This window comes from Azolla caroliniana, unplaced genomic scaffold (genome assembly GCF_043228905.1).
Source record: "Azolla caroliniana isolate FFs.n. ecotype wild unplaced genomic scaffold, voAzoCaro1.0.p SCAF_13, whole genome shotgun sequence".
NCBI lineage: Eukaryota > Viridiplantae > Streptophyta > Polypodiopsida > Salviniales > Salviniaceae > Azolla > Azolla caroliniana.
Window position 1 is genome coordinate 8,744,573 of NW_028230448.1, and position 72,089 is coordinate 8,816,661.

Consider the following 72,089-nt stretch of genomic DNA (forward strand, 5'->3'; position numbering starts at 1 on the left):
TGCGAGCCGACCCGCCTCATCCACCACACCCATGGGGCCAATCCGCCTCCGTGTACAGCATCCGGTTATCGGTGGGTGCACTTGTTGACGCACCGGCGTGGTTCTCCTCTACAAGGAGCATCGACTGTAAGTCGAAAAATGACGGCATATTCTCCCTTGTACATACCACCGTTCGGAACGCTCTGAACTTAGACGCTAGGCCCCCAAGACAGATCTGCACCATCTCATCTTCCTCTACAGTGACATTGATAGAGGCAAGTGAGTCATAGATCTCTTTGATTCGGGTGGTTTAATCGGCTAGTAGTCTAGGCTACTACTAGGCTTCCGGTTACTACTTGATCCGGCTAACCGGCTCCCTAGCTCACTAGTTGGCTCATCCTTTCGGATGCCGATCTGGCTCAGGCTTATTCAGCCGATCCGGATCCGATTGAGCTTGCCGCTCAACATGTCCACCACGTACCACAACCCCCTTGGTCCCATTTCGCTAAGAAATCGAAGGTGTTGCTTCCGAACTAGATTGTGGTGGCCAGCCTATCGAGACCATCAAATAGTGTCGGCAAACAGCAATGGACGAGACTATAGTACAAGATTGGGATTCAAAAGTTTTAGGTTTACTGAGATTAATAGAAAAGAAAAATTAGGGGTTTTGAGAGATATGGCTTCCGTAGGGAAAATTAGGGTTTGTGACTTCCGTAAGGAAATTTAGGGTTTATGGCTTCCATAGGGAAAATTAGGGTTTATGGCTTCCGTAAGGAAAATGTCGGGTTTATGAGAGTTATGGCTTCCCTAACATAAGGGAGCTGAGAAGGAAAAGAAAATTAATGGAGAGAGAGTATGAGTGTAAAAAAAAGATGGAATTTTATATGGAGTTCTCCCTTGATCATCTGCATGTCCACTTTTTGTTGCATGGCCTCTACTTTTAGTTGCATCTATTTTTAGTTGCATGCGACCGTCCACATGACCTTTACTTTAGTTTTCTTCACTTCACTTTAATTAGCCACATGATCCTTTTATCTGTTCGGTTTGTGTCCAGCCTCGTCCGGTCATTGGTTCCGTTCGGTCACCGATTGCTGCCGCCTCGCCGGCTCCGCCACCAATTCCGGTTTTGCTTACCGGCCAGTTTCCGATTTTGCTTACCGGCCAATTTCGGTTTTGCTTACCGATCGGTTTCCGGTTTTGCTTACCGGTCGGTTTCGATTTGCTTACCGGCCGGTTTCGGGTTCCGGTTTGGCTTATCGGCCAATTCCGGTTTTGCTTACCGACCGGTTTCAATTTTGCTTACGAGCCGGTTTTTGATTCTAGTTTTGCTTACCAGTCGGGTTCCGGTTTGGCTTACTGGCCAGTTTCCGGTTTTTGGGAACTTGGCCACCATCATCCATCAAGACAAAGTAGCCAAAGTTCTCTTAGCACAAATGAAAATGAGGCTCTCAAGGTGCGTATATACCCAGGGCCTTAAGTTTCCTATCTATGTGGGATAAATAATAGTTCTATTTTCCCTATCTTCTCAAACATCCATCTTCTATAACATGCCATTAAGCTAATATAAAGTACTTATTTTATTATTTTTTATTATTTTTTACATAGTGTGAGAAGATTCACACGACACCAATCAACGAGTTTTTGGCATGGGCTTTGTGGGATCGACGGGTGTGCCATGTGTTACCCGTATAGGTGTACGGGAAGGTTAGGTGTAATGTGGAAGGTGGTGTGTAAGGTGTAATATGAAATGTGAATGTGTGAGTGTTAGGTGGTGTAAGTAGGTGTAACTACACCCATTCGGCTTTTTGTAATGATCACATCTTATGGTATTTAAACCCCACACGTGGGCCATGAAAGAAAAAGAGAAATATATTGACGTTACCCTCAACTCATGTCTGTCTCCCTCTCTCTCATTCATTCTTTGTGTATCCATCTCTCTCTCCCCTCACATTCGAATCCCCTTGGGAGGGGGGTGGAGCCGATCCACCCCCCACCCAATAAACATGATGTGCCCGGGTTTCTTGTAGTAGTTGCAAATTCGATTGTCCCGAGACTTGCTCCAACTTCGCTAGTAGTTCGACTGTCGGGAATAACTTCTTCCTCACTTGTTCGGTCAGTCGACTGAAACTTGTACTACATAAGCTTCATTTGTCGTGTCTTTTGCGAACGATTTCCTCCAAGATTCCTCAATCAGTATTGCGCTCGTAACTTCGGAGTACTTCATAGCAGTAGTAGAAGCATTGCACATGGTTGTGACAAAAGTTTCCCATGAAGGGGGGAGACTACTCATGAACAACGTTGCTCTCAGTTCATCTTCGATTGTAGTCCCTTGAGCGAAAATATGGGAGCTTAAACTTTTGTACTTGTTCAGGTGTGCCTGGACCGAGTCAGATTCTTTCATGGGCAGGTTGTAGAGGCGTCAAATCAAATATATCTTTGTGGTGGTGATCTTCTTCTCATAAGTGTCTGACAATTTCTTCCATAGTTGAAAGGCGGTCGAACAGGATTGCACTGTGAAGTACACTGACTCCAACAGATGCATCAGAATGGTGGCTCGGACAATTCTATCGAGTTTCGTCCACTCATTCGATTTGATTCCTTCTGGAGGGTGTTTGTTATCGATTGGATATATCCGACCTTTAACTATCAAATAGTCTTGCATCTGCTCTATCCAGTAGTTGAAGTTCGATCCGTCGAACTTCCTTAGACTCATCTTTGATGAGCCGGTGTTGATGCCATATGTGTCGACTTGTTAGAGTCTGTTTGTAGTTTACTACAAACGGTGGTGGGATGCAGTCAACTGGTTCACCCGATATCGTTCTAGTCGGATTCGAATACAAGTCGAATTGGCTTGCTGAATTGGACAATCGAATCTGTCGATTTGATTCTGATGCCGATTTCGAGATGTCGATCACAGATTTTGTGCCGATTATCCAGGTCGATCTTGCTTCAGGTGACTGCAATGATGAGAGGGACGGAACCGACTGGTCCTCCCGAGTGTCGTTCGGCCGAGTGAAGCATGTATTGGGGTTGTTCCTTGGGACAAGATCTGCTTTGAGTGATTATGACAAGCAAATAGATTGTGTCTAACCTGGTAAAGCACGATCTCGAAGGCTGATTTGATGGAGATTCCATTCCTAGTGGCTCCAATCACATAGGAAAGGTACAACCGATTGGCTTGTAGGATATGGCGTCCAATATGTATGTGGAAGTACGTGAGGACCTGTCGGTTACGTGCACAACAAACAACACAGAGAGTATGATAGAAGAAAGAATGGAAAGGTAGACACGCTTCAAGCTCTAATGGAAGCTCTCATTATTTTGTAACTCTTACACTCTTAGAGACTCAAGATACAAGACAGAGTACATTACAATGTTAGGTTGGAGGTTATATACTAAGCTCTAACTATTTGGATGTGTTCACACTAAGATACAAAGTGGAAGGAGTCAACCTTTTATGTCAACATGGCTTACCTTAAAGAGTGATCTAGCGAAACAGAGCACAAATCTTCAGTTTTCTTTCTCTTCAGTGCAACATTCATTGGTAAAGTTCTTGAATATCGAGACTTGCTACTCACATTCACACGTATCACGTGAAATGTAATATTTTTGGTCTCATAGGTCATATTTGACCTTCGAAGACGATAATAGAATCTCTCTCTCTCTCTCTCTCTCTCTCTCTCTCTCTCTCTCCCACACACAACCCTCCCGTTGCACAGAATCACTCCCGATTCTTTATAAGAACATTATCAACTGAATCGGGTTTGCATTCAAGTCGCCTAATTTCGTGATTGGTCGCCACAAATTGATGCTTTGCCACTTGGTTTAACGACTACATTAACTGAGGAGCCAATGAGTTACATATTAGCATGAGAAAAGAATCGATAGTGTGTATCGAAAGTAAGTTTGTCATGAACGCAGAGGATACTTGTAGAGGTAGAAGATGATAGTGACAAAACACTATGAAAAAGTTATCTCTTATTTGTTTAATGAGGAGAATGAGCTATTCTTCTACTATATTAGATGGACGAGTGAGTGAGAGGAGGTAGGAAGGAGATGATGGGTTTTGTTATAGCCAAACCAAGACAAGCCATGTGTAGTAAATAAAGTAAGTATGTATGTATGTAGTACATACTGATACAACATAGTAGAAGTAGAGTGTTTGTTGCGTGTGTTGAGGGAGGGAAGAGAGCTCTCTCTCTCTCTCTCTCTCACACACACACACACACACACACACACACACACACAGAGACAGAGACAGAGAGAGAGGCATTCTTTTTTAAAGGCCGGGAGGAACAGTGCGCTGCTCTTTCTTCTTCTTCGTCCAAAACAAAAGAAATGGCAATGGCAATGGCTATGGCTATGGCTGTGGCTATGGCGGACCATCGAAAAGAAGATCCCTGCGGCGTTTATGCGCAGGATCAGTAGGCGAAGAAGTGCGCTTCTTCCACCATCAGGATCCATTCATTATTGTGAGAAGAAGATCATCCGTGAGGGTGAGGGTGAGGGTGAGGGTGAGGGTGAGGACCAGGACCTCGACCTCCGTTTCTTCCTTCTATCTTTCCGCATGGCAGACGATGATCAGGAGGAGCTGCAGAGGGCCCTTCTGATGAGCATGCAACAGCCCACCCCGGAGGCGAAGCGGAGCAAGCCCCCGCGTGAGGCGGCGGGAGCTGATGCAGATGGCCAACCTTCTGCGTTGGCGTCGGCGTCGGCGTCGGAGGAAGGATTAGATGCAGAGGCTCGGATGAGGAGGAAACAGCGTGAATTGCGGGCTGCCGCCGCGGAGCAGAGAATGCTGGCCCTACAGAAAGCATCGCCCACGCCTGCCATCCTTGTGTCTGCTGCTGCTGCTGCAGTGATGACGGATAGGTCACCTCCTAAGATGCATGAAATAGAGGGAAATCCTTTGCCCCTTGATGAAGCGCATCGTCTTTTTTCAATCGTCTTTGATTCTCATGTATCCACAGATGTCATCACACAATGGTGCCACCAGGGTTTCAGGTGTTTGCACACAACCCCTTCCCCCCTTTCCTGTTTTGCTTCTCTTTCGTCTCTCTCTCTCTGATCACCCCATGTCTGTGGCCATAGGTTCAGTGCTGACCAGGAGACATCATTGGGGCTCGTGCAAAGAGAAGGAGGACCTTGTGGTGTTCTCGCTCCTGTACAGGTATCCATTACTCTATCCATTACTCTCCTGCCATAAAGTTCTACAACAGACATTGACATGAATGTTACCTTGTCGAAATTGTAGGCAGTGATGCTCAAGTATCTTCTCTTTGAACATAATGGAATGCATGATAGCTCAACTAACAGAGGAGACACCAGGCATTCGGATACACCCCCACTTGCATTCTCACAGGCTCAAAGGACTAGGTATGGATTTAATCCTAGTGAGATTGGGTTTCACATGAATATGGTGCTTTCAGTTGAAAAGTGAGGCAGCTTTAACTATGGCTGGCTTCTATAACTCTCATTAAGGCCATGGTTTTCATGTTTTCTAAGGTCTGTGTTTTATATATATGTTTTGCTTTTTTTTCTATGCTGAAGTGGCTTGGCATTTCACATTTTAGAATGGTTGATTTGCAGCCAAATCTCTGTTTCTGGTTCTTCGATGAGTAGACACAAGTGGACAGGGGTGCCTTCAGAAATGTTGGCTTACATTCAGACCATCTGTACTTGTGCTTCTGACCATTAGAAATCCTAGTCGGCCTTTAGAATCCTAGGCACTAAGTTGTTTCTCCCAAGTTTGGGAAACACAGCCTTTAACGAGAAAATAAGTCCATATTTTCGTTTTGATATATTATTTTCTCAACATGCTAACATTGGTATGTTTGGTGCGAACATGGAAGATTGTGTCTCCGCACTAACATGGTACCATTTGTCATCACATCCTAGAAGAGTAGCATTCAGTTGACAAGACCAGAAATCAACCACTACTCAAGAACTAATAAGAAGCTAATGAAATCAAATTGCGTCATAAGAAGCATAATATGGTGCATAGTTTCTATAGATGGTCAGCCTGTGTGGAGCTTCTTGTCCAATCAGAATTCTGCCATCCTTAGAGACTGACATTGTTGGGGAGGTTTTGCAAGGCATATATTTGTAACATGCAGGCATTTGACGAGACTTAGAACAGGAGTCCTGCAAAGTAATCTAGTGATTTTATGATAATTCCTCGCTTGACTTGTGGCGATGCATATAATGGCAAGTCTTGGTAAGCTGCAAAGTAAACTAGTGATTTTATGATAATTCCTCGCTTCACTTGTGAAGATGCATGTTACTTCGAAGATTCACATGGGCCTTTCATACTGCACTAAAGGTCACTGTGGGCCTTTCACATTGATAATAAGTATGCCAATGTTGGAGATGCATTACAGCATATATTTTAGTAGAATAGAAGGATCTTTCCATGTTCAGTGACGTAGATATCAAGATAAGAGTATTAAAGACACAAATGGAAGCTGTTGATTTTATGATAATTCCCTTGAATGACTCATGGAGACATGTAGAGAATAGAAAAATTCACACTGGCCTTTCATATGGTACTCATGGTCACTGTGGGTCTTTGATAGTGTTTAATCCCCATCCCCAGCCATGTGAGCTGGTGCCAACCTCGAGAACCTCTGCCTTGGCAGCTCTTAAATCTATGGAATACAAGCCACTCAGAATTTTGTGTTAGTCACTATTGGGAAAATTCTGTCTTAGACCAGGGTATCTTGTGGGCCACCAATGCTTTGTTCTACTAAATCATGCATTGAATAATCGTGTCCACAGGCTGGTCCAAAATTCTGTAGTTATCTGTCATGTGAAGGTGGGTTCCTTAAATTCCATCCTGTTGTGAAGAGTTTGTGTTATAAGTGTGTCCAACAACCTATGGTGGATCCTAGAGATGATTATTATGCTGGAAGATAGCTATCTCCCATGAAAGCTTTGGGTTGATGTGGTTACTACTGTGGTGCATGTTATCAAAGAGATGGAAGATTGATTCTAATCCATAAACTTCACATTTGTCGCAAACAACCATGTTTCCAGTGGATATTTATATAGTCACAAAATATATGCTCGTGTTTTGTGGAGGTCTGGTGTTTTGAGAGGCTATTGCACTGGAGGGACGCATCCTCATCTTGTTCACGTGATGGATCGTAGAGCACTCTGAGATTTCAAAGAGATATAGGTTGTATTATCCCAGTAAAGATGCACTTATGTTCTGCACTGATGTTTCCAGATGCTGATGTGCCATTGTCTTTCTCCATGGGATGAATCTTCCAATACTTATCTAAGAGAGCTGAACAAATCAATTTCCAACACAGGACTTTGAAGCTGTGGCAGTTTCAAAGGGTTTGTTCAACATATTTTAGGATAAGCTATCATAGATGATCATATTTCAGAGTATAGTAGGATCAAGAATGAACCTTGTTCTCTTTCTCCACTATGGGTCATCAGACAGTTGAGGAATATTGTGATATTGAGCATCTTTGTTCAGAGTTGAAGGCAGAAGATGATCCTGGGAAATCGCATTTATTGGAGCAAAGTGAGCAGTTGGTGGGGTACGTGCATGTGAATTTTCAACTGTGTTGATGACATACATCATGGGACGGAGAGCCTACAGATATAGGTAAGGCTAGAAGGCCATGGAACAAGAGATCAATGCCATCTAGTGGAATGACAGTTGAGAACTAGTTCTCTGACCAGGTACTGAATTATTATTGGGGTGTGATAGATGTTTTGATAAGCATAAGGTTAGACTTGCATCATATATAGCCAAGGGTTATGCTCAATGTCCCAAGGTGGATTGCTTGCTAACATGACACAAATGAAAATAATCAAGGAATTATTTTTTGAATTATCAACAAAAGGCAGGCTATTATATCAGATGGATGTAAAATGTGCTTTCCTAAGTGACATAAAAAATGTCGTTTATGGTGAGCATCCCCCTGGGATCCTGGATCATAAGTACAAACATAATGGTATATATACGACAGACTCAAGATGGTAGCTGTGGTCTTAAACAAGCCCAGTGATAAATTTCAGTGATAAATTGTGGATGACCTCATTGCTACAGGGGCTATGTTGATCTCTTTAGAATTGAGAGATATTTGAGATTTGTGATGATTGACATTCTCTTCTCTCTTGGCCTGCACATTTATTAGAGACCAAACTTTACGTTCATTTCCAATGGAGCTAAGTGCATAAATTGCTGACAGTCTTTGTGCCCTCCTATCTCAACTTCAATGGATCCATACCGGGTGCTATCAATTCATGATTTTGTGGATACTTCTTTGTTCCAGAACAAGCTGCACAGTTCTTTAATTGAACTGTTTTACACTCTACTTAACTCTCTTGGCAACCTTAGGTTTCCGTAACAAGAAAGATCAGTTGCAATAAGTAGAGTTTCTTTGCCAATGCCAGTGAAACGCATTGAAATAGAGGATCTAAGTTCTTGGATGAAACCATTGTACTAGTGTACAGGAAAGTGATCCCCGTAATACTTACTATTTGAAATTGGTCCTAAAATAAACCTACCTAAGTATGAGTACACATGTGATAATGTAATGGAAAGGTTTGGATACACCAATGATGAAAATACACCAATAATGAAAATACCTAATAAAAGTTCTAATATTATGGTTGCCTTAAATAGGCCAGACAAACTAATATCTAGCCTATTGTAACCTGCACATCTACTTCACAATCTCTAACTAGGGATTGAGAGCTGGGCTTGAAATTTCGCTACCCTACTTGGTCTGGATTCCTTCAGTAATGATATCAATCATCCAATTCAACACTCTTCCACAATGTGGATCCTTTTCATGAAATATAATGTAAACCCCTGAACTATCATAATAAGCCACTAAGTGAACTGTGGGAGATAGGCTCAAATGAGCTGATAAATGAGAAGAAAACGACTAGGAGAGCCAAGGGGCCTTTATATAGATGCAACTTAAATTGTCTGGCAGACTGTAGGCTCCATAAATAGGGGAGTTAGTAGGGTGTACGATCCCAACTAATTCCCTGAGAATTGAGTTAGGTCCCACCTCACTCTGTAATCAATAACTATGCTAAGAAATAACAGCAGTAAATACTGAACTGTCTGGCTGCTGTAGCACCCTAACTGCTGCTGAACTGTAGTGGCATTTATACACCCTCCTGTACACTGGGGATGGATCCAATAGATGACGGATGTAACTGAGTGACCAGATTTTTCGACTGCACACCTCTGATGAAGGTGTGTGCAATGTGTCTTCAGATGGACAATACTTGATCTACAAATCTCCAGCAAGGGCTTGTTCACATGCTCTATGGTGTTGCACCTCAATATGTTTGGTGCAGGCATGAACAACATGACTGCGATTGATGGTGAGGCAACACTAGCTATGTTTCAAAGCCAAGATGGAGCAGCTTCACAATGATTTGAAAGAGACATTTGAAATGGTAGATTTAGGTCTTCTCCACTACTTCTTGGGCTTGGAAGGAAGTCTATTGATCACATGGAGGCATATTTCTCAGCCAGCATAGGTATTGTCAACAACTTCTTGAAACCGATGGTATGGCTAACTTCATTCAAAAGGGGCAAGTTATTTGGTTACTCAGATGCTGATTTGGTAGGAGATTCTGACACAAGACAGTCTACATCTGGTTATTTCTTTCTACTTGGCTTAGGTTTGACTTCTTGGAAATCTTTGAAACAAAATCCAGTCTCCATTTTTTCAATAGAAGCTGAATATCGGGCAAATTGGATGCATGTTGTGAGCTCTTATGGCTAATACAAATTCTTGATTCTAACCAGTCCTATTCAAGTTCCCCGTGATAGCCAAATTTTTGCTGCCGCTAGCCTCTTTGGCACCACCCTGCTACTGTTCATATACAGTTTCTCACAAAGTAGTGGTAAGGGGACATGGTATTGGTGTGATGGAGCAAGGCTATGATTTTCATTGAGTGCATTTAGTTTTCCTTGGGTTGATTGGACATGGTAAGCAATGATCTCCTTGATCTGGTGCGGTTATGGCCCATGTGCCTTGTATCCCAGTACTCGTGGTTTGTGTTGTCATTGATGCTCCTCTACTTGCCCTATGGTGGCTCCTCCCAATGTCAATAGAGGTACGTGCATATGGAAGAAGTCAATGATGTGCCATTGTCGTTGCATCCTGTCTGGTAATATAATGGCTCATTCTCTATGTTTTTTGAGGTAACTTAGGTCATACATTCTCTTTTGTTTTCAAAATGTAAGCCAACCCATGTTTCTTTTCTCAACGTGTCAGCATGGAGCATCAATGCTATGCCATGTCTTGCTCTCTTGGCATGTGTGTATGAATGTAACCTTGGGCATCAACAAATGGGTCTCCATGAAACTCAAATGTAAATCTATGGTGGGCTGTTTTCCATTTCATGGTGAAGGCTTCCAATGTGGCTGAGTAAAGCATGGACGCATGTTCTCACTTCCCTTCCAATTGTGCCATCGGTGTGTGGAATCAGAAATACACTATGTTTGCCATTGTGCTATTTTTTATGAAATAAGAAGTATACCTCTACCTATTCAAAAAGTCTTTGACCATCTCTGCAAGGTAATGGAATATGAAGAATAATGATGCTTGGCAGTGTTCTTGCCAGAACTCAAGAGACATAGAAGTTGTTGGACAACAATACAACCACAACAGCTCATCAATTGTAAACCATCATAACTTCCTTTAGCTCCATCACTCCTCATGGTACAAGTGAATCAAGGGCTACACAAGTAGGGTCTCAAACACAAGATTCAAAGGCAGTTACAAAGAATTTTTCATGTATTTAGGCCACAATGTCCATCCCATCTTGGATCGGACCATGCTGGAGATCTTTCAAAGGCAGAAGTTTCAGTCATCTAAGCTCAGAACGTAAACTCGGCTTGTTCTTCTTGAAGCTGAGATGACATTTTAAGGCATAATCTAGAAGGCTAAGAGGTTTGTTCTGGTACCATCTGTGTAATGGTGGACATGGAATAGGAGTGACAGGAGAAATAGCTGAGATGCAGAAGAAAGAAAGAAAAATATATTAACATCTTTTAAATGGCCAAACTAGCCTTTAAGACCAATCAAGAGGTAGGATTTGCCATATCTAAAACCTTTTGTTGTCTCAGCATTGCATATGCCAAAAATCTAACATTATTTAAATAAATCAGAAGCAAAACTGTAGAATGCACAATGACTCGTTTTTCCTAATGTTCTCATATGGCCTCTTGGGTGAAATCTTCAGGTGGTCAATACCTAGATCAAACAAAGTGATGGAGGGCATCCTTTTTCCCATGGTGCTCATTAAATCTCTAAAAACGCCTATGCTTTTCCTCAATCCTGCAACTGGGCCACGGTTGCTTTCATGGCTTTTGTACTCCAAGGTTTTCTATCCATTCTCATAACTTTGCCCTTGGGATGCCAAACAACAATATAATTGTTTTCCTTTAAGCCAATGGCTTCCATTTTGACCCGAAGACAAACCAGATGATCAATAGTGCTGTTTAGGGTTTAGAAACCTGCTTATACCACAGCCCTCTTGATGCTCATAAGTAGGGCCTAAGTTTAGCCATACAACATCAAACATCACACGATAGCTGGTGAACTGGTTTCTAATTCTTGTCTTGATCCACTTATCTTGCTCATCTCATAGAAAACCTTGTCCAATTGCTTGATCTAGTAATGCCTGTATCCATTCATTGGTAACTGGTCCAGTACATTTTAACATTTCTGACATAGGTGGAGTGTAACTGCAGCCTTGAAGTTATTTAATGCAGTTCATCACCTTTTTAAATTCAAAGGCTTCCTTGTGCATTAAGGAAACACATTGGTCATGGAATTTTTATTCTTCATGTATAATTGCTCCACATATGTCAAGATTTCAGCTGAGGAGAAACGTCAGTTTACTTCCATGTGCTATTCCTTGATAGCTCTCCCTTTTGGTTCTTTATAAGATGCATTATATCCTATGTCTATAGAGAGAGCTATACAAAAATCTATTAAGGAGTTGTGATCTCTGAGCAAAGTGGATTGACTAGCAAAAACATAAAAGAATGCCAATAAATTTTCCTTCCAAAACCCGTTATGATTAAACTGCAATCATTTGCATTGATTGTTCTTCTATGTTAGATTTTGTCAATGCTTTTAGAATGTGGAATACCCTTATAGCAGTCATTACTGCATATAAATACATATACAGCATTATTGACTTTTAATGTGGCTTTGATGCAGGGCTTTGGTTTCCGCAATGGCAGAAATTCTATGGCTTATTGGAGGAAAAAATAAGAGTGTTCTGACAGTACTTAATATTTTTTCTTTGCTACCGAAAGACATTAGCAAAAATGAAGAACAAGATGAAGTATGTATTTACTTGAGAATATAAGAACCATAGATACTTTGTGTTTAGTGGGGAAACTGAAAAATATATGCACGTGTAAGTCAACACAACATCACTTTTTAACTGAATTTATACACGCTCACACCCATACAGAGGATTGTGGTTGATGTGAGTATCAATCTAATATAGGAAGAAATTTACTGTATGGTTAAATTCTTAATGTATATGCATTTACCCATGCCACAATGCATTTCTTTCCTAATGAAAAGTAGTTATGTATGTCTATAAATATGTCAACATATTTGTGACAGTAAGGAAAGTATACATATTTTCATGCCAAGTGATACTGACTTATTTTGACACCTGCAGATACTGGCCCAGCGATTGGAAGGCGTCTCGTTATGCTCTGGTGTGGATTTGCAAAGACATCTTAGAATCTGTACATTCTCATCAATGTCTTCTCTTCTTCATCAACTCACATCCTTGCTACCAATGTTTAGAAGTCGTGTTGGTGCTTTGCTGTTTCTTTTCTCAGCTCTTTTATCTAGAGGACTGGTAAGGACTTTTTCAGAATTCTTCTCTTCAAGGCCCATAAAGGTATGAAAGTGTGAGAAAAGCTGTTAATAGCAGCAGCGGAAGAGTTAGAACAAAATAGACACAGCCAAGCTGTGAGAAGGCTGTTAGACAGCTGTAGAAAAAATGGTTGCAAAGAGTAGAGACACAGCCAAAGAGTTGTGCTTGTTTCTAAGTAGCAGCAGAAAGTAATCTCCTTACAAAAGAGGTTGGTATAAGCCTATTTATACAAAATTGGGAATGGTTGTTTGGTAGTTAAGAGACTCTTGTACTACCAAATAGGTACAATAAACTAGGAATAAAAAAAAGGGAATATCTTGGAAAAAGTGGAAGAGACAAAAGGCATTTAAAGCATTGCAGATTCTAGAGAGAGAAGGCATTTAAAGAGTTGCAGATTCTAGAGAGAAAAGAATCTAGGAAGAGAGAGAATGTAGTACAGAGATAGTAAAGATGAAAGAGAGTTCAGGTCTAGAGCTGCCACCCTCCAACACCTCTCAGCTCCAAAACGGCGGTCCAACATTGAGTCGATCGAGGAGCTGATCAATGGCTTGCCTTGGAAGCGGCTTAGTAAATAAATCAGCCACATTTTCTTGAGTAGGGCAATATGCCAAGTTGATGACTTGTGATTTTACTAATTCATGAACAAAATGGTAGTGCACTTCAATGTGTTTTGTTCTACCATGAACTGCTAAGCTATGTGCCAAGGCACGAGCACTTTGGCTGTCAGTAAAAACTGCAATAGGAGAGTCTTGCAAAACACGAATTTGAGAAAACAATTGCATTAATCATAGCAACTCACAACAAGTATCCAAGTAGGCGCGGTATACAGCTTTTGTCAATGAAGTAGAAACTGAGTTTTGCTTCTTTGATTTCCAAGAAATCAAGCCTGAACCTAACATAAAACAATAGCCAGCTGTGGACCTTCTAGAATCAATATCACCTGCCCAATCAGCATCTGAGTAGCCAACAAGCTCAATGTCGCCTCTAAAAGAAAGACCATAGTCGAGTGTGTTGGCCAAACACCGAAGAACTCGAATAGCTGCTTGCCAATGACTTTGTCTTGGAGTAGTTGAGAATTGGCTGAGAATACTCATGCTATAGGACAAATCAGGCATGGTATAAGTTAAATGAAGAAGGAACCCAATTAACCTTCTATATTTCGTGATATCCTCAAATATGGGAGAATTGTCTTCACGAGATAGCTTTGAGTTTGGATCCATTGGATAGGAGAGTGGCTTGCAATTTGACATGCTATAGGTCTTAAGGAGCTGCCTGAGATACCTATGTTGGCTGAGAAAGATACCACCATGTGATTGATAGACCTGCATACCTATGAAATAATGGAGAAGTCCTAGATCAGTCATTTCAAAGGTTGTTTTGAGGTTAGTGCGGATCTCCTCAATTTTAGATGCAAGGGACCCTGTAATTAGAAGGTTGTCAACATATAATATGATCAAGCAAAGCAAATTATCTTGGGAAAAAACATAGAGATTGCTGTCAGCATTACAGTTTTGAAACCCAAGAGAGAGAAAGAAGCTATCAATTTTGTCATGCCAAGCTTTGGGAGCTTGCTTTAAGCCATACAAGGCTTTGTGTAACCTGTAAACCATGTTTTTCTGCTCTAAATCCCCGCGCGCGAGCCTTTTCATCCAGATGAACAAATTCGTCACTCAACGGCGGGCGGTCAATTCGCGTAGTTTTTTCTCGAAACCTAGAGGCTGTTCAACATAAACCTCCTCTTTCAAGTCACCGTTAAGGAAGGCTGACTTGACATCCATTTGAAAAATGGGCCATTTGTTGTGAGCAACAAGTGCAAGCGCACATTGGATAGAGGTGTACCTTGCTGTTGGAGCAAAAGTTTCCTCGTAATCCACTCCTTCGACTTGTGAGTAGCCTTTTGCCACTAAACGTGCTTTGTGCTTATCCAAAGTACCATCAGCATGGTATTTGGTTTTGAAAATTCATTTCAGTCCAATGACTTGTTGATGTGGAGGCCGTGGGACCAGCTCCCATGTATGATTCCGCTCAATGGAATCAAGTTCAACTTCCATTTCTGCTTTCCACTTTGGAAGAACAAGGGCCTCTTTTGCTGTTGTGGGTTCTTTTGATTGCACAACAGTGCACAATAAGGCAAAGTTGCATGAGTGAAGAGGCCGTTGTGACTTGCGTGTTCGAGAACCAGATGTATACTCATGAAGTTCAGCATCGGAGAGATGAGAATCACGAATGGTGGCTTGAAGCCACTTGGGAAGTGGTGGAAGATGGTTTGTAGAGGGAGGGGAAACAAGTGGAGTTGAGGGAGAGGATTGAATTGTTGGCGAAGTTAGAGATTGAGTAGGAGGAGATGGTGGGCTTGAAGATGTGACATCTTCGTCTAAAATAGGAGATTCCGGAGGAGCTGGGATTTCAACCATGAACTCAGGTGAAATCCTAGAATCATCCAACTGAGACTCCACAAAATGAACATCCCTAGAGATGACTAGGGACTTTGACTCTAAATTCCATAATCTATACGCTTTAGATTGTGTGCTGTAACTAAGAAATTTGCATTTCTTGGTTTTGGACTCAAATTTCGTCCTTTTATGATTTGAAATGTGAACATAAACATCACAACCAAAGACTTTAAAATGAGATACTGAGGGCTTTACACCTGTAAATGCTTTTGCATGCGTCATTCCAGCAACCGCTTTTGTTGGGCAGCAGTTGATGATGTAGACTGTTGTGTTCACAGCTTCACCCCGAAACGAGAGAGGAAGATCAGATTGAGATAGCATTGTACGAGCCATCTCTTGGACTGTCCGGTTCTTCCTTTCCACGACTCCATTTTGTTGAGTAGTATTAGGTGTAGAAAATTGGCAAGCAATGCCTCGATGAGAGTAGAAATGGTGGAAAGCTTGGGAGATAAACTCTCCACCATTGTCCGACTTGATCTTTTGAACTTTCTTTGATGTCTCGTTCTCCACGAGAGCTACCCATTCTTGAAATTTTGTGAAGGCTTGCGATTTTTCTACAAGAAAATAAACCCAAACCTTGTGGGAGAAATCATCAATAATGAGCATGAAGTAGCGTGCACCACCAAGAGTAGTGGTTTTCATGGGACCACAAAGATCCATGTGCACTAACTCCAAGATAGATGTTGCACGGTGAGTGGTTTCATGAGGGAAAGGCTCTCGATGTTGCTTGCCATGAAGACAAGCAACACATGGGGTATTGGGAGTTTTGAAAATAGGAAGACCCTCAACTAGTTGGGAAGAGGAGAGCTTTTGAAGAGAATCATAGTTGAGATGACCAAACCTAGCATGCCACAACGTGGGATCTTCTTGTGCCACCAACGCATGAGAGCCTTGAAAAAGATGAAGAAGATGAGATTTGGACTTTTCCAAGGGGCTATGGGAACTTTTCAGGTGGTATAAACCCCTTTCTTGTGTGCCACTAGCAACAATTTGTAGGTTGTTGGTGTCAATGACTTCCAAAACTAAGCTATCAAAGTAGACTCCATAACCTTGCTTAGTGATTTGGTAGATTGAAAGTAGGTTGGCAGAGATGCGAGGCACATGTAACACATCTTGAAGAATGACGTTCTTCATTTGAAGAATTGTTAAGAAACACATTACCCACACATGAAGCCTCAATGCTTGAGGCATCTCCTATGGAAATGTGGGAGGAGCTAGGTTTCACATCATGCAAAATGGATTTGTCATAGATCATGTGTGAAGTAGCACCACTATCTACTAACCACTCATCAATGGTTGAGGTAGTTGGTCCAGCCAAATGTGAAGTTGGTCCAGCCAAAGGAAAACTGTTTCTTTGGCTAAGTGGGCTGAGTTGGATTTTGGTGTAGGTTGATTTTCGGTAGAAGAAGAGTTCTTAGCATTGTCCCTTTTCTTTTTCCGACAATCCGGCTGAATGTGACCTTTGTAGCCACAATAATGACAAGTGAGCTCCTTGTAAGCTGGGTTGTTTGGCGGTCTTGGATTGGGTTTGTTGTAGGAGTTACCATTTTGCTTCCACTTGCCTTTACTTGTTGCATGTAGAAGCGCCTCATTGGAAGTTTGAGCACTTTTCTTCCTTGTTGCCCTATCTTGTAGCATACCAAGAAATGTATTCATATCAGGTGTGTTGGGAAGAAGAGAAATTGTGTCGCAAAATGCTGAGAATGACTCAGGCAACTTTATCATTAGACGATGCACAAACTCAACTTCAGTTGACTTGCTTCCCAAAGAAACTAGTTCCTTTTGGAGAGTAACAAATTGCGTTATTTGATCCATGATGTTGGGAGTGTCATGAATCTTGAGATTAGCTAGTTGGTTCTCAATAGCTATCATTTGAGCATGATTAGCACTTCAGTTGACTTGCTTCCCAAAGAAACTAGTTCCTTTTGGAGAATAACAAATTGCGTTATTTGATCCATGATGTTGGGAGTGTCATGAATCTTGAGATTAGCTAGTTGGTTCTCAATAGCTATCATTTGAGCATGATTAGCACTTCAGTTGACTTGCTTCCCAAAGAAACTAGTTCCTTTTGGAGAGTAACAAATTGCGTTATTTGATCCATGATGTTGGGAGTGTCATGAATCTTGAGATTAGCTAGTTGGTTCTCAATAGCTATCATTTGAGCATGATTAGCACTTCAGTTGACTTGCTTCCCAAAGAAACTAGTTCCTTTTGGAGAGTAACAAATTGCGTTATTTGATCCATGATGTTGGGAGTGTCATGAATCTTGAGATTAGCTAGTTGGTTCTCAATAGCTATCATTTGAGCATGATCTGCTCGATGGTACCTCTTTTTGATGGATGTCCATAGTTCATTGGCTGTCTCTTCATCTATATCTTGAAATTGATGAGCGATGCTTGGTTTAATATTAAACATGAGGAAAGCATGGGCACGAGAATCCTTATCTAGCCACGCTTCAATCTCAGCGTTAGATGAGCCAACAACTGATTTGGTTGAAGAGGATGAAGTTACTGGTGGTTTCTTTTCACTACCATTGACTACATTCCATAAACGATGGTATTGTAGCAAGGTCTTTATTTGTAGCTCCCAATCCAAGTAATTGTTCCCATCCAAGATGGACTCTTTGGGGAGTTGGGGAATGGTTGATGAAACAATCGTGGCATGCGAGGCCATGGATATCCTCCTCTTGAGCTACAACTGGACAATTTACAGCAGTTGTAAGTAGATGCTCAGGGTCTTTCTACTTCTCCCTAGATGCTAGGTGAGGCTCAGATGAGGGGAAAAGAAAAAAGAAGAACCTCCTCTGTAGGTTGGGAGGGTGGCTGCTAAGAGAACCTCCTCTATAGGGTTGGGAGGGAGGGATAAAAGAAGAGAGGTCTGTGTGCTCTTTGGCAAAAAAGAAATTCAGGCTGAGGATATAGAGACCTCACTGCTCTGATACCATGTGAGAAAAGCTGTTAATAGCAGCAGCGGAAGAGTTAAAACAAAATAGACACAGCCAAGCTGTGAGAAGGCTGTTAGACAGCTGTAGAAAAAATGGTTGCAAAGAGTAGAGACACAGCCAAAGAGTTGTGCTTGTTTCTAAGTAGCAGCAGAAAATAATCTCCTTACAAAAGAGGCTGGTATAAGCCTATTTATACAAAATTGGGAATGGTTACTTGGTAGTTAAGAGACTCTTGTACTACCAAACAGGTACAATAAACTAGGAATAAAAAAAAGGTAATATCTTGGAAAAAGTGGAAGAGACAAAAGGCATTTAAAGCATTGCAGATTCTAGAGAGAGGGGGCATTTAAAGAGTTGCAGATTCTAGAGAGAAAAGAATCTGGGAAGAGAGAGAATGTAGTACAGAGATAATAAAGATGAAAGAGAGTTCAGGTCTGGAGCTGCCACCCTCCAACAGAAAGTGGTGAGAAAAATTGATAACCCTAGAATTCTAGAGTCAGTAGCTTTGCATATTAGTTATGTAATTCATAACCAATTATTAGTATTTGTTGGAGACTTGAATACAGACATTTTAATATGAACTAGTAGCTGGCTGCTTCCAGCTTACTATTCTTTTTATGAGATGCACCTATTCACACATGTATATCTGTCCTTAGTATTGAACTGATTTGGTTTTTGGGTCTTATAATGGTATACAGATCCAGTTAGAGCATTATGTACATCATTGATAGAGTGAACTGTCCATGTAATTTAACAAATTCATGGTGATAGGACTTTAAAATACATCCTATGTTCATATGATTGGTTTGCGTCATCGATACTTTGTGAGGGGAAACTTTGATATGCTTTGATTTTGTCAATCTGAAATCAATTGCAAGATTGTACCAATAGAAGGTTAAATAGAACAATTTACTCTGTACTAGCTTTTTTGTTCTGTACTTTGCCTTCAACCATGCCATAGAATTAGAACAGAAACAATTTTCAACTTGTGTGTTTCAATATTCATAGTGTGCTGACTTTTCAGTGTAGATTATCTCTACAGTATAGTGCTACGGCCGTTGACTAGAGGTTAAGAGGATGAATGGTTGGTCGTTCTAAACTAATCACATTCCCTCTCCAATGTTGAAACATTACAGAGGCGAGCTCTCTCTCTTTGTAATAACAACATTTAAATTATATCTTTATAGATTAAAAAATTGATATTTTGACCTAATTGAATGTGGTTACTTTTCTTCATTGCCTAGTGACTCTGAAATTCCTGTTTGCATCATTGCCATTTTGAGAAAGACTGGTTATCTTGTGAATCATAATCATGAATGCCATTGAATTCTTCAAATATACTGATGATATTTTATTTCTAGATCGTGTTTAAGAGTAAAAACATAGGCATTATTTGGAGATAGGCTTACATAGTACTTGTTTAAAGTTACTAACTGTATGTATTATCAATTATTTTTTACAATGGAAGCATAAATGCTAGTATATTGCTGCTTTTGTATAACAAAGTGATTATTCCATCCTTTTTATCAGGTCTTTGAGTATGTCAATTTAAAATAGTGATCTGAGATTTATAAATTCTGATTTTGCACATCATATATGCAGGATCCTACTGAGGATTAACAAAATACTCATATTTCTTATATTGTAGGATGCTGTCCAACTTGACAGAGATGATCCTGGGCAGCCTCTTGTAACAACTCCTTTTGGACATGCTTCACAGGTATTTTTGTTTTGATCATATTATCCTCTTAAAAAGGGAATGCTTTTGAGCTTTCTGTTGTAGATTGTTCCAAGTTGGTGATGCCATAAAATTTCTCTACATTATTCTTCTTATGTTAGTGAAACATTCATCTTGTCCTTGGTACTGCTACACTAATAGAATATGTGTTTTTCTGGAAAGGGAGCAGCCTATAACATTGCCGTGATGTTCTGTCAAAACAATTTTTTGCAGGAGATTGTGAACCTTTTAATATCTGGTCAAGCTGTTCCTAATGTATTTGATGGGCACATGGATATTGGTGGGGGTATGCAGCTTAAAGGGATCCCATCTAATGTTGAAGTGGGATTCCTTACACTGTTAGAAGCTTTGAATCTTTGCAAAGTAGGCCAGTACCTGAAGCGCCCAAAGTGGCCCATCTGGGTTGTTGGAAGTGAGTCGCATTATACAGTCTTATTTGCTCTTGAACGTGGGATTCAAGATGAAAATGAATTAGAAGATAGGGAAAGACGCATCCGCCAGGCATTTGATTCACATGACCAAAGTGGTGGAGGTGGCTTTATTGGAGCTGAAGCTGTACAGCAACTTGTTCATGATATGAACATTGTCATGCCTCAAGATATGCTTGAGAACCTGTGTAGCAGTGATTATGTGGTTTGGAATGAGCTTTGGCAAGCACTGCATCAGATAGAAAAGAACAAGGGAGGATTGAAGGACACAGATTCTGTGCGAGGAATAAAACAATTTGACCTGTATCATTTTAATGGCATTGCCAAAACTGTAGGCAGCAGTAGTGCCGGTGAGGTTATTGAGCAACGGCCTCGATTGACCAAATTGCATGTTACAGTGCCCCCCAAGTGGACCCGAGAAGAGTTCATGATGGATGTGGATAAAGAGAAAATGGAGAAGGAACAACCTGCCCAACATGCTCCATTAGTAGATTGTATAAAGACAAGATGGCAACGAGCAACATGCAATTGGTCTAATGATCCGCCTAGCATTGTGTAATAATGGATAGTATTGAGAATGGCAACAACCTGACAGTAGTTTCGTTTATTATGGAACTCTTCTATTTGGCAATGAGTTAACCTTTTTTTGTCATCATGGATCTGTTTTTGAGAGGTAATTATTCTGGCAGCAATTTGAGACTATCTGAAAATACGTAACCATTGTATTTGAAATGCAGAGCACTTTTGGGCCACAATGAATCTGCTCTTTTGTGGTTACTGAAACCATGTTTTGCCACTTAGCATTTTATGGCTGATTCATAATGGTTGTTCATGAGCAGCAGAGCTATGGAACCAAAAACAGTTGAAAACAAGCTATCTCCCAAAACAGTTGAAAGCAAACTATCTTCTGTTTTTGGGAAACGAGGTTTGGGTAACTTGGACTTCCTTCAGCTGATTATTTTAAGTTTTAGCATCTTTGAGCAATTATGGATGGTATCTGATTACCTTCTTATGCGCTGAGTTTATGTTTTTTGGTATGCTGGGAGATGATTTCATCAGTAGCATATGATGACCTATAAATGTAATGCACATTACGTCATTTGTATGTGCATGGCATGACATGGCATCCTCATGAAATTTTCTTGTGGTGTTGGTCCCACCTTTTTTCTTCATTTGCCCATCAATGAAATTTCTTGTGGCATTAGTCCCACTTGTTTTCTTTATTGCACATCATATATTTCTGTGGCCATCAAACCCACCATGAGATTCTTCTATCACATTATTAATCAATACAAAATCTCAATGTTTCAATGAATCATTTCTTTGGCACATGTTTTATGTTTTTCACTTTTAAAAGACTACTGCAAATACCACAATTTTCTTCTTTATATCCATTGTACTGCCATATATGTATAAGACTTCATATAATTCCTATTGCCGCATGTAGAAACCAAAGAAAGATGACTTGTCACGTACCCGAGCAAGGAAATTGGTTTGGCAATTCTACTAGGGAAATTCTTATGTTGGAGTTAAGAACAAGGATCTTGACTTTTAGATGTGTTATGCTATATATCTTGCCAACAAAATCATGATGATCATATGCGGCCTTGACAGGGTTCTTAATGTTATTGGCTGCCTAGTGTGAAATGGGATGGGCCAACCAAACCATGCATATATATATATATATATATATATATATATGCCCTTTTTGGCATGTAAGGGTGTGTGGCGGTGTTCTATTGAGAATTGTAATTGTTTGTCTCCTCATTCTCAGTTTACTTTCTAGTTTTCTTCTTCTTTTTATTTTTTATTTTTTATTTTCTTTTATCTTCTTTCTCCTTTTGCAACCACAGCTTCTCCTTCTACTTCTTGTAGAGGAGGAACCGTGTGGTGTGAGCCACCCCTTTGGGCTAGGAGCGCGATAGGGGGCCACCACCAGCAGAACCTGAGTAGACCCAAAGGATCGGGTCGACAACGTTTTTGCAGCGCCCTGATGGTGGATGTCGTCAGATTCCCCCCAATCGTCAGCCCTAGCTCGCCACATTACATGATCTCTTATGCGCGCGCTTATTACAACAACCACCACTAGATGCAGGCCCGGCCCCACCTCCCTCTCGCCTGCCCAGACTTGGGCCGTTGGCCACAATGCTGCCAGAAGAGCTGAACGGGTGGTTGCACCAAACGGTGGCCTAGCTGAGCTACACGTCCTCTCCTGCAGCAGCGGAGTTTCTTCCCTCGTCTTCGGGTTCTCCTTCACCACCCCATCACCACGTTGGCTCTTGCCGCACCACCCGCCCTTCCACCGTCTCATGACATGTGGAACACCACTACCAATCCCACCTTCCGCTCACCCCCACTGGTCCTTTGCTGCTGCCATGCCATACCCTTATTCCATTTTCTCTAGGAATAGTGACGCGGAGGAGCACTTACGCCCATACCTCCGCATGTGGATGGTAAACCACATCGGCCAACGTCTAATGGGGTGGGATTTGGCAGCGTCACAAGTGGAGTTTGGTCTGTCACTGGATGGCCCACCCGCCACATGGTTCAAGGCACAACCCTTGACCACCTTTACGACATTCGATAGTCTTGCTGCACGCTTCAAGAAATTATTTCAACGGTGTTTATCGTTGAAACAGCTCCACATTGCCTATTACTCAGCAATGCAAGCTGAGGGCAAGCACATAGCAAACTACTACATGAAGTTTCAGACCTTCATGCAATGCTTCCCCACTCCTCCATCGGAGGAGGACCAGATCGACACGTTTATCTGGGGCGTCCGCCTACCAGTTGGACTTCACACAATCCACCTTAGAGGATGTATTCGATCAGGCACTCCTTTGTGAGGACACACCTTGGGTGCCAGCCGACGCTTCACAAGCTGTCCTAATATCCATGTACAAACTGTCACCACGACTGTCGCCCCGACATACAACACGCATCGCACCCTGCCACCGATTAGATATTTTACCATGGAGCCCCAACAGCTGGAAGCACAACCACTGTAGTCTCCGGTGGCTGTGTTTTGCACACGTTGCTACCAAGCGTGCCATTCAGTGTTGGAATGCCCCCTATGTTGTCTCCTCTGCAACTCTGTTGCACATGTCATTGCCAATTGCAAGTACAATTTGCTCGCACGGACCTTCACAAAACGTGGGTCTTTTTGGATTACCGTTTACTAGATGTCGATGAGAATGGATTTACCCTACCGAATGGCACCATCCCTATGATATGTAGAAGCTTTCCTCCTCTCTCTTTCAGTGGTCGGCAAAACTTGTAACAAAATATCTGGTAGTGACGCATGTGGTGTAAGTAAAATATGAAGAAAACAAACGCCTTTTTTTTCATTAGGATTTTGTGGACTGGTCTTTAGCCCACACACGCAACACTTCGAATCTCAAGATGCATGTAATCAACTGCACCAGGGCTACAATCGGCCGTGACAACGGTATGGATGATGATTCAACAACCAATTGCGCCACCAAGACCAACTGACACAAGACCCACCAACCCCTCCCACACATAACCTCGTCCCTCGCTGTTTCTACTGCAACCAACCGGGCCATTTTCAGAACGGCTGCTCGCAACGTCCCCCAACTGGCAATGGACCAAAAGTCAATTTGATCACAGCAGATGTACATATGGTCTAGACTCGGTCTCGGACACACGAAACAACATGGCAGTCACAGGACGAAGTGCGCCGCCAAATGCATGCCTGGGTGGGGTCGGCCGCAAATGACGCAAACACTCTCTCAGGAGAGGACATCGTGTGGCTCCTAGAGCCCTATAATATTACACTCTCGCTGGGTCGTCTCTCCGACCTTGTCCCGCGCTTTCACGCCCAAATGGAGGAGGAACTTCAACATTGTACGATGACTTCGTCACGACTATTGAACCCAATCCCAGACGCAACTTTACACGATGAACATTGCCCTTTCCTCTCCCTCGACGTCAACAGCCAACATGTGCAAGGGGTTGTCATTGATGACGGGTTGGGGGTCAAGGTGATCAGCGAGGCCACTTGCCGTGATCTCGACATCTTAGATTGGGCCCATTGCGCCTTCCATCTCCACATGGCAAATACTAGTGCAATGAAGCCGTTGGGGTGTCTCAAAGACCTCCCTATCACGTTAGGCAGCGAAACATTCCAAATCTCTGCAGTGGTGTTGTGCTTGGCCGATAATGGTCGATATCCTCTCCTCCTTGGACGACCATGGCTTCGCGTGGTCCAGATCAATCAAGATTGGCTGAATAATCGGCTCACGATCCCTCAGACCGTCGCATGCAGTCACCCCAGTGTGCGGCGAAACTGTCAACATGCTTGACGACAATACAGAAGAAGAAGTCGACGTGTATCAAGAGGAAAATCCCGATTTTGTACCAAAGTTCGAGATAGACGTACTCGACATCCTTGACCAACGAGCATAGTTGTTTGAGTCAACTGCCATGTCTGCCCTAGATGTGGAATCATTAGCCTCTCCTTCACTGGAAGCATTAGCCGAGCTTGACCAAGCCTCCACAAACCTGGAACGTGACCTCACACTATCACAAAGGGTTCAAGCAACCGAGTTGGAGGAGCTGAACCTAGGAACGCAGGGCACACCGCGTGTAGTCCTAGTAACAAAGCATCTTCCCGATTCCTTTCGAACGCAACTAGAGTGTTTATTGCGGTCGTACAAGGATGTTTTCGCATGGTCGCACATTGACATGCCGGGGCTCGACCCATAGTTTTATCACCACAAAATTAATTTGAAAGGCGATGCAAACCTCGTCCAACAACGCATATATAGAATGAACCCTAACTACGCCGAAAAAATCAAGGAAGAAATCAACAAACTTTTCGGTGCGGGGTTCATTTGGCTAGTTAAGATGGCCACGTGGCTCAGCCCAATCGTGGTCGTCCCGAAGAAGAACGGGAAAATCCGAGTCTACGTCGATTATAGGAAGTTGAATGCAAATACAATCATCGAAGCTTTCCCGCTCCCCTTCACGAACTCCATTTTTGACACAGTTGTGGGCCATGAACTCTACAGTTTCTTGGACGGATTCAACAGTTATAACCAAGTTCGCATGGCCCTAGAGGAAGAAGAAAAAAAAACCTCTATCACAGATTGGGGAGTGTATGTCGATGTGGTCATGATGTTTGGGCTCAAGACTGCGCCCACGACGTTTCAACGTATTATAATGGAGATCTTCGAGGAATACATACTTGGGTTTATGCAGGTATTCCTAGACGACTTCCCTGTCTTCGGTTCCAAAGGCAAGCACATTGTGCATCTCAATAAATGCCTCCAACATTGTTGTAATAGCTGGCTCCGCCTTAACCCCTTGAATTGTGAGTTTGCAGTATCCAATGACATGTTGCTTGGGCATATCATTAGCTTGCAGGGCATCACAATCGACCCAAGTAAAGTCCAAGCAATCCTTGCCGCCCCACCTCTGACCAACTCCAAGGGCCTCATGCAATTCCTTGGACAGATGCTACACAAGCACAATAGGGTCTCGCACTACCTCGCCGATTTTGCAAGGCCTCTCCATGTAGTCGTTCACCATATGCCGTTTCGTTGGATTGCAATCAAACAAGAGGCGTTCAACACCCTCAAAATACTCCTCTCCTATGCCTCTATAGTGCAATCACCACATTGGGACGAGTCGTTCCATGTATTTGTGGACGCCTTGGATATTGCGATCGGCAGCGTCTTGATGCAGCTGCCCGAACCCCGTTGGTTCCGACCAATATTCTACGCAAGCCGACATCTTTCCTTGGCCGAACACCACTACTCAACAGAACGTGAAGCCTTGGGTCTTATTTTTAGTGTAACCAAGTTTCGGCACTACTTGGTCGGGCGAAGATTCACATTTCATGTGGACCATGCTACGTTGCTCTACATTGCGGCCAAGAGCTCATTAACTAGTAAAATGACTTGATGGGCGCTACTGCTTCAGGAATTCGAGTTTGACGTCATTCACTGACCTGGCATGCAACATGCCATTGCGGATTACCTTGCTCGGCTCGAATGCGGTGAAGGGTGGGTAGAGGTCCCAGATGAACTTCCTGACTCCTCCATCCTCCATGTCGTCACCACCCCTACTATACCCGACGACCCCAATTGTTGGTTGAACAACATGGACTTCTACTTGGCTAACGGGATGTTGCCGCCACACCTCGTCGATGATGAGCGGAAACAATTAGCGGTACACAACCGTAATTTTCGATTGTTGGACATCCTCTACTTTCACTTGGTAGATTGTATTTGGCATAGGGTGGTCTGCCACCATGAAATAACCGCTATTCTCACTGCTTGTCACGCTGGGATAGTAGGCGGTCACTACGTAGGGGATGTCACCGCCTGCAAGGTTTGGCAAAGCGGCCTTTGGTGGCCAACGGTCAGCCGTGATGCCGCGGCCTTCGCCAAGGCTTGTGACGCCTATCAATGCACTGGCTAACCGCATGAATCGGCTCATATGCCACATCACCCAATGTTACCGCTCAAGCCGTTCCAGAAGGGGGGTTTGGATTTTATGGGTTCATTCAAACCCCTAGCCGCACAAACCGGTAACGTGTACATCCTCGTGGCAACGAACTATTGCACCAAGCAGGTCAAGGCAAAGGCTTTGTGCGATAACACGGCGAAATCAACAGTGAAATTTTTATACGAGTGCATATGGTGTTGGTTCGGCTGCCCGATTGAACTAGTTAGCGACCAAGGGCCTCATTTCATTAATGACGTCGTGCATAGGAGGAGTATGTCGTACTACCTGCAAGCAAATGGATTAGCGGAGAGCACGAACAAGATACTCCAAAGCATTCTCCGCAAAATCGTCAACGAGCATCATGGGGATTGGGACTACAAACTCCAATCGGCACTCTAGGTGTACCGTACCAATTACAAGACAAGCATTGGCTCCATGCCATTCTGCCTCGCATATGGCCTGGAAACCTTCATGCCCATTGAGTTCGAGGTTCCCAGTCTATGCATTGAAGTGTAGGAACGTTTGCCGAAAGATGAATCATGGATCGCGCGGGCAGAACAGTTGCTTCGCTTGGAAGAGGAGAGATTCCACTGTGAGCGACGACTAGAACGGGAACAATTGCGGCACAAGGCCTTCGTCGACCGCCATGGCCGCCGCAACGTGGAAACTTTGCGGGTGGGAACATTCGCCCTTGTTTTCTCCACATGCTCCGGGCTTATGTCGGGGAAACTCAAATTACGGTGGTCGGGGCCATTTTGGATCACCAATACGTGTGCAGGCGCATTTGAGCTCGACACTTAGATGGCCAAATCCTATCGGCGTGGGTGAATGGTTTTAGGCTCAAGCAGTACAATGGCACGATGCCACCCAACCCTTTTATACGCAACCATCCCGCTAAGGCTAACTCCACGATTGGCCCTCCATCTTTGGACCCCCCAACCACACCTATAATTGCAACTTCGGTCACCATTGGATAAGTTGTCCACATTGATGCTGCAAGCTTTGTACAGTTCTTTATTTCATGAATTGTTTTACATTTTGCTAAATTACCGCATATCAAGGGTTTGTAGGTTCGGCCATGCATTTTTGCACTGTCCCATAGCCGTGCTAGTGTTATTGGCCGATCGGTGTGAAATGGGATGGGCCAACCAAACCATGTATATATATATATATGCCCTTTTTGGGATGTAAGGGTGTGTGGCGGTGTTCTATTGAGAATAGTAAGTGTTTGTCTCCTCGTTCTGAGTTTACTTGCTAGTTTTTTTCTTTTTTTTCTTCTATCTTCTTCTTCCTTTTTTCTTTCTTCTTTTTTTTTTTTTTCTCCTTCTATCTTCTTTCTCCTTTTGCAACTGCAACTGCAACTTCTCCTTCTACTTTTTCTTCTTGTAGAGGAGGAACCATGTGGTGTGAGCCACCCCTTAGGGATGGGAGTGCGGTAGGCGGGCACCACCAACATAACCTGAGTAGATCCAAAGGATTAGGTCGACAACAAACACCAGGTCATTTAGAACAGGTAATATGTCGCATTCCTTTATTTATAAATACATGAGATGTGAATAATTACTATTTTTTAACAAGCTTTCAAGAATGTATCACGCATGCGCACATGACTTTTAAAAATATCATTAAAAAACATAGTTAATATTATCAAGATTTCAAATTTAACCTATATTTTCTCAATTCATACACAAATTTATCCTAATATTAGGTTAGATTACGAGAATGCTTCCAACTGTAATTGTAATATGCTTCCAACTTAACAATTTTAGAAATAAAATTTTGTTGCTATATTTGTCTCTAACTGCTATAAAGATTGTTATCTTAAATTAGCAAATAGCATTTTTGGATATAATTAGAAACATATTCACATGCCCAAAAACTACTACGAACATTATGCCCCAATCATACATGAACAACCTGAATGTTTTATCAAGTGAGCAACAACATTGACTTAATATTATATTGTGTTTACTAGAAACTCAATAACCAAGATTAAAGACAACATAGATCATACAATAAAGCTAAATTGAATTATATTAATCAAGAAACAATTAGAACCAACATTTGTCATACTATCGATAGTTCATCATCTTCTATCAATGAAAATTATACTTAACCACAAACTTTACGAGTCAACCTTTGCAAACATATAATGGACACTTAAAGTTTGAGACACCAATCGAAAATTATTGTGTTCCCTCGAAACCAAATAACCAAGATTAAAGACAACATAAATCCTAGAATAAAGCTAAATTCAATTATATTAATCAAGAACAATTATAACCAAAATTTGTCATACAATCGATAAGTTCATCATTATCTATTCAATGAAAATTATATTTAACCACATACTTTTCGAGTTAACCTTTACAAATATATGATAGACACTTAAGGTTTGCACACCAATCGGATAGTGTAAAGAAATGGTACTCAAACAAAAAAAATCTTATATTCCAAAAAAGTTTAGTGTTACAAGTTTTTCGTTACAAATACAAAGTAGTATACAATCACTCCATTAGGAGGTCTAGAACAAGTTGCTCTACAAGATCGGCTGACTGTTGTGTTGCATCTACATGTTTTGTCTCCTCAGCTCAATCTTGTATTTGATCAGACCCCGGTGCATCTTCAAGGTCGACAAGGTCCCCTCCTTTTAAAAAAAAAACATATCCTTCCATTAGTTTATAAAAACCATATCAGCTACAAAATACAAAATGATTGAGAGGAGATGATTATCCTTCCCCAACCCGTCTTGTGTAAGACAATAGCTAGCCATGAATCCTTCTTTTGATAGACTTGATTGAACACTTCCTTAATAGTTGAAACATACCATGAATTTGCATATGTTCAAACCAAATCAATCTTCCTCATCATGTTCATATTCAACATCTCCCGATACCACCATTGGGTCATCACATGCATCCAATATACCCCCACATTTACAATGACCAAGCATCCTCTATTTTCCATATTCAACATAAAACTCAATCAAAGCATTATGGTATAGGGGTCATTTTGTATGCCTTGATCCATGATTCCAACATGTATGAACATGCCATCATGTACAACCATGTGATCAAGACCCACTTTAAGGGATCTCAGCCCTTTGAACAGTTTATATGCATCTAATAACCTTGCACATGTTGCCTGCACATCAACTGTACTTCATGACACCATCCATCACATAAAAAGAAACAGACTTCTTCTAAATGCATACATAAGAGCATCCCCCTCCACCTATTTCAATGACTCCATCCATCTCATAAGAAGAAATGGGATTCTGCATATATATCATTTAGCATTTTAGTGATTACAAGATCATGTTCCAAATCCAGTTTTCAAATTTCACTTCTTATCTTTTTCCTACTCCTCGAAGGGCAGAATTCCAGATACGCCATGATGCCATAATTTCTTTTGATATCACCAAACCAGAAAATAAGTCTCAAATGAGATTGCACAAAATCTCAATTATTTCTTTCTTTTCAACAACTCAGCCATTGACATACATAACTCCTAAGACAGTACCAATAACAGTTAACATATCCCCATGTCTCATATTGGTGGAGGAAATACCCAGAGAGGTGGTTGATACCTCCAATGTATACAAGAATTAACCATGTAAAATACATTCATCCTTTCCCATGTCTTCTTAAAAACCTCTTTCTTTCAAAGGACTACATATGAATCACCCTTGATAGCGTCATACTCTCCTTTTAGTGTATGGACCAAGGTCAACCAAATCTCCTTGACTACATCCACAACATTCCATTGAATTTGCTGAAATATCCTTCGACATCTACTAGTCCACAAAACCCACAATGTTATGGAACTAATAGTCTCCCAAACCACCCCATTTTGTATTGAATTACGATGCATACACGTTAACACTTCCTCAACATATCAACCTCTTGTATGTAATGAAAAGGTAACCTTTTCTTGTTCATAATCTTGTACCTTACCCTTAATAGCAACCCACATCACTGCTCCCCATTTATATACTCTAGAGCCATATACTTCATGCAATAAATGTAATATCCTTTTCCAAACCAATTTAGCCTCCATACATGACCATAATAGGTGATGAAGAGACTCCATCTGTAATCCACAAAAATCACACATTTTATCTGCATCCTTACAATGCATCCAAACTCTAACAAGAACCGCATAATGAACAATCAACCATCTAAATAAAATAATCTTCTTTGGAATTTGCATAGCCCATAGCCATTTCCAAAATGTGGTTATATGAGTAGAATCAACATTATAACTTAACCATGTTGTAGCTATTGTCGGCCAATGAGGTATCCTACGTCATAACATCTCCCTTCCCAATCAAACTGAATATTGAAAAAACGGCTTCGTCCTAACATCCTCCCCAAAATATGATGTAGGTAACCACTTCCATTCCCTTGGACCCCATTCCGGGGGATTAACACTAATCGTCCATCTCCTTCCTCGTCTATAGGTTCCATTGGCTCTCCGGATGTCAACTGAAACATCTCAGTTTCGTTGATATGCTTTGCCCCAACCTCTTGGTCCTGGTGGGGACAATCCTAGATGCCTTGGATCCTCATCTTTATAAAATTGACTTGCTCGGGGTCCTTCTCTAATGCGACGAGTTCCTGAACAATTTAAGAGCGCACATAGTTGTTGTTCCTAAATAAACAATGACACATGCAAAAGTAAGAAAACAAAGACAAGAAATAATATTTTATTTTAAGAAAAATTGATCAGACTTATGAGATTACCCGTTCCAGAAAATAAGTCGAGCACCCAATCATCAGGGTCCGAGAACAACTTGACCAACCAATTAATCAATCGTTGGGGCTTTTGATATGGGATTACAAGACTCTTGTCACTAGACACGTGGCACAATTTCTTCGTTACAGCTTGGCACATGATATAGTTGACAACATTTCGCTCATTAACATTGCCTGAGCCTTCTTCTTAGAAATAACATCGTAATAGCCCACACACAAATGCTCCACGATGCTCACCATTCGATCACCCGGGGTACGAGTTATGTTCGTTTTAACCCTATTTTATAATTGAATCTAAACAAGTTAATATATATGTAGTAAGCACCATAGAATCTATACATTAAATATATAGTAACATAAAGCTTACCAATGCATGTGTTTGGTGGCATGGCATCTCGACTTCAATGCAACAGTGTTCGATAAAGCCTGACATAATATGAAATATAACGATTTGCCATAATGGAGCCAGGGTTAGATCTGCAAAGTCTTTAACCATTTTCTCTATTTGCGGATATTTGTATGGTATATCATCGTATGTAGAGCCTGATATTCGGAATCCATACGGTATATCTGCCACGAGCATTGTATAATGTCGCCTAGGTAATATGTCAAGCATATTACCCGCATCACCATTATATACACTATAGTACAGTTGTCGGAAATGATCAGTCTTGTGCAAAAAGCTTTTCACAATATTTGAATCCTCAGGCACCTTGAGCTCCTTTCCTTTTGTCATTCGTTTCTCATATTTAGCTCATTCCAAATGGGTGATGAAGGCACTTGGTATGCCTTCATTGCTGTCACCCATTTTCTTTGAACGAGGTGGTTTCTGTAATTATACATTTTGTAAGAAGAAACCTATTATCCTAAAATCAATTAATATTTGTAAAACATACATACCCATTCTCTAAACACGATGAAAAATTCTTCAAGAGCATTGTACGATTGCTCCACTTCTTCCTACATAGGCAAGGAAAACTTTTTCATCATCAGATCTTGTATCTTCATATAAACCTTATGGCCAAAAATTAAAAGAAAGTAAGGTTGGAATGAAGAGCAAATCAACAAATCAATACAATTGAAATAAGTCATCACATAGAATACTCACTTTTGAAACTCAATGACCATTTCATCAAGGCTGAACTCCTTGGCGGCCACTCTTGATAATACAGATATTAATAATATGTCATCTTTGATTCCTTGCAATGACCGCCAAGGAAGTTTTTTTGTTGGGGAGGGAATCGTCAATTTGAAGGATGGGACCTTCTATCCTGATTCACTGAAAACAACAGGTAATAACATAATGATATATTGATAATCTTAAAAATAAACAACGTAAACCTGAAAACTAAGGTAAAGTTCCACAAAAGTAGGCGAAAATCACCCGTTTAGGGTTGTAATGTTACATACAAAACATTGAGAAAAATGCCAAAAAATAGCAAGAAAGTGACCAATTCTAGTATTTTGATCATGAAAGTCCCCCCTTTCAACGGGAACTCGATGCAGTGCATCGAGTTCTCGTTGAAATTATGAGCACTCGATTGAAAGCATCGAATTCTAGAAGTAGAAATTAACAAACACAAAAAGGAATCTTTGAAGAATAAAAAAATATAGTTTGAAAAACATACCTGGCAATCTTCTTTCCCTTGTTCATGTTGCTGACGTTGGTGTCGACTTGACTGGGGAGGTGATAACTGGAATTCTTGGTTGCTCTGTGCTCCTGTGCTCTTCTGTTGCTTGAACGCAATAATGACAATGAGAAGATGACTTTCCCTTATATAATTTTTTATTTTATTTTATTTTATTTTTTTAAAAAGCTTTTGGACATGGTGCTTATTATAGAACTAAACTTGAGCCTATTGGACTTCCGTGATCTTAGTTAGCCTTACTCAAAATGTCCTCAAACTCGAGTAAAAATTCTCTATTTTCTATTGAGCCTTTTACATTATCTGATAACTTGTTATTCTCAATTGAGGAAAATAACCATGTTAATAATAAACGATATCATATATAAAGTAAAATGACGATCGAGAGCAAAGTTCAATGTCACTTTTTTCGATAGAGCCTTTTAACTTAGGTAAAATAAGAAGTATTAAAGTAGATACAAATCATAACGAGTCTAGTTTTTCGAATGTTGACAACGACTGTGTCAACATGCCTCTAAATTTTCGAAGAGTTCCTCGACAAGTGCGCGTTAAATGATATAATTTTTTGTATTTGGATCGCCAAATTGCAATTGATATATGCAAGGTATGTTGTAGGAGCCTTTGTCTATCAAAATTTGGAAAAGAAAACTTGCGGGGTTTGTGAAAAAAGTATTTGGCTCTCCATGGCGACGAACAAGATACATTCTTGATTGTCAATATGCAGCTTGTTAAGGACCATCTGGCAGTGTCATGTTCTTAGCAGGTGGAATATTACCTTTCACTTTGAAGAGTTGTCGAGTTGCTTTTAAAATTTCCTATAGCATCGGGAACATGAGGCTATAAAGAATTCAACATCGATTACTTAAGGGATGGTGGGTAACTTTCATCAATACAGAATCTACATGTAAGGGTCTAATTGGGCGACATGCAGTTAGATGGATGGAGATATATTTGTCAAAGCAATGTGATGTTATGCCCACCACTGGAAGGTTACATTTGTTAGATAACTTCACTCGTCGTGAGGTATACCAAGTGTATAAGGATGACATGTTATTGGAAAGTGTACCTTTTTATTTATTTATTTACTTAAAAGTCAAGATTCATCGTTGTATTAATGAAAAGATGGCCAAAGGGTACAAAGGCTACAAAGTATCCATACAATCTATTACAACCCTCCTACCCACATGAATGGACATGTCTAGTAGCGGAAACCCTCTTGTATGGTCTTTTCAAGACATGGGGCGAAAAATGCCAACTGGGTGGAGCATATCTCCATTTTATTTTGTCCCCAAATTAGGTGAAGACCTCTGCCTTCTTCCAAATTTCTCGAAATTGTTGTTGCTTGCGAAACACAACATCAGGCTCACCATGTATTGCCTCATATTGACGTCTTAGAGTATGTAGGAGCATCAACCATATCTCCTTGCCTAACTTAACCGCATTCGGTTTGACATTCTGAAATACACACTTACATCTTGCCTTCCATAACATCCAAACTACTAAAGAAGATACAATAGACCAAACCTTGTCTTCTTCCAAACAATGGATTGGTGTAGTGTAAGAGGCCTCAAACACATGTCTTCCATAAGAGAGGAGAACAAAATCAACACAGTCCCTATCAGGAACAATATCAGGAACAATACTAAGATAGAGAAGTATTGTCAGGAACAATACTAAGACAAAGAAGGAATTAGTACTAAAAGATGAGGATTAGTACTAAGGGAGGTGTAGAACTCTTGAGAGAAAGAAAGAGTGAGTGAGAGAGAGAGATCGAGTGAGAGAGAGAGAGAGAGAGAGAGAGAGAAAGAGAGAATGATGATAACAAAAGATATATATTATGTTAAGAGAATATACAATAGTAGCTAGGAGGCTTAAGACTAGCGTTGAACCGATTTGGTTTGAAATAATGCCTTGTGCCTCCTTTTATAGTGTTCTCAGGAGTACTTCTGAAGTTTCTAGAATGTTCCATAGAAATCTAGAATATACATCAATTTTCTATAGTAAAACTTAAATGAAAATAATATTCTTTGTATTACAACATATATTGTAATGGTCAAGAGCTCGATCCATGTAACATAAAGTCATGGGTTCGAGTTATGCCATATCAGGATGACACTATCCCCCCTTTAAAACGACGAGTGTCACGAGTCGTTTTCGATTGAGGACCCGATTTGTCTGGATATGGAAGATGGAAGTCTTCAAGAAGAGCACGAGCATTGTTCACATTCTCTATTGGTTCCCAAGTACACTCGCTGGGACTATATCCAAGCCAATCGACTAAATAGTAGAGCTTCTTGCGAACAATCTTGGAATCGAGGATGGCGGCAACCTCGTACTCAAGTCCATCTTCAAGTTCGATTGGGGGTGGAGGTTGTTTAATACGACTTGGGATGGTGTTGTCTTGATAGGGTTTGAGGAGAGAACTATGATCGACTAAATAGTAGAGCTTCTTGCGAACAATCTTGGAATCGAGGATGGCAACAACCTCATACTCAGGTCCATCTTCAAGTTCGATTGGGGGTGGAGGTTGTTTAATACGACTTGGGATGGTGTTGTCTTGATAGGGTTTGAGGAGAGAACTATGATCGACTAAATAGTAGAGCTTCTTGCGAACAATCTTGGAATCAAGGATGGCAACAACCTCATACTCAGGTCCATCTTCAAGTTCGATTGGGGGTGGAGGTTGTTTAATACGACCTAGGATGGTGCTATCTTGATAGGGTTCGAGGAGAGAACTATGAAAAACCGGATGTATCCGAAGTTGTGGAGGTAGATCGAGACGAAAAGCGACATCATTAATTTTTTTGATAATACGGAAAGGACCTAATCGCCGATAATCTAACTTCTCGCATGGGCGGGTAGTCTTCATGTGTCGTCATAGTAGCCATACCCGATCTCCAATGTTAAAATTGGATGGAAGCCGATGATGATCCACGTAAATCTTGTGTGTTTGTTGAGCTTGATGTAGATGAGTAGATAAATCCGCTTGTATCTTGCGTAACCACTCCAAACGATCCTCTACGAGGATTTGTGGGTAACTCTAGTGTTTGAAATACACACCGCTGGGGGTGACAACCCGTATAAGCATAAAATGGTGTAACCTTTGTTGATGAGTGGACAGAGTTATTATACGCAAATTCAGCGAAGTGGAGAATATCCGCCCAGTCACCTTGATGATAACTTAGAAAGCACCGAGGATACTTCTCCAACATTTGATTTGTTCGTTCTGCTTGGCCGTCTGTTTGCGGGTGGTAGCCAGAGGAGAGGTTACAAGTGACCTTGAGAATTTTAAAGAGGTGCTTCCAGAATTTCGAGATGAACTGGGGTCCACGGTCGCTGATGATACTATCGGGAAGGCCATGATGCCGACATACTTCACGCATGACAGTTTCGACGGTTTCCTCACTGGAGATTTCCTTAGTACATGGTAGGAAATGGGCCATCTTCGTATATCGATCTACTACTGTTAAGATCACATCGAATCCCTTAAAGACCGGAAGATCTATGATGAAATCTAGAGCAATGGATTGTCACGGCTTGCTTGCAATTGGTAATGGTTCTAATAAACCATATGGATGATGCCTTGGCATTTTTGCTCTGCAACATGTATCACAAGTCCGAACAAAATCTTCGACAAATTATCACACATGGGACCACTAGAATGATCGTTGTAATAAATCTAATGTTTTAGTACTACCAAAATGCCCCACTGTATGTGTCATGACCGTTTTGGACTACTCGAAGTTGACAAGAACCATTAGGAACATACAAGAATCTCTTAAAGAATAGTAATCCATCATGACATTCGAATTGTTGATAGTCCGTACCTTGTTGTTGCGATTGTGAACAAGATGCTTGAGAGGGATCAATTTGTGCTAGAATGGTTTGGGCAAAAGCATCTGTCTTCAAGTCCTCACGTATGGTATGGATAACATGGGAATCCAAGGGCAAACCGAAGACCTGCATTGCTTTCAGTCGTGTTGGTCCCAGGATTACTTGCTTTTGGTTATCGAAAGCTGGCTCGCCGAGACGCGGTGCTAGATATGAGCGCCATGATAATGCATCTGCCTTCCCTTGTCACTTCCCTAGACGATATGTAATTTTGAAGTCGAAACGAGTGAGGAATTGGGCCCACTGAGCTTGACGTCAATTTAACACATGAGCATTCTGAAAGTAGGCAAGGTTTTTGTGATCACTGAATACGGTGACTTGATGAGAAGATCCCTCTAGAAAATGCCTCCATTGTGTAAAAGAGTCCACTATTGCTAATAGGTCCTTATCATGAATTTCATACTTGATTTTGGCGGCATCAAACTTGCGTGAGTGGAAAGCCACAGGATGGAGCTTTTCATCATTGCCTTGTTGTGACCCAATGCTACCCAATGCGAAATTTGACGCGTCTGCTTCGATGATGAATGGTTTTTCCAAATCAACACGAGCCAGAATAGGAGTTGATGTAAATGCCTCCTTAAGACTCTCAAAAGCCATGTCTACTTCGTCAAACCAAACGAACGATTGTCCCTTCTTGGTGAGCTGTGTGAGAGGCAGAACAAGCTTTGAGTAATCTTGTATAAACTTGCGGTAGAAATTGGCAAAGCTTAAAAAGCATTGCACATCTCGCAATGAATGCGGAGTTTTCCACTCTACCACCATTTTGACCTTAGTTGGATCCATGGAGATGCCTTCCGAGGAAATTACATAGCCCAGAAATTCTACCTGGTTGCACTCGAAACTACATTTTTCCAGCTTTGCATAAAGACCATGTTCTCGAAGTCGTTTTAGTACTAAAAGTACATGAGAATCATGCTCTTCTTGGGTCTTAGAATAACCCAGTAGATCATCCAAATAGATGATCAAACAAACATCCAAGAGATCTCGGAATATATCATTTGCCATGTGCTGGAAGACTGTTGGCGCATTAGTGAGGCCAAATGGCATGACCGTATACTCGAAGTGCCCAAACACAGTCTTCCATTCATCTCCTGGTCAGATCCCTACGCAGTTATATGCTCCTCGTAAGTCGATCTTTGTGAAGAACCTTGCACCATTGATCCGTTCTTAAAGACTTGAGATAAGGGGAAGTGCATAGCTATTCCTGATGGTGACCTTATTCAAGCCACGGTAATCTACGACGAGAGAAAGTGATCCATCCTTTTTCTTGACGAAGAAAATGGGTGCGCTGGCTAGAGATTTCGAATGTGGACGATACTTCTTTGGAAGTTGAACGGTGGACTCCTCTTTAGTGGTGTTGGAGGGTTTTACTAATACTGTGAAGAGAAACATTTCTTCCTTGCATCCTTCCTCACGCAACTGATGTAGAGAAATGGTTGCAATCTTATGAATAGATCCTCGGGTTTGTCTATACCGGATTTCTCTTGTTCTCCTATCTATGTTTGGGTTATGTAATTCGAACCATGGTAATCCCAAAACAATGGGATGTTTTGGGATACTAATTATATTAAAGGATACTACACATGCTAAATTATCTAGGACAATATTAATGGGACGACCGTCAATGACTACTACAGAGGCAGGGCATAGGAGATTTCTTAGGGATATCTGATGAGCTTGGGCAAAATTCCTATCCATGAAGCAAGAATTAGCTCCGGAATCTAGGAGTGCTGAAACATGTATTAGAGAGGTACTTTTAGTACTAACTGTTGCTTGGGCTAAGAACACATTGCTAACTTGCTTAGAGGGAATGGAACCACTAATGGGCTGCACAAATCTAGGGTTGTTCAACCAAACGACTCCTATTTTGGCTGGACTTAGTCGTTTAACTCTTCTTCTAACTGACTAAGGACATCAAATTTATTCGATAGATTTGGGCTATTAGGACTATTAGGACTATAAGATATTCCTACTAAAATAGACTCGGGTTTAGTACAATTAGAACTAGCAACTATTTGGTTCACCTGTCTTCTTGGCCTATGGGGACAGTTCACTGCAATATGCCCTGGTCCACCGCAATAAAGACATAGTCGATTTGCTCGACGTCGCCGCTTTTCTTCTTCCCATAATGGTCCGCGACGACGTGTAGTGTCAATTTCCATCGAAGTTGGAGTATTCACTGGAGACACAATATATGACTCCCTTGGAAAAGGTTTTGCTACCACTGAGGCATAGGTGGGCTCTGATCTTGCCCTTGTCATCTGGAATTGATGTTCTGAACGTCGTTCGAAAAGACGGTTGTCGCATCTCACCGCGCGACTGATTGCTTCTGTCAACGACTTTGGTTCTTCGGGGAAGGTCAAGAGTAAATCCTTGACATCATTACGTACACCATAATGAATTGCTCCATAAGTGCTTGGTCATCCCAGGGGATATCGGAGGCAAGTAGCCAGAAATCTGCAGTGTATGCAGAGGCTGGACGATCACCTTGACGTAATCATCGGATTTTGTTGATTGTTGTCCTTATGCTGTCAGTATCTCAAAAACAGGCTTTAAACTCACTTAAAAACTCTTCAAAATTGTTTAGTAAAGGAGATTCCTTTTCTAACAACGGAGCGAACCATGCCAAAGCTGAGCCACTTAACAACGTGCCTACTAAACCCACTCGTGATGCATCGGTGGGAAGGCCGATCTTGGGTTCTTTATGAACCCCTTGTGTATTGGGTCCTTGTTGTTGCATCACGACTATGGTTGCTTCGAGTTGTTGCATGTGTAACGCTAGTTCCCCATGTTATTGTTGCATCTGCTACTTCTCTAAGGAGGTTTGTTAAAGCTCCCCCAATAGTCGTTGATTTTCTTGTTCCAGTGCGAGAAACTTCTCTTTCAAGCATTGCAACTCCGAAAAAACGGATTGATATTCTTGAGCGCTAACAATGGCCATAGTATGAGAGAAAAGAGGAATAAGAGATTAGTATGAAGGGAGGGAGAAGTAAGAAGATAAAGGAAGAGAAGGAAGGAGAAAATCAGTTCAAACTGTTAGGAACAATACTAAGATAGAGAAGTATTGTCAGGAACAATACTAAGACAGAGAAGGAATTAGTACTAAAAGATGAGGATTAGTACTAAGGGAGGTGTAGAATTCTCTCTCTCTCTCTCTCTCTCTCTAGAGAAATGTTAAGAGAATATACAAAAGTAGCTAGGAGGCTTAAGATTGGCGTTGAACCGATTTGGTCCAAAATAATGCCTTGTGCCTCCTTTTATAGTGTTCTTAGAAGTACTCCTGAAGTTTCTAGAATGTTCCAGAGAAATCTAGAGTATACATCAATTTTCTATAGTAAAACTTAAATGGAAATAATATCCTCCGTATTACAACATATAGTGCAATGGTCAAGAGCTCGACCCATGTAACATAAGGTCATGGGTTCTAGTCTTACCATATAATGATAGTCCCTTTCATCATTCTGTATTTCTTCAGCCAACCTTCCCCATCTCACAAAACCCCATGTGTACGCCTGTTTACCATAAATAGGATACAAAATTCTCAACACTCTTTTCCATACTGCTCTAGCTATATGACATACCCATAAAACATCCGTTTCATTGGGAAAACCACAATTGTCACATTTTAAATCATGGCAATGCCCCTTCATCCATGATTTCACAGGGGTGCCATAATGTTCCAACAACCATCTAAACAAGACAACTTTTCTAGGAATTTGCATGGCCCAGAGCCATTTCTAATAAGCATTTAACCAAGAGTGTCGTACATTACCCAAGTTCCAAATTTTACATGTTGTTGGCATAACAACCACACGCCTCCTTAGCAATTCTCTACCCATTTTTACCAAGTACTGAAAAAATGGGATTTGCTTGCCTAGAATTCCTTGTGTAATATGCTTTGCCATTTCCATTCATTGGGATCCCACAAAAGTTTGTCAATGGAAAGTGTACCTTACATACAATATCGACATTTTAATCGTTTATGGAGATCGAAGTTTAACAATGTGGTCATACCCCGCAAGGTCCAGATGGGTGTTTGTTCTATATGCACGAGTTTAAAAAGCATGGCAAAGAATGGGACAACAAATGAAGAAATAACAAAATATAAGAATTTATTGAGAGAACATCGAGAAAGCCAGGCGTTGGAAAGATATAAAGCTATGCACCATCATCAAAAAGTGCTTCAATCACCAGAAAGATAAATGTGCTTGATTATAGATGGGATGGATCAGAAGAAAACTTGTTTGCCACATTTTCGAAGGTTGTCCAAGGATGTTGGAGATGAATTCCTAGTGCAGATGCACTTAGTAGGATGTCTTCTGTATTGTTAGACAATAAGGCCTCAAGTGTTCCTAACTTATCCAAATATCCACAACGACCCTAATCTTATAGTGACAGTCATGCAAAGAGTTCTACAGAGTTGGCAAGGTTTACTCCCATCAGTACTGTACGTGCAACTTGACAACACGGCAAGAGAAAACAAGAACTCAATTGTGTTTGGTTATTTGAGCATGTTAGTAGACAAGGGTATTTTCAAAAAGATTAAGGTCAACTTCTTGGTAGTTGGTCATACAGATGATCACATAGAGCAAATGTTTAGTAGGTTCTCAAAGAAATTAGCGAGGTGTGATGCTTTCACACTTCCTATGCAACATTTAGATGAAGTATATGATTTCAAAGGCTTTTGTTTGGATGGTGATGGGACTGGATGTAAGGTTCTTGCTCTGCTTAATAATATAAGTTTTAACCACGTCTTCCTCATCCAAAAAAATGTGGTTGGTCACAACCAGACCATGTTGTATGCCAAACAATACTCATCTAGTTCGCAATGGGAGCCACAAGACAAATGTAGGCTCTTATTGCATTTCCCAGATGCAATAATCTATGGTGTTGAGCAAATGCCCTATGACAACCATAAAAGATTGATTGTTGGTCGTTCAATTGAAGAGCAAAAGATATATTGGATGTGGTGCCTTGAGGAAAAACAGAAAAATATTGAGCGAACCAAAAAGTACGCTGGTGATCAGGATGTGGATTGGTGGGATGTCTTCTTTAATCATCAACATACAATATTAGATAACCACTTTACAAGGTACTGGCCACTACAAAATCAATTTGAATGGGCGCTTGGTGGGCCATCAATGGTGAGCACGACTCCTTTACAACCACTAGATAATCTTGAATTGACTAATCTAGTTCGTCCACGACAAAGAGATATTTACGTGGGACCAAGATTATCGCATGTTGCAGAGGCGAGGTGGCAAGGCAATCTACATGAGCTACAAGTTGGTATGTTGGTTACAACATTAGCGGGGGGTGATAAGTTGGGTCATCCCTTCTCAATTGCCAGAATCATTGAAATTATTCAGGATGATGAAGGCAATCAAGTAAAGTCTATTATGGTTTATTGGTATCATACCTCTTCCAAAGATGCATTTTCTGGGAAGTACTCTTTAGAGATGGTTAAGGATGTCGAAGGCACAAGCAAAAAGTGGAGAAGAAAGAATATACCAAGCACGTCTACTCTAGCACTTGATAATGTCGACATACTCGTGTATGACTTCTCCTTGACCAAAACATGCCATCTAGCAAAAAGTGGAGAAGAAAGAATATACCAAGCATTCTACTCTAGCACTTGATAATGTCGACATACTCGTGTATGACTTCTCCTTGACCAAAACATGCCATCTAAGACAGACTACAATCAAGATAATAAAAGAGAAGATCCTAGATGGGACTGTTGATGCAACATAGAGACGAACAAGGAGTATGTCTCATAATCACGATGTCGTTGGATTGCAATTGGATGAAGATAATGCATTGGTTGCTAGTGATGATGAGGATGAGACCTCACAAAGCTATTCTAGTTCATGGGGTGGGTTTGAAGGGGAAGGCGTATCTTTGGAAAGTGATGGATCTCATATATGAAATGTAAATATTATATGTTACATCAATATGGAGATTCACAAATATGTATAAATATACATGTTAGTCATTTTGTAATTTTTGTACGTTCTCTTGTAAATTTCACGTGTCGATTATTAGGCGATTCAATTTCCGAAACCCTTTACGCATGCGATGGTTGTTTTTGTGAAATGACCTACTTTGTGCCTTTTTTGGACGGAGTGTTCTTAAATTGCGACATATTACCTATTTCAAATGACCCGATATTAACACTCAATATGAAAACTAGAGTAAGAAGTTACTTTTGATAAGGATACCAAAATATGTTATATCTTTGGCCTTGTTTTTGGGAACTAGAATCACCACTCCAAATTAGCAGTGAGTGTTTTGTAAGCTCCTACTACCTACCACTACAGATTAGGCTATGAAGCTAAGGAAGAACCACATTTGGACCTTAATTTTTACATTTCTAGACTCTAGTTGTTAATTTTTGTACTCTTGTTTCCATTCTAATTTTCATTCTTGTATGATCCTTCTTGCCATCGTTCTTGTTTGTATCCACCAGTGCTCCTTACCTCTACACATGGTATTGCCCACATTATTGTTCTTGTTTGTGGTGTGGTGTGTTTGCCTCTTGTGATCACTACTTGCTCCTCTTCTTGTCTCACCTACTTGTTCACTCCGGTAACGTTTCTACCCTTTACACTCCATTTTTTCACATCACTTGCTTCTCGTTACCATCATTGCTCATGGTTGTTATGTGTTCGATGCTATGTACATCATGCATGCTCGATAGACCTCCACTTTGGTAACCGTTGTGCCTCCCCATCTTTTGTTGTTGTAAAGATCGTGGTTGTGTGTTGCAACCACTGGGGTTATGTCACTCAGGGACGATCGATATGACAAGGCGTCACACAATTGGTGCGACTAGATGGATGTAAAGTTGTTGAGAAAAGAAAACTAAAACTGATTCAAAAACTCTTAGGAGATTTGTTTGCCAAAAGGATGGTTTGGCAGTATGTGAACTCACGTAGGGAAGAATGGAATGGCTTTTGAGATGAATCACTTGGTTGGACCTTTGTCTTTTTCTTTCGTTGACCTCACAAAATTTGTTTGCCAAAATGAAGTGCTTTGGCTGAACTTGAACTCATGTCTATCTAGAGGCAAACGACTTCAAAGCTCCTCTTTTTCTTGTCTTTCTTTTCGTTTCCTTAAAAGTTTTTGTATTTTTGTATTTATTGTCTGTGACTTGACTGTGACCTCTTTGTTGTTGTGCAGGAGACAATCTCCTTCAAAAACCACTTTTGCCACCGCATTCAATGAATGGGTGGCTTGCTTCTTCGATCTTCCTCCGTCTTCACGTGCTAGTGCTATTTAATGGTGGGGGCCGCCTCATTCTTCTTCGATCTCTTCTCACTTCTTGCAATCAATCTCCTACTTTGCTCCTCCATCGATCTCCACGAGCTCCTCCCTTTGCTCGCTTTCCTCAAGGACTTCATCCTTACGCTCTATGAAATTCGGTTCAATGTCATCTCTTCTCTTGGACAACTTCATCTTTTTCTTGCAATCCGCATCCGTATCTTAGTTTTGTACAATTTGTTCAAGTAGTAGGTAGCCTTATCAGTCAATATATGTATGTTAGCGAAATAGAAATAATGTTCCTAGAATTCCTACAAGGTATTAGTTGTCAAGAACTCCTAGTGAGGATTGAACCATTGCTTACAAAACTAGGAATAGTCTTTCCTCATCTACTCAATCATGTAATGAAAGTCAAAGAAGGTTAGTTTTTCATTTCAACGTTGAATTTTCTTTTTCCTTTGTTCTACCATTTAAAATCCCCCACCTACAAGGTTGGGAAGAGTTTTTTGTAATGATAGTCAATCCGATTGGTCATGTTGCACCATCGCAAACACTGAAATACCATCATCATCTGTTTTGAGAAGGGCATGACTATAAAGCATCAAATAAAATTGTGCTCATGCATAAAAGATCATTCGCATAGTTAATGGAAAGAAAACAATACATATATCAAAGTGAATACTACCATAACACAAATCCTAAATATCAAGAACATTACACACCTGAGAAAATGGAGTCTCAAACCAACAATTGGATGCCCTTTTATGCTATAAATAAGTTCATGAATTGCACTAGGGCAAAGAAGATTGGCAAGCAAGACAACTTCATTCAAGTTGAGATTTAATGTATGGGTATGCCTAAGGACCAAGAGGTGTTTGCTTGTATGTATCATAGAAAATAATAAATAGATGTTACTACTAGCATCAAAGCAACACACAAACCGCTTTTGCAGCATTTTTTTTCATTTTTTAGAGAAATTTTAAAATGAAGTTTGAAATAGTGCCCATTATTTTATTCAACTTTGCTAACAGAACATAATTTCACATTTTATCAATGACAACTTCAGTAATGTTATTTGAACTCATAATTGCACAATCTAAACATGTCTCAATTAGGACTGTATTATAACCGTATTTAAAATGAAATTCTACCATTGTTCTTTTAGACAAATGCAGCTTCAACACAAGAAATGAGTACATATAAGAGATTATTAGTTTTGTAAACGTGTCAAGTTGAATGAATGATTCTGATGTTTTACTTAGTCTAAACTAATGTGTTGGATTCTAGCCATAGATGACCAAAGTTTTCTTGTTTAAATAGTGGTATTTATTTTCCTTATGATGAATACATTTCATAATTCATGAGTTTTGTGAAGGTGTTAACTTGAAGGTTTTTTCAAAAAAATTCACATCATTCCTATCAAATGCCATAGAAGAATGAAATATGCATATTTGTGTAATGTAGAAAATCTAGCCCATGAGAACTGTTAACCAACCTAATCCATAACCATTGCCACAGTAATGCAAAACCAACCAAGTAGACCTCTTTGGAAACCAACAACATAAAGAAAGCTTGTTCTCTGTACCTAATAACATTTCTACCTTGGTTACATAAATTTCTTATAGAAAATTGACATCGAGATCAACATAGAGAAACACTTGGGCTAGAACATTCCTTTCAGAAAATATTCCTCTAAACATGATATCTATTGGAATTTCAATAGAAGAATACACTTTTTAAGGGCAGAAATCCTACGTATGAAGTCTATGCCACTTACAACCTATGGAGGAAACAATTCTTACATGTAGAGAAACACAGCAAGCTGCCATTTACTCAGCTTTTGCCATGTAGCAATTCAAATAAACCATAAACATCATAAGCTATGATGAGCTTCTATTTCGCAAACATGGTGATATATACGTATTATGCACTTTCTCAGCTCCTTAGGAATATCAGGTCACAGGATTAAAGCATTACACAGTAAAGAGAACCTTCATGAGTATATTCTTACAGATCTAACCTTCAAAAAGTTTTCCATGTAATGAATAGGTCATAGCTTTTTCCACGTTAGTCTCAAAGTGGCAGAGAAAAGGTAACATGTTAGACAAACAAGAGGCCTAACTTTGATCGACTCCTGATGAAGAATTTTCTTTCTGGTCACTTACAATGTCATGGGAGATGACCGGTGGTGGCCCTGCACATGCCCTGAGCACTGCTTCTACCTGAATTTCAAACACCACCATATCAAATCACAAGTACATATGAAATCATCACACAAGTTCATCTCCTGTAAACAGATTTCCTGAGAGAATTTCATGACTCTCATGAATTATGCCACTCATCCGAACTTATGAACACTTAACCAACACGTGAAAATATCTTCTCTTATTTGGACTTTAGTGTTTCGGAACTTTGATTCTGAAGTAGAACGCAACGAATTCAACAAACATAATAAACTACTACATGATGGCAGACAAGATCGTCCTCACGTTATTGAACCCAACAAGATGATAGAGTAGCATCGATTGTTAAATAATGAACCCATAACTGGGTATTTCAATCAATTGCCAAAAGAATGATAGGAAAAGTCGAACATTAAGGTGAAGGTCTTTTGAGGATCTATAGACAACTCTATATACAAATTGATTTCAGCCACAAAATCTGCATAAAGAATATCATAGCCATTTCAATTTGAACTAGTAAAACTCAAAAATGCTTTAAGTTTGTCCATTTCTACAGTGTATGTACGCAAGTGTGCATGTACAACTGTGGGTATGAGTGCATATGCACATGGGTGGGTGCACGTTCACATAGTTTTGGCAGGTAAGGGGTTTATATGACTTACGTTTTTTGAGTAAAATGTCAAAACTAGACTATGTCTGGAATGCATGCAACCCAAGAAATATTTATTTAATCAAACAACATCACTCTGAGTGGCGATGGTGCAAACTCGTTACACTTTACCTTCTGGAAAGAACTTTGACTAAGTTCATATAACGTAGAACGACTAGCTGCCCTTTTTTGACATTCATTTTCTTGGCCATGCAAACTTATGGATGCGGTGAAAGAACACATGAGCAATGAAATACAGCCATACTATTTATCCTTTGCTGCTGGTTGTATGAACCCTTTAAAACCCCTTTTCTAAAGGGAACTCATAGGTCCTGTGAAGGAACATGCAGACAATATATTCATATTATTCTCCTATAGTAAGCTGCACTCCGTTTCTGATGTTGCTCAATTCACCGTTAAACAATTGTGCTGTTTAGATGAATTCATTTACATCAATGGGTATGATAACACAGACCGACCTTTGGGCTCCTTAAGTCCAACGTTTCAAGAATCTTTAAGATAAGAAATCTTGAACTTGGACACCTTAAGTTTTATCTGGAACTCTCCGAGGGGAAACAAACTCATCCATTTTAGATTCATCCAAGACGGGGATGAAGAAAGCAACATAGTGATCACTTGTGTAGTTAATCATACTTCTTTGGATACACTAGGACAGTGAATTCTCCAGATTAATGTTCAACAATACCTCAAAATTAATATTAATGATACAAGCATTGCCATTTTCCTTAGAGCACAGGACAAGGAAGAGGCCATGACGGATTGATTGCAGAAACCGCAGATATGAGGTGTTCCTGCATCCTTCTAAATAGATAGATTGTATTTCTCACACTACTCTCTCTTAGTAAACATGGGCATACACACTCGCTTTCATAAAATCAGATGTGAAAGCCAATACGCAGCACACAAAAGAAAAATATACAGAAAACGAGCAGAGAGAGAGAGAGAGAGAGAGAGAGAGAGAGAGAGAGACCTGGGCTACTCTGCGTGCTCTCTTCTTGGCATTGGCTCGGCGTGTGCTGTTCATGGCCCACTGCTTCCAGACCAGGCCACCTGTTGTCTTCTTCACGATCTCTACAACCCTTGTCCCTGCAAAAGCCATCTGTCTGTCTGTCTGTCTGTCTCTGCTTCTTCTCAGTCTCAGCCTCCCTCTCTCTCTCTCTCTCTCTCTCTCTCTCTCTCTCTCTCTCTCTCTCGTCCCCTGCTTCGGTCTCCCTCTCAATGTCTCAGGAGGCGCCCTCTTGCGTTAATAAATAATATACATAAGTAGTTTCGTAAGTAGTAATACATACATAGTTACTAGTAAATAGTAGAGTATAAATCCATAGATTTTATTATCACTCTCTTCCAAGGACAAATGTCTATTGGTGGTGTATGAGACCAAAAATAACACATTTTCACGCAGTACAGTACATATGACAGTGAGTGACCAACGACTCCTTGTGTTAAAGAACTTCACTAATGAAAGATGCAATCAAGAGAGTGCACATCATGACTTTGAAAGAAATTCGTACAAGTTTGGTCGAAGATGAGTGGACAACATAGTTGGATGTGATCTAAGGCAGAGCATTGTATCAAAATGTGTTTAGGGCTAAGTGTTCATAGTCAATTATTCTCATCAGTTGTGGTTCAGATGGCAAACATTGGGGTGGGCTCTAACATGTATTGATGTGTGTTGTTTCCGTTGTTGGTACAAAACATGGTTATGTAGCTAGGTGCAACATATGTAGTATAATGTGTTTATAGCTGTACATTACAAGAACATGCTAAATATGTCCGCTTTGTTTTACAAACATTGCGTGACAAACAGTTTTATGTGAAGATCTCAAAATGTGAGTTCTTCAAGAAATCAATTCCTTGTCTTGGACATCTCATAACCAAACGAGGAGTTGAAATTGATCCTTCTCGCATCGAGAAAATCAAGCTTTGGCCCACTCTTCAGAATATTCGAGAAGTTCGATCATTCCTTGGTTTTGTCGGGTTTTTGCAAAAATCTCTTCGTAATTACTCCCAATTGACGACGTTGTTTATTGATCTTCTAAAAGGTCAAACGCGTAAGTCTACAAAACCTATTGTGTGGAATGCTACACTAGACCTCACCTTTAAGGAACTCAAGGACCTGGTATGCAAGGCTCCTTCACTTCTTTTACCCGATCCTTCAAAACCTTTTGAGGTTGAAACTGATGCAATTGATTATGCTGTAGGTGTTGTCTTATATCAAGATGGTAAACCAATAGCATTCGAGAGTAAGAAACTTGATTCTGCTCAATGTCGGTATACCGTTCAAGAAAAGGAATTATTTGCAGTTATACATGTGCTCAAAACATGGCGCCATTATCTTTATGGAAATCACTTTGTGGTAACTACGGACCACTTGTCCTTGAAATATTTCTATGACCAACAAGACCTGAAAGGTCGTAAGGCACGATGGGCAGATCTCATCTAGGACTTTGATTTTTCCATACGATATTGTAAAGGTTCCATGAATACAGAACGAGTAAATCAAATTATTGAGCTCATGCTTTGAGCATATGTTGGTATAAAACCAACAAAAATGGGAACATTATCTCCCAATTTTGGAGTTTGCTTATAACAACTCCAAGCATACGTCGACGGGATATAGTCCTTTTATGTTGATGTATGGTTTTCAGCCACGAGCCTCGATTGATGTTAATATACATCATGATGAGTTGCAAAGTACGCAAAACTTTCTTCGGGATATGCAAGATATGTTGCATATTGCACGAGATAATATAAAAACAACTCAAGATAGAGTGCGTTTTTATGTCGATCATCATAGGCAACCTCGTGTATTCAACCCTGGACAAAAGGTATTTTTACGTGTACCTCACAATTCTAAGGCATTGTCTATGGGTAAGTGCGCTAAGTTAGCCCCACGGTTTTGTGGACCTTTTACAATCCTCAAACGCATTGGGTCATCAGCCTATCGTCTCGCTCTTCCCGATGGTGTTGGAAATCATCCAGTCTTTCATGTGAGTTGTCAAAAAGAACTTCTAGGTTCTGGCGACAATATAGTTACAACTGAAACTCTGGTTACTTCTGAAGAATTATCTTCTAAACCACATGTACCAGAAAAAATTCTCAATGTTAAAACAAAAAAATTACGTACTAAAGAAATCTGAGAATTTAAAATAAAATGGATGGATAAATCAATAAAAGATGCCACCTAGGAACGCGAAAATACTCTAAGAACTAACCTCCCTAACTTTCCATTGCAAGAGTGCAATGTTTTAAAGAGGGGGAGTATGTTACGGGCATGACCATATAATATCCCGTGGTGAGAATTTACCGTAGTATTCTATACACGTGGATAAGTGTGAGGGTTAAACGAGAGTGTAAAGAAGGGGTGGATTACTTTTAAATCCTCGGCATTGAGACAACCCTTTAGGCCAAGTGTAAACATGGCTAGGGGCCCTGGGTATCGCTATAATAGAGGCCTAGCTACCCTCATTTCATCATCTTGTTGACTACGTCGAGACTCTGTCTTGTGGTCGGTCAACTCTTGTAGTGAGCGCGCCAGCACCAGCTACAACTCGACGCCACGACGGTGGTATGGGACGCCAATCGAGGCTCGAGTTCGTCTCGATCCCTTCGCTCGGGGGTGGTCGGGTGGATCGACACCCTTCTTTCTCTCTCTCCTTTCTTTCTATCTACCTAGATCTATCCTTATCGAATGCTTACTTTAGTACATGTCTCTAATACCCAAGCAGGTACTTGTGCATCTTGTATGACCAAGATGCGTAGTTGGATCTGTCGAGCTTCTCCACTGGGAGCGAGCTAGCCATTCCTCTATCCATTTGTTTTTGTTTTGTTCTTTACAAAGGTTAGGTTTTCTTCTTGCGAAAGAAAATGTCGGCTACAGAGGTTCTCAACCCTCGCGCTCTGATACCATGTAGAAACAAATAGCGTGCGGAAGCAATAGAAAATAGAAAGCAGAAAACAAGTTTAATGGAGAGCTTAACAGTACGCGAGAGAGACAGAGACAAAGCGAGAGCACACAGAAACTCAATTCAAAAAATACTACTCAGTCTGTACATCGTATGTGTTCAGTGAACACTTTTATACAAGTCCATCCGAACTGACAGAAGTACGGTGTACTTCAATGCTCACACGAGTGTCTAACACTAACTACGAGATATTAACTCCCTAGTAGACTAGCTGCTACTTGGCTTCTGGTTACTGCTTGATCCAGCTAACCGGCTCCCCAGCTCACCGGCTCACTTGTTCATCGGCTCACCCTTCTGGATGCCGATCTAGCTCAGGCTTATTAAGCCGATCCGGATCCGGTTGAGCTTGCCAAATGCCACACCCACTCATGACAACAACCTAGGGCACCAATTCTGGATTGGTAAAGTATTGGACGTGGTGATGCATGAAAACCAAAATCAGATAAAGTCTATAAAGGTGCATTGGTACAACACTAAAAGCAAGAATGCATTTACAGGCAAGCATGCATTGGAGATGATGGAATGCCAACGTCAAGAGGAAATAGAAAGTGCCAAAGAAATATTCATGACATATCGACCCTTGACATGCAAGAGGTGCATATCATTGTGTACAACTTTACACTGACAAAAGCTGGACATTTAAGGAAGTCAACAATAGACATAATAAAAGAGAATTTGCCAAGTCTACAAGGCTTCTCAAATCGAAGGCAAACCAGATCTTCTACACATTATTTGGAGTCACAACATTTGGTTTTGGATGAAGACAATGCTTTGATTGGTACATCTAATGATGAGGAGGATGAGTCACCATTGTATACTATGCTCTATAATAATGATTCTTATGAGAGGAATAACTCTTGATTGTATTTTTGGCATGAATGGTTAATATAAGCTTGTAATAACTCGAATGATATAAAGCTTAATTATTTTTAAATCAATCGCTCCTTGTGAATATTGTTTGTTATCAAAAACTTGAGTTGTTAATTTTACAGTAAAAACATTCAGGTGTAAATTTGTGAATTTTCAATTTTATGACATAGTGAGATTTTAAACTTTTCCATTGAGTCTTTGAGCACATATGACATTGGTATCACAATTTTTGTGATATGGTTAAAAAAACCCTGAAATCAAACATAATATTCCTTATCCTTCCAATTGTGCATGATCCTTCCACTTTTGACCGTGAACATGTTTTATGCTGACAATCGAAAGTCCACGTCAGGATATTTCTTCACCTATGGAGGCAGCGCCATCTGATGGAAGTCAAAGCTGCAGGAATGTATGACAGTCTCAACAACAGAGGTTGAGTAGATAGCCTCATTAAAAGCAACAAAGGAAGCCGAATTCAGAAAACTAGCCGATTCGGCTAAAGTTGACTATACCTCTATCGATCTAACTACCAGTTGATCGGTTTGCTTTTTCTTTTCATGAAGATTCACCTTTGTATTAATGGAAGGATTCCCAAAGGCTACAACGAATTCATACAATGTATTATAACCCTCATACCAATCAACCAGCATGTCAGGTATCAAAAGCTCTCGTGTAGGGTTGTTCCAAGACGGGTTGTATTACACATATTGTAGATTAAGTTTAAGTTGTAATTTGAGCTCACGGGGAGATAATTCCTTATCAATGTGTGTGAACAGAGTAGTTCTTTTACAAGGGAGTTTGTTGGGCTAAAATTCCCACTCTACCCATTTCTGTCCTAATGTGAACATCTCGTCACAGTTAGGGCTAAGTTTCCCTAACTATATATGTGAGAGACTGTGTATTGTAAAAGAGTTTGATGGTAATGTGAGAAGATAGTTTCTTGAGCAAACTCTGTGTAACCGTCTTCTTGTCTTTCTCTTCTTCCGCTTTGTGTATACCTTCACATATACAAGAACAATGCACTAAACCTCCATTGTTACTTACTTGCTACCTCCGCAAACAAGATCAATAAATGCTTCCACATCAGTCGGTCTACATCTCATCATACAACAACCGACCAAGATACACAGTATCAACAATTTTGCTATGTTTTTAGGGTTAATCAACTATAATACTAACCCTATATCTAGCTATGTTTGTATATATGGTTAATTAACCCTAATACTAACCCTAATTGTGTGTATATATGTATAGGAAAATTGTTTGTGCTAATCTAAATCTAACTGTGTATGTATGTATGTTTAATAAACCCAAATACCTGATGGAAGTATAATATTCACTCCTAGTTAAAACACAAGTATGATGGAAGCTTCCTCGAACCAAAAAACAACTACCACATTCCACCAAATGTCCATTAGCTCTCTAGAATAGAGAAATAAACCTTAAAATCTTGTACACTAAAAGTAGTCTACCCAAGATTTCCATTAAGATATAACTCACTATACGTGTTGAGCTTTATTTATGTCAACTTCCTTGCACAAAATGGACTAAGAACTTGTCCAAACTGTCAGCTCACACCTATATCTTGTGTTTCCACCACATCACTTGTGAATATACAAAAATCTAGACCAATGTGCTTTCAAGCTTAGTATACTCAAGAATTCAGATTATACTCAAACGAAAACTTACAAGATTATCTAGATTAAGTTAAGTGGGTGTGTTTAACCTAGATTATGCAATCCCAATGAGAGCCTACAAAATACCCAAAAACTAATACTAATATACAATTGTGCAATGCTTTGTTTATATAGTGCTTCAACACAAGATTGTGTGGAATTTGAATTTAGAATATGCTTCCAAATTTCCCCACTTTTCTTCATGACAAGTCATGGACAAGTGGTTGTATATTCTAACAAAAAGTTTAGCGATGTGGAATTTGACTAAGCAATGGTTCACACACTTGAGCTTGATAGATTTGTAACAATACTACCCCTAACTATGTATGTGTGTATGGAAAAAATATGTGTGCATGTATATTCATATCTATTCATGTTGATTTCTATTCATGCTTGTGTGTATGGTTAATGAACCCTAAACATACCTCGATGGAAGAGGGCAGTAGCTCGGTCTCACATTGTTAAGGTTGGTCGATGGCAGGAGAAGTATTGCAAAAGTCATGTTATGAAAATAGGCATTTTGAATCCCCTTTTCCTATAATTTTGAAAAATATAAATAAAAACAGGACACACCATGAAACCTTTCTAATGCACGTCATTTCGCGACGCATGCTTTAAGCATTCTTCGCAACGTGTTTTATCTAAAAGGGTGGGTGTCTCTAACAATCATTCTCTTGTAATGTAATAAAAATATCACATTATGTATCTATGTTTCTCTTTTTGTTTCCTTTCCTTTGTTCCATTGCATCATAATGGTAGATGGATGTTTTATACTCATCATTACCAATGATACTCTCTGTCCCTCTTGGTCAAAAACACAATTATATTCATAAAGGTGTGCGAAAAACACTACCATGGTACCACAATTGAGCGATGTCACCATTATATGGGTAGTGGGACATGTTGAATTGTCTATAGGCAAGATGAACACTCCATTCATGAAAAAATATCATGTTTCCATTCACAATACTTTTGCCAAGAACTCTTATGCTCTACTAGAAGATGATGTCCATAAAAATAAAAAGACTCGTGCTTCATGCCATGAGATAACTTCTTTTGCCAGGAACTCTTATGATCTACTAGAAGATGATGTCCATAAAAATAAAGAGAGTGGTTCATGCCATGAGATAAGCAAGTGTTGAGCACATGAAGAACGAGGAATTTTAAATGGAATACTTCAATTAAGTAATTGCCACAACCACAATGCCTTGATTGTTGTTCTCCCACATGAGTGTAATCACATGCCTTGCAAATTATAACAAAAATCTTTGAGGCATCATATCTATAGATAAGTCCAATATTGCAACCCCCTAGGCACTTAGAGGTTGCTAGATGGTTCCACATAACTCATGTTGTCCCCATCTTATCCCACTTTTTCCACAACAAATATCTAAGAGGTAGCAATGACAAAAGACATAACAAAAATCTATGAGGCATCATATCTGTAGATAAGCCCTTGCAATAACAACAAACTATGAGGCATCATATTTGTAGATAAGACCAATATTGCAACCCCCAAGGCGCTTAGAGGTCGCAAGATGGTTCCACATAATTCATGTTGTCCCCATCTTATCCCTCTTTTTCACAACATATATCTTAGAGGTAGCAATGACAAAAGACATAATATCATGGGTTAATCCACTCATTCTCACTCTACATAGGGGCATACAATGAGAAATATTGTCAACGTGCTCACAATGGCTCAGATATCCACGACCTACTTACATCACTAGTGTGGACAAATGCAAATCATGGACTAATAACTTTGTAATTCTTGGAACATGCACATGGGGTGGAAGATAGCAATCACATACTTTTGTATGTATATTATGACATGTAGGAAACAAATCTAGACATATAGGAACATATGTCTATCTTCTATTACATCTTGTGGTTTGCTTCTGGTACACATTAGTTGGAAAAGTGAGTTCATTAGACCAAACCAGTGTGATCCTTCATCTCTAGTTATGAAAAGAGATCGTTTTTAGCTTGGTTTACGATTATGTTGTTTGGTGTAATAATTTTAAATAATAGTGCTACATCTTTGTGATCACTCTCAACATATTGTCTACTTTGTTAATGTCTCACTCTAGTCTCTACCTTGGTTGATTGCCCCATAGGTGTGAATCACACACTAACTTGTTGTTTTCCTAGTTATTAAGTTTTGCGGAAACCACCTACTAACCCTAGTAGATGCTATTGTAGCATCACTACATGTGGATGCGCATAAGTTGCTTTCACACCTCTATGTAGCATGGAAAATTCCAACTTTCATTATGCAAAAAAATGAATCACAATCTTAATCTAATCAATACATAATGTGAGTGAACCGGTTGACGGAAAATGTTAGGCATGAGCAATATTGAACAACCCTTGTATTGCAAATGAACAACAATAAATGGGGTTGATTAAATATCATATATGTGTTAATTGTGGGGACTCACTTAAGTCACCGATCGACTTCTATGTAGAGCCCTTGCATGTTCTTCTCCCCTATAAAAAAAGTAGGGTTCTCATTTGAGAAAGAGATTTTATTATGAACCTCGAAGGTCGAATATGATCAATGGACCTAAAAGGGAGACATTACGTATGACATTGAAGTAGAGACTCTAGATGTTCAAGCATTGGTTTGATCAACCTTGCAATGGAGAGTCCACATTGTGATTCATGTGAGAGGAATGTGGCAAGGGAGTGGACCGGATTGCTAATGAGTGGAATGCAAAACTTGGACGTGGTGAGTGGAGAAGCAAGGAGCATCATGTAGTATCTAAGTGTCATAATCTCACTCACCAACTTGTTCAAGGTATAATATGGATTGTTAATAGTTTGTAGAGAGAGAGAGAGAGAGAGAGAGAGAGAGAGAGAGAGAAAGGCTTTCAAAATGTTTAACTACGTGTTACTTCATTTGGCATTCCTCTCTCCTCCAGAATCCACATGTGTACCCAACACACACACACACACACATACACTCTGACAGGATTGGAGCTGTGATTAAACATGAAAAGGGGGGGGGGGGGAGGGGGGGGATAATTAATATGAAGTGCAAACTACATTGCCATTTTATGCGATTCAACGGTAGAGTTGGATCGAATGTAGGAAGCTGAAACTGCCATGGCTGAAGCAGCTACAGTATTTAAACTAGCAAAAGTGAGGAGAATGGGGGGGGGGGGGGGGGGACTAAAGAACAGGATGCATGCAGGGCACGGAAAGAATAAGCAGCAGCAAGAAGGGAGGTAGATAAGAAAAGTTGAATTTGGGATGGATGGAGTTAAGTGTTGGTTCAAGGGCAAGAGAAGCCGGGGCGGGAGCGTAGCCGCAGGAGGTCATGATGGAGGCCACGATGTCGAGCTTGGGGATGTTGATGTCGATGATGCCCAACACGTTGACGTCGAGGGCGAGGCAGAGGCAGATCTCGATGTCCACGCCCAGCAGCCCCAGCAGAGGGCAGCACTCCGGCCCCACACCGCCCAACAGAGGGCTGCACACTCCCACCTTCACGATGTCCACGGGGCATGTCCGCAAAAATGGCCCATTTCCTCCGCCACCATTTCCTCCTCCGCCATTATTATTCCCACCGCCACCATTTCCTCCGCCGCCATTATTATTCCCACCGCCACCATTTCCTCCGCCGCCATTATTATTTCCACCGCCGCCATTGCTGCCCCCGCCCCCGTAGTAGGTCGACCCCCCCGGGCATCCCGTGTCGCATGCAGCCACTACCCCGCACATCACCATCATCACCACCAAATACAGCTTCATCACTCCTTCCATTTTATCTCTGCCTCTCTAGACTCGCCCTCTCTCCCAACACAATTGCGAGACTAATGTTACCTTGGAAGATTTTGAAGGGAGTTTGTTGTTCTCGCAATTTAGCCCCCCCTCTCTTTTATAGTGGAACGCCACCCTCTTTCTCTCTCTCTCTCTCTCTCTCTCTCTCTGTCTGTCTCTGTCTGTCTGTGTGGGCTTGGCCTCCCCAGGGTGGGTTCCAGCCGACAAGTTGCAAAGGTAAGTACGCCTCCCCCCCCCCCCCCCCCCCCCCAACTCTCTCTCTCTCTGCACCCTTTTCATCCCTTCCATACACATTACCTTCCATTGGACGCAAAACGGCCAATCCTTTATTCCAGCTGTAATCTTTGTGATGAGCTGATTCATCATTGCCATCTGTAGACCCCACCCCACCCCACCATTCATCTCAGCTCATCTCGTCTCATACAGTAGACTTGTATTTACCAATAGTTTTTAAGGAATGACGGACCTTCCCTCCTCTTCTGCCTACGGCCCCAAGATTGCAAGCAGCAGATTCATCATCATCGTGCATGGACGGACATAAGCACTCCTACGGAACTATGTTGAGCCATGCTGCAGAGGTTTCATTGTAACAGTTTCAGATGATCAATCAATGGATTTATTAGAAGACAACATCATTATCCACCACCGTTTGGTATTTTAATAAATAAATTCGACTGTTCTTGGCTACCACAAATGCAGGGGATGGATGGATGGATGGATGGCAGTCCTCATGGAGGAGTACCGTCTTGGAAACCTTAAAATAACGTCCGCATTCACGTGTTGATTAGAAGTGAAATATCTGGGCAATGGACAAATATTCAAACAAAATCAAAACACGTTGCTTTGCGAGAGAAGGGACAAAAACAATTGGGTAGGAACTGTGGTTGAGGATGGCCATAGGTGCATCAGCATGGATGGAATGGCATCAAAGAACACATAGGGCGACGGGGACTGTGTGTTGTTATGTGCGGTGCAGGTGTGGTGGTACATAATGTATTGTATTTGTTACATGTACATATTTGAAGTTAGTTAAAGTTCAATGTCGTTTGGAGGTAGGCAAGTATGTAACTAGTAGTAGTACCCGCCCCCATGTTTGCTATACATACATACATGCATGCATATGTTGGCTCAATATATTTCATGTAGCACCCACCATTCATTTCACTTTTGTGTTCTTGAAAGCTACCTAAATATGACTAGCATCCATTATTTCTAGCAACGTTCTTATGTCCCGTGATATTGAGCTAGGCATTTGTCGATGAATTACTTTCCAACATGAGAGTGTGTGCATTTGTGTGTATGTTGTAGGGTCTAGAATCACCTATTATAGTATCGGTTGGTTATTGTGCACATAATGTGGGTACATATGAACAATTACCATAAATTTTACCACTATTTGTGTAGATGTCAAGTGTGAAAAAATAGCAAACAATGTAGGTACAAAAACCATTCTTTGTCAAGAGAAATTCTCGTGTACTTATTTTGTTGCATCCTTGTGAATAGTCCAAATGATTTCACAGATCAAACTGCTTTCCATTGACAAATGGGCATTACACATGTTTACTAAAAATTATATATTGTCCTCCAACACAACCTCTAGTATCGTGCATCTTTTATTTTAAAGCCTTGTTTTTTAGTAAGATTGGTAACTATTATTTTAATATTTAACGTTGTCACCCCATAAGAAAGGTGATGGTGACTCTACTTTCATGAGACGAATATTACAGGCTAGATCTTCTAAATTATACAATCTATATGTCGTATATGTATATGGTAAGTATGTAGTATGCATGGTGTGTGTGTGTGTGTGTGTGTATGTCTAGTGAAGGGAATCAATTCTTTGCCATGGTAAAATTGTAATTGTGAGTTTAGGCATGCATGAGAGCCCTCCCCTCACTCCATATGACATAATTGATGGGCAACTCTTGCGCTTCTTTTCTACACCAATGTCCTTGTCTTGTTCAAGTTGGTCATTTTAAGACAACATTATTGTTTGTCTTCCCTTAACGTTGTTGGAACGTTGTTGGAATATACTCTATGTTTGCCAATCAAGTACCGGTTGTTCATACAAATTATATTCATCCTGAAGATCTGTACACATCATCCCTTATAACAAAACCCTCTTTTTACCCTATTTCTATCAATTGTCTTGATTCGACCTAAGCCTTCAAATTTTTTCACAAGGAATTTTGTGGTTCAATTCTACAATATTTCCATTCTCTCGACATTGTAATTATTCACTGTTAGTACATTATATGTGTAATCTACAAAGGTTACTTTGTCCTCTACTGTTCCTCAAATATTCCACATCATACCAAACTAACCATCTTACCATTTAACAATTTGTCACATATGTCTATTTGAATGTAAAACCAAAAGTTACATCCTTAGTATTGTTAAACCTATGGTGGGACCTTCCATAATCTCTAATGATGTGATCACATGTTGCCATGCAGGTACAAGACAAATGAGCTCATTCAAAAACACATATCTAGAGTCCATCGCGTGTCATGAAACGAATTGGAGTTAAAACAAATATGCATAAGGTGATGCGATGAAATTCGTTGAGTAGATACTAATGCATGAAATGTGTAAATTAGACTCATCTAGGAATGACACGTTCACGTTGTGATGATAATGTTTGCATTTTTTCAATGAAATGTAGTATAACCTTATCATTGAACTAGTGGAGCAGAAGCGATCAAAATGTCAAGATCAACACGTACTCTCTATGAAAAATACATGTTCAACACTCACACTACCTAGTATACGTAAAATATACAAAGTAGAAGACGTACTAGCATCTGTGATTTCATGAACCAGCTTTTTGTTTTATATATACTATCACCATTCATGACAATAGTTTTGTAATACAAATTAGCAAGAACGTGACAATATATATCGCGATTAATGAGATGCCTCTAAGAATACTCTTACTCCGTAACATACTTAGCATTTCATATATCACCAAACATGAAACTTTCTAGTGGTCCACCCATTGTATTAGTGTACGTAGAGATAGATAGATATCTTTCAATGTCCATGCAAGACTAATTGTGATCTACGGGATGGGGCCTAGTTCATAGTGAGGACCATGTGCCCACCAATTGATTTTATCATGATAAGAAACCCTCTCTTTGCGTGAGTTGAACATATCGCCACCTATTAAGCAACTATTGGACATGTTGCCTTGAGCCTTTCCTTGTAAATTCCCACAAGACAATAAAATGACAACTAGGTGAAACTTAGGATAAGAGCATAATGTCCACAAGTGTAAAAAAGACACAATTGCACTAATAAAATGTGAAAGAAATATAAAAATGAAAAGAAAAGTTTGTTCTTTATTTTGGATTAATCTATATCAAGTTAGAGCTCTCTATGATAATCTTTTTAGGTCACATTTTTAAAACATATGTTTCCTTTCTAGAACTTATGCCTTAAGCTCCTTTTGTGTAACTAGGGTTTATGTGGAATGAAGAAATATTACTGGCTTAATATTGTTTTCTTGTTCCTTTTCCTAATTTAAGTTCTCAAATTAAGTGATTAAGTGTGAGTTTAATCATTGTTTATGCTTAAGAGAAGAGAATATGGTTAGTAGGTTTGTTAATGTCATATAGGTCTCCTTTTGGTATGCTTGATGGTGATTGACACACTTCTTGCAAACTTTGCATGCACAACTTGGAATATTATTTGATGCAATGGTTAATGTGATGATAACCAATGCGACTTTAATGTTTTGTTGGAGATGTAAAGACAAATAGCGTGCGGAAGCAATAAAAACAGAAAACAGAGAACAGGTTTAATGGAGAGCTTAACAGTACGCGGGAGAGACAGAGAGAGAGCAAGAATCTCTATTCAAAAATTATATCAACGCTCTGTACATCGTATGTGTTCAGCGAACACTTTTATACAGGTCCATATGGACTAACAGAAGTACGGTGTACTTCAATGCTCACTCGAGCGTCTAACACTAACTACGAGAGTAATAACTCCCTAACAGTCTAGTTGCTACTATGCATCCGATTACTAATGGATCCAGCTAACTGGCTCCCCAGCTCACTGACTCTTTTGCTCACTGGCTCACCGATCCGTCTCACTCACCGGCTCAGGCTTATCTAGCCGATCCGGCTCCAATTGAGCTTGCCGCTCAACACTCCCCCTCAAGCTCAACTTGAGGTCTGGTCGTAGTGTCAACGTCTGTGGCAACCAGTCCTTCTGCTCGGCTCCTTCTGACGTCACTCCACCTTGCTCGCGCTCCTCGTCCCGTCCGGTTTTGTTTGCCACGACCCCTCTTGTTCTACGCACCTCGACCTCCTCGGTCGGCTTGTTTGCTCAACAGGCCCAATTCAGCTCCCTCGCTGCTGTGACTTCGGCGCGTGCCGGTTCGCCGATTCCTTCGTGTTGGCATCGACTTTCGCTGCCTTCTCGTCCCCTTGGCCTTGAATTGATCTGGTTCTTCCGAATCTGTCTGTTGAACCAAATCGATTGTCTCCGATTCGTTCCAACTCTTGTCCGAATTGGTTGCTCCCAATTCGTCTTCTAGTTCCAGGCCCTTCACCACATTGGACCATGTCCGGGTCTTGGCCTTCTTCTTCTGGTCACCTTTGTCCTTCTTGACTCTATCGCCGTTGCCGCTTGTTCCGACTTGTTCGGACATGTCGACTTCCTTTGTTGACTCGGCTCCTTTCTTCTTCTTGACTCTCCCTTCGTCGGTTCTTCCCTCATCGGCGCAATCAACAGTCTCTTTGCCTTTGCATGTCCTCCCCCTCAAGTGTGGCACGTCGAGATGCTGACCACCAAGCATTTCGGTGAAGTGCTACAACTTGTCTGATACGAGTGGTTTGGTGAAGATGTCAGCAACTTGCCGATCCGTGTGAACATACCGAATATCAACCTCACCGCTCAGGACACGCTCACGCACGAAGTGATAGTGCACTTCTATGTGCTTTGTGCGAGCATGGAATACGGGGTTCTTGGTGAGCTGCATGCTGCTTATGTTGTCGCAGTAGATCAGAATCGGGGTCGGTATCTCGATCCGTAGGTCTTGCAACAGTCACCGAAGCCAAATGGCTTCACAAGTGGCAATGGTAGCGCCCCGATACTTGTTAGGAAACAGATCCCTCCGAATGGGATAGGAGTACCCAGCAACGGAAAACCTGGTGAGAACCGGATGTGGAGTACCCGGCAACGGAAGACCCGGTGAGAACCGGATGATGAGTACCCGGCAAGAGTTGGATGGTGAAGGCCCGATGAGAAGTGCTCACCGGCTGAAGGGACATATTCATAAATATGTTTTCTAAGAGTCCATCGGGGCTATATTTGTAAATAGCCAAAAAGTCATTTTAGTATAAATATGACTTAGGGCAAACTTAGTGTAGAGTAGTGTTGTCATTCTAGTTGGTTGCGACAATTCTGTGTGTAACTGTGTATAGAGAGAGAGAGAGAGAGAGAGAGAGAGGAAGAGGTCGTTGCCTCTGTTGTAACTGCCGCCTGTAGCGAAGATAGCAAGCTCGAGGTCGTTGCCTCGGTGCTTTACTATTGTACATTGTGATATAGTGATAGTTTGCAGTCTGTGGGCTACCGTGGTTTTTCCCTAGTTTGGGTTTTCCACGTTAACATCCTATGTACTCTTCTCTTCACTGTGTCGTGTGTACCTTACCCGTTTTCTGTGTTTGATCCTAGACTCGGTTGTGGCCGAGCGTTGTGCTTAGGGAGCGTGTATTCTTGTCAAATTGGTATCAGAGCAAAACGACACAGAAAATGGACGAATCATTGGGAGGCATGTTCAAGCTCACCGTCTCCAACTATTCCGTGTGGAAGTCGAAGATGAGGGACATGCTCGTGGTTAAAGATCTTTGGTTGCCAGTTCAGTTCGGGGACAAGTGACCGGACAAAATCGATGCCACGATATGGGAGGTGATGCACATGAAGACAACGACGTACATACGGTGCTTCATCGACATGAGTCTATACAACAACTTCAATGAAGAGAGCAAGGCTCATGAGCTCTAGGACAAGATCGGCATTATGTTTTAGAACAAAAATGTTGTTAATCAGGTTTCGGTATTTCGGAAGCTAGTAAGACTCCGGTACCAAGATGGCTCCAGCATGGCGGAGCACATGAATGCCTTCCAGGGGCTGATCCACCAAGCAACATCATTGGAAGTACCTCTCGCCGATGAGGTACTAACACTACTCCTGCTCAGTTCCCTCCCAGATAGCTGGGAGACGTTGGTTGTCACTTTGGGCAACGCCGGGCCGGAAGGGAAACGATTATCCCTGGCAAGAGTGAAGTCGAGCTTGCTAGATGAGGAGGTGCGTCGGAAAGACAAGGATACGAACTCTGACTCCAAAGGGTTCATTACCAAATCGGAACACGGAAGACAAAGGAACCGTAGTCCCCAGAATCGGGAGAAGTCGGGGACACAGTCAAAGTAAAGGGGAAGGTCTACCTGCTTCTATTGCGGCAAGCCGAGACACTTCCAGAAGAACTGTCGGCACTTCCTAAAAGACAAGGAAACCGATGGTACCGATTCAAAGCGGACACCGGACCGGAACGGTAAAGACCGGAAGGGAACGACGGCAATCGGGGCAAGTGAAGAAGAGTTGATGCTCATCACCGAGGAGAGTGAGCTAAACCTTACCGGCGACGAGATGACATGGGTGGTCGACTCCGGAGCGTCGTTCCACCTTACCCCGGACCAGAAATGCTTCTCATCCTACTCAGTCGGTGATCACGGCAATGTCCGGATGGGGAATGAAGGTACATGCCGAATTGTCAGCATAGGAGACGTGTGGTTGACAACACCAACCGGATGCAAGCTGCTGCTGAAGGATGTTCGACACGTTCCGGAGGTTCATCTGAACCTGATATCAACTGGTCGGCTAGATGATGAAGGCTACACGGGTAGCATCTGGAACGGTGTTATGAAGTTAAGCAAAGGGAGCCTGATTGTGGCTCGGGCCCAGAAGGTCAACACCCTGTACCTGATGAATGCCCGGTTATGCCCGGAAGAAGTGAACGTGGCATCCGACACTGTCGGTGAGCTGTGGCACAAGAGGCTGTGTCACATGAGCGAGAAGGGGATGAAGAGGCTTGCAAACGACAACCTCATTCCAGTGAAGAAGGTGCACTTGGAGAAGTGTATTGATTGTCTGGCTGGTAAACAAAACCGGACCTCCTTCCGATCGAGGCCACCGATGAGACGTAATGCACCACTGGAGTTGGTGCATACTGATGTATGTCAAGTGGACACGAAGTCACATGCCGGATCGCAGTACTTCGTGACGTTCATAGATGACCACAGCCAGAAGCTGTGGGCCACACCGTTGAAGACGAAGGATCATGTGTTATCCGTCTTCAAAGAGCTCCATGCGAGAGTGGAAAGAGAAACCGGCTGGAAGCTGAAGGCGGTTCGAGCAGATAACAAAGGAGAATACCAGGGGCAGTTCGAGGAGTACTGCCGCTCGAAGGGAATCCGGCTCGAATTTACCATGCCGAAGACGCTGGAACTAAACGAGCTGGCTGAGGGATGAACCGGACCATAATGGAGAGGGTCCGGAGTATGTTGGCGCATGCAAAACTACCCAAGAAGTTTTGGGTTGAGGCACTATCGACGGCAACATATGTGATAAACAGATCACCCTTAGTACCCTTGGACGGAGACACGCCACAGAGAGTCTAGACCGGTAAGGAAGTGTGGGACCCGGTCGACAAGAAGGTATTCCGGAGTCAAGATATTATCTTCATGGAGGACAAGACGCTCGCCGACTGGGAGTCAAAGAAGAAGATAATGAACTCCGAGTCGACCGGTAAGGATCGATTCTACGATGAGCAGACCCAACCAACAAGAGACCGGTTAGCACTCGAGGAACTAGCCGGTTACGGTGAGGATACCGAACCGGCAGAAGAAGAAGGAATAGGTGAAACCAGAACCGGCCAAGACCCTGAATCGGATTCGGATTCGGAACAAATAGTGGAACCGGTTGCCAAAGGTCAAAGACGGAGATATCCTCTCAGAGAGAGAAGGGCTCCCCGAAGATTTCTGGATGCAGAGCATGTGCTGCTGACCGATGAGGGGGAGCCAGAAAGCTTCGAGGAAGCTAAAAGTGACGCACATAGTCGCAAATGGTTAAGTGCCATGCAGGATGAGATGGATTCCCTGCATGAGAACCATACGTACGAATTGGTGGAGTTGCCAAAAGGAAAGCGGGCACTCCGAAACAAGTGGGTGTACAAGTTGAAACCGGGAGATGTCGGCAACCCCCCGAGATACAAAGCCAAGATCGTGGTGAAGGGGTTCCATCAGAAGAACGGTGTGGACTTCGACGAGATATTTGCCCCGGTAGTAAAGATGACCTCCATCCGGACGGTGCTGAGTATAGCGGCAAGCATGGACCTCGAGGTAGAGCAACTGGACGTGAAGACGACATTCCTACATGGTGACCTCGAAGAGGAGATGTACATGCAGCAATCGGAAGGATACATGGAGAAAGGGAAGGAGCACCTGGTTTGCCGGTTGAAGAAGAGCTTGTACGGACTGAAGCAGGCTCCCCGACAATGGTACCGGAAGTTCGACTCCTTCATGACTGATCAAGGGTACCACAAGACGCAGGCCGATCACAGCGTGTTTGTGAAGAAGTTCGAAGGAGGCGACTTCCTGATACTCCTTCTGTACGTGGACGACATGTTGATCGTCGGGCGGGACCAAGCCAAAATACGGATGTTGAAGAAGGCTCTCAACCGGACCTTCTCAATGACAGACTTGGGTCCGGCAAGATAGATGTTGGGGACCGGCCAAAGAAGCAATTGTGGTTGTCACAGGAGAATTACGTGACAAAGGTGCTTCAGCGGTTTAACATGTCAGACGTGAAACCGGTCGGATCGACTCTTCCGGCAAACTGCAGATTATCCGGTAAGCAAAGCCCGAAGACAAAAGCAGAGAAGGCGGATATGATGAAGGTGCCATATGCCTCTGCCGTCGGGAGCTTGATGTACGCAATGGTGTGTACTCGACCGGATATTGGATACGTAGTCGGAGTGGTGAGCCGGTTTATGAGCAATCCCGGTAAGGAGCATTGGAACGCGGTCAAATGGATACTCCGGTACTTGAAGGGCACTTCGAATATGTGTCTCCGATTCAGCTCCGGTAAACCTCAACTTGACGGTTTTACCGATTCGGATATGTTGGCTGATGTGGATACCAGCTAGTCTACATCGGGGTATGTAATGACATATGTAGGGGGAGTTGTTTCATGGCAGTCGAGGTTGCAGAAGACGGTTACGTTGTCAACCACGGACGTGGAGTACATGGCGGTTGTTGAAGCCGGCAAGGAAATATTATGGATGAAGGACTTCATCGGAGAGCTCGGTATCCGACAAGATGAATACCGGCTCTATTGCGATAGTCAAAGTGCCATTCACCTTGCTAAGAACGCAGCGTACCTTTCCAGGATGAAGCACATCCAGCGTAGGTATCACTGGATCCGAGAGCGAGTAGAAGATCGAGAGTTTGCGTTGATGATGATCCACACGGCCGAGAACGGGTCAGATATGCTAACCAAAGTACTGATACCCGACAAGCTAGATGCATGTCGGAAGCAGATCAGACTAGTAAGACATCCCATGCCGGGGTGAAGGGGGAGTTTGTTAGGAAACAGATCCCTCCGGATGGGATAGGAGTACCCGGCAACGGAAAACCCGGTGAGAACCGGATGACGAGTACCCGGTAAGAGCTGGATGGTGAAGGCCCAATGAGAAGTGCTCACCAGCTGAAGGGACATATTCGTAAATATGTTTTCTAAGAGTCCATCGGGACTATATTTGTAAATAGCCGAAAAGTCATTTTAGTATAAATATGACTTAGGGCAAACTTAGTGTAGAGTAGTGTTGTCATTCTAGTTGGTTGCGACAATTTTGTGCGTAACTGTATACAAAGAGAGAGAGAGAGGAAGAGGTTGTTACCTCTGTTGTAACTGCCGCCTATGGCGAAGATAGCAAGCTCGAGGTCGTTGCCTCGGTGCTTTACTATTGTACATTATGATATAGTGATAGTTTGCAGTCCGTGGGCTGCCGTGGTTTTTCCCTAGTTTGGGTTTTCCATGTTAACATCCTGTGTACTCTTCTCTTCACTGTGTTGTGCGTACCTTACCCGTTTTCTGTGTTTGATCCTAGACTCGGTTGTGGCCGAGCGTTGTGCTCAGGGAGCGTGTATTCTTGTCAATACTCAGCCTCAGTGCTCGACAAAGCAACTGTTGGCTGCTTTTTGCTGCTCCACGCAACAACCGTGCTACCTAGGGAAAACATGTAACCGGAGGTTGATCGCCGATCTGATGCATCGCCGGCGTAGTTAGCGTTTGTGTAACCGACCAACTCTTCGGTTGTACCGTGCCGGTATAACAGTCCCCGATCCTTCGTGCCGTTCACATACCGCAGTATTCGGTGCGCGCACTAAACATGCTCCACGGTCGGCTTCTACATGAAATTGGCTAATCACACTGACCGGATAGCTGATGTCGGGTCGGGTGATGGTCAAATATATAAGGCTTCTGACAATTTTTCGAAACCGTTTCTCATCGCAAGTCGGTCTGGAGTCGAGACAGAGCTTCTGGTTCTGGTCCAAGGCAGTAGAGATAGGTCGGCATTCCGTCATGCCAAACTTGTACAACATATTCAACACATAGTGCCTTTGTGAGAGCAATATGCCGTCGAGGGTTCGGATCACCTCTATCCCTAGAAAATAACGAAGGTCCCCCAGGTCCTTCATCTCAAACGCATCCGACAGTTGGGACTTGACTCGGCTGATTTCATCGAGTCTGGGTCCGGTGATGACCAGATCATCAACGTTCAACAAGATGCAAACCGGACCATCCAGACCTTGCCGGATGAACAACGAAGAGTCGGACTTGGAGGCCGCAAACCCCATCTTACACAACCGGTGCATGATCTTCGCATTCCAAGCTCGGGAAGCTTGCTTCAGGCCATAAAGTGACTTCTTCAGCTGGCATACCGCCGACTTGTTCATCTCCGACTGGAAATCGGGGGGTTGTATCATAAAGACCTCTTCTTCAAGATCTCCTTGAAGAAATGCATTCTTCACATCCATCTGGTGAAGATGCCACCCCCTTGCCGCTGAAACAGCCAGCACCACATGAACCGTCGTCATCTTCACTACCGGAGCGAAGGTCGCGTCGTAGTCGATTCCGTGGGTCTGTGCGTATCCCTTAGCCATTAACTAGGCCTTGTACCGGTTAATTGAACCATCGGCGTTGTACTTTACCTTGTACACCCACTTGCATCCGATTGGTTTACTGTGACGGGGAGGGTCAACCAGGTCCCATGTATCGTTGGCATCAAGTGCCCGCATCTCTTCTTCCATAGCGACACGCCAATGTGCGTCCTTTGCCGCTTCTGCGTAGCTCTCTGGCTCACGCACTTCCGCCACCTTGTTCATGTACGAATAGTGATGCGCCATGTACTCATTGTACCCATATCGCTTAACAGGTTCCTTCTGGCGAGTTGACCGGCATAACCCATTGTTACCCGGTTTGAGGCCCTTCTTGGCTGGTTCAGTCTTCAGTGCCGAAGAACCGTCATTTTCCTTTCCGGAGTCGGATCTGCTCCGATCCGACTCATCAATACCGGTTCCATAATCCGACATCTTTTTCTTCCCCTTCTCTTTGCGCGTGAACCGTCTCCTCGGTTCCTTGCGCGGGGAGAGCACGACAGAGTCTTCACTACTCGCCGGTTCTTCTTTTGACTAGTCGGAATGACCCAGTCTCTCGTTCGGCCCACTCAACTGAAACGATTCCGGACTCTCTTCTTGAGTCCCAGATTCATCATCTTCTAATTGGACCGGTTCAAGCTCACTGGTCTCATCCTCTGGTATCGAGTCGGGGTCAATAGTCGGAGCTAGTAAGGCATACCATGATGCCGTCTCATCAAACTCAACATCTCGGCGGGGGGTTATAACACTTATACCCCTTTTGCTCATGTGAGTAGCCAACGAGGATGCACTTCTCCGATTTTGCATCCAACTTCCTCCGCTTCTCATCCGGCACATGCACATATGCTATGCTGCCGAAAATCTGAAGGTGTCTCAAATTCGGCTTGCGCCCGAAATACAGCTCATGCGCGAACACCTTGTCACCGATCCGGTTTTGGATATAGACGGTCGTCCGGACTGCCTCCACCCAGTAGAAATGGGGCATGCTCTTCTCTTCCAGCATTGCCCTTGCCGCGTCGACAAGTGACCAATTCTTCCTTTTGGCTACACCGTTTTGCTCTGGTGTGTATCTGAAGCTGAACTCTCTCCGAATTCTTGTTTGCTCCAGATAACTATTGAATTGGGCGGAAAAATATTTTTTTCCACCATCTGACCGCAATCACTTGATCTTCCTCTCCGATTCCCGTTCCACCATGCTCTGGAGGTTCCAGAAACAGTCGAAGACTTCGCTCTTCCGCTCAATGAGGTAGATCCATGTGTGCCGGCTATAGTCGTCGATTAAGGAGACGAAGTATCGACTCCCGCCAAGACTCACATTTTGTGCCGGTCCCCATACATCTGAATGAATAAGGTCGAGTTTGTTACGGCTACGGTTTTGTTCAGCGGGGAATGGAAGCCGATGTTGCTTCCCGAGTTGGCAGACTTCACATACTTGGGCCTTCTGGCCACTAAACTTCGGCAAACTGAAAATAGGTTGTTTCATTTGCAAGTCTTGAAGCCGCCGGTAATTGACATGGCCGATCCACTTGTGCCACAGGTCAATGTCCGATTCGACCTTCTGTCCTTTGACGAACAAGGCGGTGCCTACATCATTGGTGTCGAGGATGAACATCCTCCCATCTCTACACCCTTGCGCGATAATCTGGCCCTCCTCCTCGATGAAGCACCCGAGGTGCATAAACCGCACCTGCATTCCCTGGTCGACGATCTGTCCGACCGACACTAGGTTCTTCGTGATAGTCGGAGCGTGTAATACGTTCATCAGCTTCCCCCTCTATCCGACATGGCTCAGGGGAACTTCTCTGATATGCACGATTGGGTGAGGAGTGTCGTCTCCGGTTTCGACAACTCCCGGTTGTTCCGGTTTCTCCAAGAAGGAGAACCACTCTTTGTGGCTCGTCATGTGATTTGATGCACTGGAATCCACGTACCACACTTCCTCCGATTTGGAAGTGGTCTTCTTCATCGAGTTTGCCTCGTGCTTCATCACCAAGGTTGGCCCCTTACCGGTCTTCCCGGTTCCAGATCCTCTCGATCCTTGTGTGTAGTGCGAGCTTTGCCGGTTCTCTCGACCAGTTTTACCGGATCTAGATCTGTCCGAATCGGCGCACTTCTTCCAGCACTTGCTTTCTCTCTGGCCCTTTTTGCCACAGTACCAGCATTCCGTGGCGGATTTGTCTTGCCGGCCTTCGGCGCCACCTTGACTCCCCCTGCTTGTGGAAGTCCCAGAACTACTGTCGGCACGGTCTCTGTGCCATCGGTCTTGCCCTTGTCGGCCGCTTTCATTGCGTGCCGACCTGCCTCATCCACCACGCCCACAAGGCTGATCCGCCTCCGTGTACAGCATCCGGTTATCGGTGGGTGCACTTGTTGACACACCGGTGTGGTTCTCCTCTACAAGGAGCATCAACTATAAGTCAAAAAATGACGGGGTATTCTCCCTCGTACATACTTCTGTCCGGAAAGCTCGGAACTTAGACGTCAGGTTCCCAAGACAGACCTGTACCATCTCGTCTTCCTCTACAGTGACGTTGATAGAGGCAAGCGAGTCATAGATATCTTTGATTCAGGTCGTGTAATCAGCCACCGACATGTCCTTCTGTCGGACATTGCTCAACTCCTGTCGAAGTTGCAACTTCCGGGTTGTGGTGCTTGCGGCGAACAACTTCTTCAAGTTTCCCCAAGCCTCTTTCGGCATCTCGGACATGGCTCAACAGCTGGTCTCTGACACTGGACCCAAAGCAGTACATCACTCTGCTTGCCGATTGTTCCCACACCAGGAAGTCCTTGTGTGCCGCATCAGGTGTTGTGTCGTTAGCTCTGTCGACATAGCTCCAGTAACCATGCCCAAGCAGGTACTAGTGCATCTTGTATGACTAAGATGCGTAGTTGGATCTATCGAGCTTCTCCACCGGAAGCGAGCTAGCCATTCCTCTATCCATTGTTTTTTTTTTCCTTCTGGTCTTTACAAAGGTTAGGTTTTCTTCTTGCGAAAGCGAATGTCGGTTGCAGAGGTTCTCAACCCTCACGCTCTGATACCATGTAAAGACAAATAGCATGCGGAAGCAATAAAAACAGAAAACAGAGAACAAGTTTAATGGAGAGCTTAACAGTACGCGGGAGAGACAGAGAGAGAGCAAGAATCTCTATTCAAAAATTATATCAACGCTCTGTACATCGTATGTGTTCAACGAACAGTTTTATACAGGTCCATACGAACTGACAGAAGTACGGTGTACTT

The 72,089-nt window shown here is 41.9% G+C and overlaps 2 protein-coding genes across 2 annotated transcripts; one reads left to right on the top strand and one right to left on the bottom strand.

Annotated features, from left to right (window-relative positions):
- The first annotated feature begins 4,511 nt into the window (after positions 1-4,511).
- Positions 4,512-21,222, top strand: LOC147856053 (ubiquitin interaction motif-containing protein). The gene is made up of 7 exons (XM_087329246.1): positions 4,512-4,983; positions 5,071-5,149; positions 5,234-5,355; positions 12,198-12,324; positions 12,673-12,858; positions 19,922-19,993; positions 20,225-21,222. The coding sequence occupies exons 1-7, from the start codon at positions 4,547-4,549 to the stop codon at positions 20,996-20,998; spliced, it is 1,797 nt and encodes a 598-aa protein (XP_087185372.1). The 5' UTR covers positions 4,512-4,546; the 3' UTR covers positions 20,999-21,222.
- Positions 21,223-46,413: 25,191 nt separating this feature from the next.
- Positions 46,414-48,484, bottom strand: LOC147856054 (uncharacterized). The gene is made up of 2 exons (XM_087329591.1): positions 48,294-48,484; positions 46,414-46,692 (listed from the first exon to the last, which is right to left on the bottom strand). The coding sequence occupies exons 1-2, from the start codon at positions 48,420-48,422 to the stop codon at positions 46,588-46,590; spliced, it is 234 nt and encodes a 77-aa protein (XP_087185717.1). The 5' UTR covers positions 48,423-48,484; the 3' UTR covers positions 46,414-46,587.
- Positions 48,485-72,089: the final 23,605 nt, after the last annotated feature.

Excerpts from the sequence above, each read along its gene's own strand:
- LOC147856053 (XM_087329246.1), top strand. The coding sequence starts at position 4,547 with ATGGCAGACGATGATCAGGAGGAGCTGCAGAGGGCCCTTCTGATGAGC. Across the intron at positions 4,984-5,070 it reads TGGTGCCACCAGGGTTTCAG|GTTCAGTGCTGACCAGGAGA; the intron begins GTGTTTGCACAC and ends CTGTGGCCATAG. Across the intron at positions 5,356-12,197 it reads TCACAGGCTCAAAGGACTAG|GGCTTTGGTTTCCGCAATGG; the intron begins GTATGGATTTAA and ends GCTTTGATGCAG.
- LOC147856054 (XM_087329591.1), bottom strand. The coding sequence starts at position 48,422 with ATGGCTTTTGCAGGGACAAGGGTTGTAGAGATCGTGAAGAAGACAACA. Across the intron at positions 46,693-48,293 it reads GAGCACGCAGAGTAGCCCAG|GTAGAAGCAGTGCTCAGGGC; the intron begins GTCTCTCTCTCT and ends TTTGAAATTCAG.